Source organism: Thunnus maccoyii, chromosome 13 (genome assembly GCF_910596095.1).
Source record: "Thunnus maccoyii chromosome 13, fThuMac1.1, whole genome shotgun sequence".
In the NCBI taxonomy this organism is placed as follows: Eukaryota; Metazoa; Chordata; class Actinopteri; order Scombriformes; family Scombridae; genus Thunnus; species Thunnus maccoyii.
In genome coordinates this window covers 15,654,093-15,707,594 of record NC_056545.1, presented here as the reverse complement: position 1 = coordinate 15,707,594, position 53,502 = coordinate 15,654,093, and the positions used below count along the sequence as shown (strand labels likewise).

At 41.1% G+C, this 53,502-nt stretch overlaps 4 protein-coding genes across 17 annotated transcripts; 2 read left to right on the top strand and 2 right to left on the bottom strand.

Annotated features, from left to right (window-relative positions):
• Positions 1-6,165: 6,165 nt before the first annotated feature.
• On the bottom strand, positions 6,166-25,719 carry LOC121909797. Of its 13 annotated transcripts, none has more exons than XM_042430512.1 (7): positions 24,584-25,380; positions 13,687-13,937; positions 9,504-9,608; positions 9,030-9,400; positions 7,645-7,893; positions 6,984-7,386; positions 6,166-6,554 (listed from the first exon to the last, which is right to left on the bottom strand). In XM_042430512.1, the coding sequence occupies exons 5-7, from the start codon at positions 7,651-7,653 to the stop codon at positions 6,175-6,177; spliced, it is 792 nt and encodes a 263-aa protein (XP_042286446.1). In that variant the 5' UTR covers positions 7,654-7,893; positions 9,030-9,400; positions 9,504-9,608; positions 13,687-13,937; positions 24,584-25,380; the 3' UTR covers positions 6,166-6,174. The 13 variants fall into 13 exon arrangements, with proteins under 13 accessions (XP_042286446.1, XP_042286439.1, XP_042286441.1 ...); XM_042430505.1 differs by lacking the exon at positions 13,687-13,937 and having other exon boundaries at positions 9,030-9,135; positions 9,324-9,400; XM_042430507.1 differs by lacking the exon at positions 13,687-13,937 and having other exon boundaries at positions 9,030-9,111; positions 9,324-9,400.
• On the top strand, positions 13,931-24,577 carry LOC121909794 (LIM domain kinase 1-like). Its single transcript, XM_042430496.1, has 15 exons — positions 13,931-14,162; positions 16,773-16,911; positions 17,807-17,916; positions 18,113-18,286; positions 18,426-18,531; positions 18,671-18,942; positions 19,021-19,210; positions 19,894-19,980; positions 20,198-20,329; positions 20,411-20,470; positions 20,576-20,641; positions 21,241-21,427; positions 22,001-22,056; positions 22,261-22,418; positions 22,991-24,577. Exons 1-15 carry the CDS (start codon positions 14,119-14,121, stop codon positions 23,592-23,594), a joined length of 2,385 nt encoding a protein of 794 aa, XP_042286430.1. The 5' UTR covers positions 13,931-14,118; the 3' UTR covers positions 23,595-24,577.
• LOC121910526 (septin-5-like) lies at positions 24,226-35,508 on the top strand. Its single transcript, XM_042431767.1, has 13 exons — positions 24,226-24,229; positions 25,861-26,225; positions 30,856-31,245; positions 31,674-31,770; positions 32,857-32,943; positions 33,197-33,320; positions 33,444-33,578; positions 33,689-33,806; positions 33,972-34,073; positions 34,180-34,276; positions 34,587-34,749; positions 34,962-35,064; positions 35,153-35,508. The coding sequence occupies exons 1-13, from the start codon at positions 24,226-24,228 to the stop codon at positions 35,222-35,224; spliced, it is 1,857 nt and encodes a 618-aa protein (XP_042287701.1). The 3' UTR covers positions 35,225-35,508.
• Positions 35,509-38,801: 3,293 nt separating this feature from the next.
• mntb (MAX network transcriptional repressor b) lies at positions 38,802-52,202 on the bottom strand. Of its 2 annotated transcripts, none has more exons than XM_042432329.1 (6): positions 51,818-52,202; positions 47,788-48,430; positions 47,664-47,705; positions 47,208-47,319; positions 40,391-40,583; positions 38,802-40,266 (listed from the first exon to the last, which is right to left on the bottom strand). In XM_042432329.1, the coding sequence occupies exons 1-6, from the start codon at positions 51,888-51,890 to the stop codon at positions 39,452-39,454; spliced, it is 1,878 nt and encodes a 625-aa protein (XP_042288263.1). In that variant the 5' UTR covers positions 51,891-52,202; the 3' UTR covers positions 38,802-39,451. The 2 variants fall into 2 exon arrangements, with proteins under 2 accessions (XP_042288263.1, XP_042288264.1); XM_042432330.1 differs by having other exon boundaries at positions 47,800-48,430.
• Between the last annotated feature and the right edge of the window lie 1,300 nt (positions 52,203-53,502).

Sequence of the window (53,502 nt, the reverse complement as noted above, 5' to 3'; positions counted from 1 at the left end):
AGTTCAATTGTTTAGTAAGTTAAAATTTTTGTAAGCAATGACAACTCCACATACAATACTTTCATGCAAGGTGTTTTTACTCAAACAACAACATTTTAACTGAATATATTTCAAGCCTTTTTAAGAGCTAAACTCTTCACCTATTTGCTTCTCCATAGGGCGTCCTGGTGGCGGCGGAGCCCCTGGATCTGGTCTTGATGGAAGATTTGGTGGCCCAGGTGGCTTTGGTCCAGGGACTGGAGGAGCACTAGGAACTGGAGGAACAGGATATGGACCTGGTGGATATGTGCCTGGAGTTGGACCTGTACCTGGGGCGGGTTATGGACCAGGTGGAGGCTACGGTGCAGGACCAGGGACTGGATATGGACCAGGTTCATGGGGCAATTTTCCAAACTCAAACTAAGCTAAATTGTTACTTTGCTGGAATCTCTAAATAATTTCTGTTATTCACAAGTAATGGAGATCAATCACAACCTGCTATATGTGGTATTAAAATGTCTCTGTAAACACGAAGATTGATATATGCCATCCATTGATATATGCTGAATAGATGATATTCAGCATTACAACCTGAGAACATCACATTTTTTCTTTTTTTTTTGTTTTCTGGTGTTTATTCAGCAATACACTTTCCAAATCCTCTTGATGGAATGTCTTGTACATGTAGTACTCAAACTATTCGTTATCTTGTGTGATTTTATAGGTCGTTATGGACCAGGAGGCTTTGGAACTGGTACTGGAGGTCCAGGTCAGTTTTCAGGGGAGTGTATGTGTAGTAATGTGTGTAGTTTTGTCAGTGTTCAGATCTGTAATTTGGAGACAATCCAAAACACATTCAAAGTCTGAATCACATTTAACTATTCCTTCAATGACCTCTTTTGGTGGTTAGTAGGAATTACAGCAACAGGTCTCATGCACTCCACCTGGCCTGTCCTTGAAACAGATAATCAGTTTGCCTACATGGTAACAAAAATGCAATAGAAAGGTGTAGTAATAACAGTAATATATCAAAATATTGGGATGGCAATACTGCTCTGTCATTTGTTTTTTGTGTTTTTTACAGCTGTTTCAGACTTTTTAGAAGAATCTAGAAATATGAGTAGATAGATAGGAGGACAGAAGCGATTTTAAAGCTAATATCTTACATCTCATCACTATACTGCAGTAAAATACTAAAACTGTCACATTACAAGTTGATACAGCATATTCTTGTTTGGAAATCATAGTGCATAGCCAGAAATCTCAGTCTGGAAAGTAATTTTGTAATTAACACTAGTCACTAACTCGATGTAAATGTATTTTTCAGTGACTGTGTTTTTATCAGCTGAATAATCAGGACTTATACTATGTCTTATTGGTTGTGATCCACAGGCTACGGTACAGCTGGATCTAAAGCTGCAAAGTACGGTAAGGATTAGTGTAGTTTGACAAGACTCTGTGTAAAGTAGAACAATACGTAAATTATATAGTGGTTTCAACTAAGGGACAGAGTTGATTTTGAATTTACTGAATTATTTCTTTTATAAACTGTAGGGCTACCTGGTGCAGTTGCACCTGGGGCAGGAGCAGGGACTGGCACTACTGGAGTTGGTACAGGGACCGGTACTACTGGAGTTGGTACAGGGACCGGCACTACTGGAGTTGGTACAGGGACCGGCACTACTGGAGTTGGTACACGGACTGGCACTACTGGAGTTGGTACAGGGACCGGCACTGGTGTTTCAGTGAATGGCACACATGGAACAGGCACCGGTACAGGGACAACAGCTGGACCCAGTGGTAAGCTTCTGTTTGGGTTAATGCTGAAGAAAGAATAATGAATAAATATTTTGGTTATAGTCAATAATATAATTGTTTGCTGGATCAGGAGGAGGACATGGAGCCACAGGAGGCACACCAGCTCCAGGATCAGAAGGTACGTTATCTGTTAGCACAAAGCAGTGACAAAAACATCTCAGTTACCACAACAACACATTTACTAATTGGGTTTTTCAGCTTTCAATGTGATCATTATCTTATCTGATTACTGATATGACATACAGTTTCCCCCTTTACATACAGGAATATTTCCAAAATCTAAGTCCTTTCAATATTTTGCCTTTATTCCAGGTGAGGGTGGTGCTGGCAGTGTGATAGAGGGGTCGGGCAGTTCTGCAGGAGAAGGTGTGTTTAAACCTGCTGCATTCTTGAGAACGTCTTTTTGTACCTTGAAATGATGCACACGTTTTGTAAATAGAATATTACATCTCAGGTCTGAGGATCCAAAAATCTGATGACAGACTCCACGGCAAACACCTGTGAAAATGAAGGGACATTATAAAATATTTATAAAAATATTTTTACCTAAAAAATTTTTTTTTTACCTATATATACTTATTTCAATATGAAACTGTATATCTTGTCAAATAAAAGTGTGCACATTAATACATCGCTATTAAAACAGGAGGTACTGGCGTCGCTGGCAGACCAGTGGGCACAGGAGTTGATGGAGATGGCCTTGGTGGAACAGGAATCCCCATCATTGGAGCAAAACCAGGTATTTGGAGTGTTTTTGGAAGTAGTATTAGTGAAAATGTATTATGGTCAAAGAAACTTTGCTGTTTTAAATCTCTCTTTTTAGTCTTCTAGCTGTTGTTCAGTTGTGTTCACACTTGTTTTTTAAATTATCTTTATAAAACAGGAGTCAGTGGGACCACAGTTCCAGGTTAGTGTTTATTTCACAGCCAGAGCTTCTGCATGTTTCTCTGTGAGTACTGCATGTTCACCCATTTCTGTCAGAGTGTGTTAGTGGCCGTGTCACTGATATGACACAAGCCAAGAGGTTATGTTTTGGTTGTGTATCTTTCTTTGTTTGCTTGCCTGTCCCAAAAAACTACTCAACAGATTTAGAAAAAAATTGGTGAAAAGCAGAAGACCAATGTTTTTTAGGTTTTGGTGGGGACAGTGCCACCATGTGGCCTTCTATAAAGTTTTCATTCATAACTTCTGAACTTTGAGGTCCTTTGGACTTTTGAGCATCCAGGAATTGTTCAAAATTCAAAAACTGCAGTTGATACAAAGTGTCTGCCATTTAAGATCATTGCAAGATACTTTTTTCACGATTCTCCAATGGATTCACCCAATCTTTATTAAATTTAATATAGATTTGAATTTTTCTGAAAATGTATTTACTTGTTTTTCATGTGTCTCACTGTGTTATTTTACATCTTACAGGTTCCACAGGAGCTGCCCCTAGTAAGTTGGTATAAAGTTTATTACTGAGATGTTTTTTTAAAGAGCTTATTCTGTACTGTGCAGGTCTAATGAAGTTCTAATAGCATGGGCATTATTTAAACAAAAAATCTGCCTAATAGAGTACAATGGCATATCACAGTATCACAAATGCTTTTCATCTTTATGCAAATCTCAATATTTCTCCACTTAAATGCTTTCACAGCTGTCACTGGTTTACCTGTGCCTGAGAGTGAGTGTTCCTCTTGCATTTCCTGTCACAAAACTGTCATCTCTAAATACTGCATGGCTGCATGCTAGACTCAAATTAAATGTTCTTTAAGTATTTCTGATTGATAGCTGTATTCCTGTCATTACAGTTGGTGGCGGGGTTGTACAACCAAGTGGTACGTACTGTAAACCTCTGTAAACTGTTCAGTAAAGTATACATATTGTGTTCAAAATTTCTCTTACTAGTATTTCTTCTCTTGTTTCAAACAGCGGGGACAGGCGTTGGTAAGTAGACTTACATGGCTCTTCTTCACATACGTCTAAATTATATATGAGATGTTAGTAATGCCAACACCTCCTTTAGTGTTAAATGGATTGACGTAGCCACTGTCACTCTGGTATCTCTCTTGATTTTCTCTCTCTCTAATATTCAGGTGGTGCAGGACTTCCCTCTGGAGGTGAGATTTCCCTCTAGACATACAGTGCAGAGCGTTTCTTTGCCTCATGCCTTTCAACTATGATTTTTAGATCTTTATTTGCCTTCTCAGTTTCTACATCCTCTTGGCAGAGATTTTGTGAAAAATATTCCCTGACTTTTCTTCAATTTCACTGGGTCATTTTTGCAGGTGCTGGTGGTGATGCCTCAGGTGGGACACTACCTGGAGCCAAACCTCTCAAACCCCCAGGTGAAAAAAAAAATAGAACACAATTTACCCTTAAAAAATTTACAACTTAAGTTTCAGGATAACTCACTTGCTATATATACTTACATATTACAGAGCAATGGGAAAAAGTGAGTTACGTATAACCCGTAAATGAGTCAAATGGCCACTATACATTCAGAATAGCATTAAGTTTTTCCTTTTCCCCATTTGAATGTGATAGCCAAATAGTTCTGGTAGCTACTGACTTTATTCTTGATTGCAGTCTCAGCTGAAATACAAGTCTAATGTTCTGCTGTGATCTCTCTAAAGGTGTCCCCAGAGGTGACACGCCAGGTGAAGGAGATGGAGAAGGAGGTCCTGATGGAGAAAGAGGTGGAACAGGTGGAAGACAGGGCGGAGTAGAAGGGGGTCCTACCAGTGGAAGAGGAACAGCAGGAGTTTCAGGTGGTGTAACAGCAGCGGGAAGAGGAGACACTCCTGCAACTGGAACTGGAGTTGGACCAGGAGGTGCAGCTGGTGGAGTAGGAGGAACACCAAAACCCCCCAAAGGTGCCATTTTTGCCATCTGAATATACACTCGATTATGACTGTATTGTACTGTACTGTACTGTATCTACCACCACCCAATATCTACCACTGTGTATCAAACTTACAATCTAGTCACTAAGCATGACAAAAAACTGGTCATGAAGGATCAAAAATCTATACTTACTGAAGATAAAGATCTATTTTATCTGTTTATTTTTTAAATGCAGCATACGGACCTGATGGGACTGTAGCAGGAGGTGTAAGCGGTGGACCCGGTGGAGTAGGTGGGGTGGCCGGAGGAGTAGGAGGAGGTCCTGGAGGAGTTGGAGGTGGTCCAGGAGGAGTTGGGGGAGGTCCAGGAGGAGTTGGGGGAGGACCAGGAGGAGTTGGAGGAGGTCCAGGAGGAGTTGGGGGAGGACCAGGAGGAGTTGGGGGAGGACCAGGAGGAGTTGGTGGAGGTCCAGGAGGAGCAGGCTTGGTACCTGGGATTGGTGGGCCTGGTGGAGTTGGAACAGGAGTCCATAAGCCTAGAAAAAGTGAGCTATTATGATGTTTTGGTCTCTGAAATGTTTGTGTATTCTACCAAAATGTACATGCCTATGCCTATATTACAATGACACAAATATGTCTTATCCATACATTTCAAACATTATCCATCATAGGCTATGGCGCTGGAGGAGCTGGAGTTCTACCAGGCGGAGGTATGTCAACTTACACTGTATTTGCTATCTACATTATAACAAACACATGCCTGACACAAACCTAAAATGCAGTATATCTTTTTTTCCCCTCTTAGGTATACGTTACCCGACTGGAGCTGGAGTAGGAGGAAAACCAGGCAAAGGTTGTTTAAATTGTCATACTACATGCTCCTCTCTTTAATAAGAACTTATTTCGTCTCCAACAATGAAAAACAATATTTTTGTCTTTCTACCAGCATATGGAACTCTTGGAGCAAGAGGCCAAGGAGGGGTTGGGCCTGGTGGTTATGGAACTGGTCCAGGAGGTTATGGTGTAGGACCTGGAGGTTACGGGACTGGCCCGGGTGGCTACGGTGCTGGGCCTGGGGGATATGGAACTGGACCTGGAGGCTATGGAGGCAAGACAGGAGGCAGAGGAGGAGGCATTGGTGGTGGTCCTGGGGGTGCTGGGGCCCTTGGAGTTGGAGGTGTTGGAACTGGTCCTGGAGGTTTAGGTGTAGGAGTGGGAGGAGGAGTAGGAGCCGGTCCTGGTGGAGTCGGTGCTGGACTGGGGGGATATGGTGGTGGTGTGGGGCCTGGTGGTAAGTTGACCTCTATGAAAATGTTTTGTGTGACTCAATTTTAGTAATTAAGTTTAATTTTGATGAAAAAAGAACACATTGCATTTCAATAGAATAATAATAGAAATGTGTAAAAGTAATAGAAATATTGGTTAACTGTTTCTTCTATATGCACTCCAGGTTCAAGATATGGCCCAAGTTCAGGACTGAGTACCGGCACTGGCAAACCACCAAAACGTATGATAAGAATTGACAGATAAACAAAGTAAAAATATGGATTCAATAATTTATGCAGAGAACTGAAACTGAACTATGATCTATTTTTAGGTTATGGGGCAGGAGCTGGTGGTACTGGAGTTGGACCTGGTGGCTATGGGACTGGACCAGGTGGAGTTGGTTCTGGTCCAGGAGGTTTTGGACCAGGTGGCTATGGGCCTGGTGGTCCTGTGGCTGGTAGTTATGGACTTGCTGGCACTGGACCAGGTGGATACAGGCCGAGCACTGCTGGGACAGGAGTTGGCGGTGTCGGATCTGGAGTGGGCGGTGTCGGAACTGGGCCCGGTGGTTTTGGATCAGGTGGTGTTGGCACAGGACCAGGCAGCTATGGTCCCAGTGGAGCAGGGGCCGTTCCTGGTGTCTATACTGCAGGAGGTCAAGGACTAGGGACAAGAAAGCCACCCAAATCTGGTAAAATGATCTTGTGTTTTTACACTTTTTACATTTAATAATGTATTATTATATATATTCAGGCCGTTAACTCCCTCTGACAGGATATGGCTCATCCTCACTGGGTGGAACTGGCTATGGGCAAGGTGAGAAACTTCTTTGTTCTAACACATCTTTAAATTTAGGGATTGTTTAGTTTTTTTTCCCTCTATGACTTTGTACATAATAACATACCATATCAGGTCTTTCATGCTGAAGTTTTGTAGCAGTTCTATTGTTTGAAATACAATAAAAACAAGAAGTGAAGCACAACATCCAATTGACAGCTTTTAAGTTACAAACAAAATTCCTGGGTAGAGCACAACATGGCAAAGCTAAAGCTATGAATGCCAGAATAAAATCAGGTTAGGGTTATTAAAAACCTGTGGCTGTTTTCCAGGTGCAGGTGTTGGACCTGGTGGAGCAGGTACTGGACCTAGCAGATATGGGCCTGGTGGGGCTGGTACAGGAACCGGAGGCTTTGGACCAGGTGGTGCCGGCACAGGAACAGGAGGCTTCGGACCAGGTGGTGCTGGGACAGGAACCGGAGGCTTTGGACCAGGTGGTGCCGGCACAGGAACAGGAGGCTTCGGACCAGGTGGTGCTGGGACAGGAACCGGAGGCTTTGGACCAGGTGGTGCCGGTACAGGAACAGGAGGCTTCGGACCAGGTGGTGCTGGGACAGGAACCGGAGGCTTTGGACCAGGTGGTGCCGGTACAGGAACAGGAGGCTTCGGACCAGGTGGTGCTGGGACAGGAACAGGAGGCTTTGGACCAGGTGGCCAACTATTAGGAAAAAGAAAACCTAAATCTGGTAAGTAATGATCATGTGTTATGCAAAGGCAGGTGATATGACGGAGACACCAATTTGATTTCATTGTTTTATGGGTATATGAACATTTTTTGACTGTAGCCTTTCTTGTGTATCGTTTTCTCAGGTTATGGAGGCACTGGGTATGGAGCAGGTAAGGTTAAGGTTAAGATTAGTGATGGACAGTGTTTATACATTTATGTGGTATATAGATGTTTAAATCTGTTTTCCACCAGGGGCATTAGGAGGAGGTGCAGGAGCTGGTCCTGGTAGAGTTGGAGCTGGACCTGGTGGTTTTGGCCCAGGAGGTGCTGGACCTGGTGGTTTTGGCCCAGGAGGTGCTGGACCTGGTGGTTATGGCCCAGGAGGTGCTGTACCGGGTGGTTATGGCCCAGGAGGTGCTGGACCCGGAGGTTATGGCCCAGGAGGTGCTGGAACTGGGCCAGGGGGTTTTAGACCTGGTGGGGCTGGCGGATATGGACCTGGTGGCCAAGCAAGGAAACCTCCTAAATCAGGTTATGGCTCTTCACTGGGTGGAACTGGCTATGGCCCAGGTAAAACTCTCTACTGATGTAAATCTGATTATGTAATATTTCAATTAAAGGTTCTGATAATTATTGATACAAGTTAATATTGTCACTGGATATTGGCCATACAAGCAAATGTTGTTGTCAAGGTGCTACTGCTTGCATTGTAGATCATCAAATTAGTGTGGATTATTGTGAGGTGATATTGAGAAAAAATCTATTACACAATCTTTTACTTTTTTGCCTTTATTGGACAGTGAAGAGGCAGAAAGGAAACAAGGGGAGAGAAATGGGTATGACATGCAACAAAAGACTACTAGTTTTATAACAGGAAACACTGAATGTTCGAGCTGCTGGTTCCATAATACATTACATCACTCACAGCAGTAGGCTGCACTTCAAAGCAACAGGAAGTGAGTCACAAGGTGTGGTCAGCAGTAAGTTATAGCCCATGACAGCAATTCCTCTTATATGCTTGTTATGATCATTAGGTCTTTGTGTAGTTGAGAACTTTGCTGCTACTGCACGGCAAAAACTGCATGAATATGCACATACGTTTCCCTTTATACACAGAATTTCATCCATTAAAAAACTCAACAGCTTGGAATAGTTATTAAGAATTTTATGTTTTGTAGCCAACAGAGGGCAACAAGACATTATCTATCCCAGGAATTCTGCATTGGCTTCAAAAGCCAAGGTCAACATTGGCCTCTCGAAAGATCTGACATTTTATATTTTTATTAACAACAAAATAAAACAATTTCAATACTATAACTTTATGATAAACAAGATTATAAGACAAAATGTAATAAACTCGGAGCCTTGTCCCAATGATACAATTGGACTGTATACCAGTCTCCATTTTTGTGTTTATTTGTTGCTTTGTTTTCCTATTTACTCTGCACTAATATTATTAACTTACTGGGAAACGTATCTACTATGTTACTTATCTTTTATGTGGCTGTTCTTGGATGTTTTTTGGGTGGGTGCATAATGCACACCATGTGGGAAAGTATTTCCCCTTTGGGAACAATAAAGTCTATTTATTAATTTATGTATAGTCTAATCTAATATACCTAAACCCCACCTACTGTATATTCACCAGGTGGTGTAGGAGGAGGGCTTCCTGGTGCAGGAACAGGAGGAATCAGTGGAGTTGGCCAAGGTGAGTTACTTGTTTGTAAAAGAAAATATTAACTACAAAAAACATATAAATACACATACATATTACAATAATAAAAATATGAGGAACAATTGGAGTAATGAGATTTTTACTTGACAACAATTGAACTAGCACCACATTTTTCACAGTATACTGAATGTCATGATTATCTTCTGTGGTTCCAAAGTTCTTAAATAATTTCTCCACATTTCTATACTCATACCTGTTCAGGAAGTGTAGCAGGAAGAGCAGGGGGAGTAGGAGGAGGACTTGGCGGCTTACCAGGTCAGTTTAAATGCACTGAAAAGAGTACACAGAACAGTAATGTCAGAGTACAACAATACATATTTGAGATTTTTAAACAAATGTGTTCACAAAATTCAGAATAATGCACAGTCAATACCTAGCATGCCTCCTGTCTCAGAGGAGTGTTGTGTACAAGTTGTAATGTGTCCATTGTTCCAGCAGGGGGTGTTGGCCCAGGGTATGGTGGTGTAGCTGGTGGAGGCTATCCAGGTATAGCAGAGACTTTGTCACACTATATTCTCTCTTTCTGACATTCAGCATACTCTTTTTAATGATAAGATGCATTGAAAATATAGACAAAAGGGATCAACACATGCACAAAAGAAGGAAACTGTTTCCTTTTTTCTTTTTTCTGAGTGTCAGGCCTTACATGGTGAATATTTGTTTTGGCATATTTTCATTCATGTCATTGCTGAGATAACACCAAGGCTAGATTAGACCATTGTAAAGATTACCAATTGTTTATTATAACTTTGTCTTTCCTGTTATTGTTCTCTAGGATATACGGGAGCCGGGCAAAAATGTAAGAAAACTCACTGTGTCCTCTGGGATAGGCATGCTCTAATTAGTTTTGGTCTCTTAACACACATATGTCCAGCATCACCACAGATTTACTATACACACAGCACATGCTGACACATAATGATCTGGATGACGATCGCCCATTCTATTCTTGTTACTTTGCAAGTAAATAAAACATTTAAATACATTTAAAGATATCTTGTAATAATCTTGTCAATTAAATAAGAAACACAATCTAAAAGTATGATAATTTTTAAATGTGTTTTTGGAAAAAGGACTCATGTACTGTGTTTTTATAATCACTGGTGCAGGGTATTATTGTAGAGAGCTTGAATACATCTGCAGAATAACTATACTTTTTACTTTCTTGTCCTACAGCCAAGGCCCAGAAGGCAGCCAAATATGCAGCCATGCAGGCCTTACTGGGAGCTGGGGGCTACAGAGGTAAAATCATACACATACACACTGTGTTACTTTACACTAAGTCATATCTATCATGCGTGTAAACACTGTAAAACATCATACTTAAATCTAGTGAAATATAGTCACGTCCAGTCAACAAAAAATGTACCAACTGTTGACTAAAATTAAGACACACAGTTAGCATATTACACTTCCGGGCTTGCACCGTATGATGATTATAACAGAAAGTTCTGTGGAAAAAAGTGGTTGAGATTTGCCACATAGTCTTACAGCCACAAATACAGGAACTCTAGGTTTGGTGAGGCTGTAAGGCAAATGAAGAACTGACCGTTTAAAACTGAGATAACGTTATCAGGAAAGCAAATCTGCCTATTATGAATGTCAAGTCTAATTTAACAGTTTTTGACTTAATTTGATGTCTTAAGTTTACCAACTGTTTTAAAGTCACTGAACTTCAACAACAAACTCAACAAGTCCTTCAGTTAACTCAGACTTCTCTGTGAAGGCACAGAGGAGGCATGTTTTATAGTTGAACTATTCAACAGGTTTTAAAATACACTTTTAACACACACAAAATGTATTTTGTATGTCAAGTGAAGAATAATTTTGTCTTTTGTGTTATTTAGGCGCTGGATGTCAGGGTAAATACTGTGGCCGAAGGAGGAAGTGAGAGACCACCACACAGGAAGTGACCTCATTAAAACAACAGTGGTGCTATAACATGATCCCAGATTGTACGTCCTATCTACCGTAGAAGCTAAAGCTTCGACACATCCCACGTGTTTCACTTTCATTTGATCACATTTTGTACAAGGGTCTCTTTCAAAAAGAGCACTGGTTCTCAACCTGTTAGATCATTCCTTAAAACAAAGCAGTACCTTTGATGCTAGCAGAGCAGCAAAGGTTGTCCTTGTGATGTTTATTTGATTAATTCAGCTGTTATACTTTGATCAAATAATTAAAAATATTCATTTGCAATTTGTTATAATAGTAATTGTTTCCACATGAACCACCTTGACACTCTGAGGATCCTGACTACCAGGCTGAGAACCACTGAGATGAAGGATTGAGATTTCTTTTTAAATTGTGTGAGGCCAAGCTGTAACTAAAATACAGTTTTCGTTTGTTGTTGTTGTGTTGAACATAATTTGTGTTCCTGTGCGAGTATCACCACGTATCCTCTGGGCGACGACTGATACCAAGGACTCCCTCAGGGCAGCTCCTTCAGACCTGTCTGCATGCTGACACAATGTTTATAAGAAACACCTCTCCAAGGCCACACTTTTATCCAGTTAGACTGGATTTTTCATTGGTCTACAGAGTGTAATATTTGCACCAGGTTGTTTTATTAATTCACTGTTTTTAGCTTTTACATCAAAGTGCAAACGCTTGGATAATTTGTCCAGCAATGTGTACAGACAACGAAACAGACAACTGATATTTTTGGGAACTGTGAAAAAAAGGGACTCTAAGGGGATTTTTTTTATGGTGTGGTATTTTGACTAGTCATTATCTGATCCCTGAAATCCAGTCTGTGTTCATTTTAACTGTACTCAGGCCTCAGCAACATCTGTGGAGGCTGAAGGTCCTCAGCTGTTAACACTCGTGATACTCTTCCATTCACAACATTGAATGCACCAATTTATAACTTCATCACACTAATTGGTATTACTGTAAAACTTTGGTTAAAATACATATTTTGTTTTATTAGAAGAATGTATTTGTTATGAAAGCATTCACACTACAGGTGATGATTATAATACATGATAGTGCATTCAAATGACGTCTGAGGAGCCTTGATTACTGTCTTTCTTTTTTTGATGTACCTCCTTTAACACTGTTGGAAAAATGTTCACGTTTACTAGTCTTTTTAAATTATGCTGACAAAAGGCAGAAAAAGCAAAGTGTGTTATCTATTTAGTCTCATTTTACGAATGCAAGTGCGTTAATACAGTATGAAATATTTGAGTAAATTTGTGTGTGTGTTTTACCAGTTTTTAAACTTCTGTACTACTATGATAAATATAAGTGCTTTGTTTTCTACATTGTCCTTGAATGTGTGCTGAATCACAATGTAGTCTGTGATGTTATTTGGATAAAAAGTGTAACTGAATCTCATCTTGCATTTGAGCTTACATTTGTAGCTCATCATGTGTTTTTAACATCTGTGTTTTATATGTGGCCTATGAAGAAAATGATGCACTTTTGTACACCTTCTGACAATACTTTCTAATAAAAGAAATGACCAATGACAGCTGCTTCTGATACAGTAATTGTTATTTCAAAGCAGCTAGAGTGTTGCACACATATAAACCGTAAACCTGCACGGAGGGTTTTTGGGTGTGTTTTTGACACAGTCAAAGCGGAGGAAGCTACACATTCAGACGTTGGTTTTAACATGTTAATCTATTGTGGCATTCTCACCACAAGTAACCACAAGTTCATCAGCATCAACATCAGCGAAAAAAAGGAAGAGCACACTAAAAAGGTGCAGCAGTAAAGCATGTCAAGTATGTTCACTCATACTGAAATTAAACAACTACAGCCTGTTTGTTTTTACAATTCACAGCAACAGAATAGGATATTACAAGATATTATGTAATCCACAACAGAAGTGCAAATAATGACCCAATCAATAAGCAATTAAACAAATAAACATAAACAGAAAAGTCAAAGAAGCAAACTAAACCAAAGACATATAACAAGAACAAAACTGATCTTCACTGAGATACATGGCAGACAAATGGCTCAGTTTTATAATTTTGTCAGTTTGGTGATAAAGATGCACCTGTTCCTGTCTCTCAGTTTGCAGGACCTGCATTGCACAGTCTAAAAATGCATCTGCTGACACGGCGTACCACTACCAATATGAATTATAGCTCGACACTATAAATTTAGTAGGTGAACTATTAATAGAAAATATACTTTGAAAGAAAACGTAACAGAAATCTACAGTGGTATCAACTGCTCTGGTGTCTTCTGCTTTTCAAGTGAAACAAACAGCAACAGAGTCACACTCATGGATAATTCAAGGACATCTAAACTTCATACTGAGCAGTATCAATGGTTTTTCTACTTTCTAATTCTGAGCTGTTTCCTACTCTTGCACTGAATTCTCCCTGTATTTCCCTCTGTTTGTTGTGTGTGATGAATAGAGTGCTTTACTGTAGGATCAGGACAGTGCAGTAATTGGGGCATTCATAAAGAGATTATGCCTGTGCTGATGAGAACAGAGCTTATTTCAAAACACACAGATTTGTTGATTCTCTCACACACTCTCTCTGAGAAAAACACACAGATGTCTTGACACATGGATGCACAGCATTAACACTCACATTTTGGACTCTGTGATCTTAACTGTCACGTTCTCCGATCTCTGTGCAGAGGACTGTAACTGTATCTCGTAGAGGTCTACATACTGGAAGTAACAGGACCGGGAGGGTGGAGCAGAACTTCCATACTGGGATAGGTCTGTTTCTCAGTAGCCAGCAGAGGGAGATTGGCCAGCTGGTGTCATTGGGTCACAGTTTTTTCTCACGCAGCTACTCTGCACATTACAGAAGGAACTCGTCTGCACAGGAAGGGTCTGAGCGCATGGAGAGAGAGAGGAAAAAGAAAAGAAAAAAAGAAAATACCACTCCTGCTACCGATCACAGCAGAATACGTGTATGTCCCGCTCATGTACACATGCAGCCAATCGGCTCCTTTCTTAATTGGGTGGATTGTTTCAGAGTGACAGTTGTCTATCAGTGAACTGGCGGGGAAGAATGTCACGACGGGACCAGAGGTATCGGAGAGGAATGAAAGGACGGTAAGAGCCACTGTGTTTTATCACTGGGGTGTGTATGTGCAAGTGAGAGTGAGAGAAAGGAGAGAAAGAGTGTGAAAGAGTGAGAGAAAGTGAATGAAACAGAATCTAAACATTGTAGCATAGCATTTTTTGTACTTCCTCAAACGGATATCTGCCACAACAAGAAGATACGCAAGTAAACTGTGCTTCAATATTCTACTTTGACATCAATTTATTATGTGTATGAATATGAAATGATAACAATAACAAAGTAATTGCCTTGCCAGGTATCAGTCTACAGTACAATCCATAATTGGTTTTTTTCTGTTTTATATCCATTCGTCCGTCAACAACTACTCTTCCTCAGGTCTATATTAAAACATACATACAGAATAAACTACAGATGCTCACACTTATACAACATAGGTCACACCATTAAGAAAATTTCCCCGTTACACTAAAACAATTACACAGTTAGATCATTTAAAGGAAGTTCAGCAGGGCGACACAGAACAAAAACATGGCAAGATAAAACGTCATCAGATTCTTTACATTTGACCTATAGGTTAATGTCCTGACATCATAACATGTGTGTTTAATGTACACCAGGTGATAGTGTGTCCGCAGCTCCACTTTAAAAGACATGGGAACAGATCGTAGGACAGACAGGTTTATGAATGGCTAAAGATAAGATGGGGCATAAGCCAGATGAGATGGATACTTTCAGGTGGAGAAATAGAGAGAAGAGGGAAAAAAAAGAAAGGATAACGATGTAGGCTAAGTCTGGGCTGATTTCAGGGTTATCTCACCAGATGTTTCAGGGGGGTCGCAGCTGTGAAGCTGAAAGGTTCCACATCCGTCGCCAACGGCACAATAACAAAGACAGGAGGTCAGAAATAAACCTGCAGCTGTCTGATGGTTTTATTTCTTTATTATTTCCTCAGCAACGAATGAGAGGCAGCTCTAATATATTTGTTACAGCTTCCCTTAGTGCACTGGGGAATCTACTACATCCCCAGCAGACATAGTATCTGTTAGGACTAGATTTCTGTACTCAAGTCCTACTGAATATGAGCTGTATTGAACCTAAAGTTCATCACAGCAACTGTATCTGTTAAGTAATAATCCATTTCATATCTGTATATGATCATATTGCTATTCTATCAACACATTTTAAAAATGGGGAAAAAGTGCTACTCTCAGTTCATGAAAGTATTTACATTTTCAACCAAATGTGACATGTCTTCCCCGTTAAAAATCCTGCAGGAAGTGTGTTTTTCATTACCAACAGCAGCAACCACAGTTTCTGTAAAATAAAAAGCAGAAAGAGAGGAACTACTGTGTATAACAAAACAGAAGCAATCTCTGGCAAACACGATACAAACCACCACAGCACCACATGACCACTTAGTAACAACATAAAAAAATTGGATCTTGCTTATCACCACTTACAGTTGTGTTACATGATCAAAACTACAAAGACCAATGGCACAATTAACTCAAATGTTATCAAGAATAACTTCCATACAATGATAAAATAATTATTTATCACAGTGAAATAGTATGCTGTCATTGAGTGTCTTAAGGGGAAGGCTGAGTCTTACGTAAGTCTCCTTTTCCCCTAAACTACTTCTTTCTTGATAGAAAGTCTTTTCATTCCCTATTGTAAGAACAGCATGGCATTTACTGTTCAGGCTTGGAGAGGAAACATGGAGTACTCTGTCCAGGAAGTGACCTCCCACTCTGGTTGTAGTGTTGGAGAGATAAGGAAGCAAGTTTTTCTGTACATAGGTATTATTCTACATCCAGTTTAAGCATGGATGCCACTGAAAGTTTCTGTTTGCAGGACTGAAAGTGAACATGCTGCACTGCATTTAAGGAACAAGGGTTTTTTGTTTTTTTTTAAGTGGTAACTGTCGTAATGTTTGCACTTTTACATCTCTTTTGCAATCTTTGAGTGGGTGTGCCCTAGGCAAAATAACATGAAGTTACAGGGTTTTCAGAGAGACATATGACTGACCAGTGACCCCTCATGAATAGTCTTTTTGTAACAAGAAATATTAATTTGGCCCCTGGCAGACAAAGACTGAGTGGAGCATGGACATTGAAGAAAATGTGCTCTCTGTCACAGTGACATCAGCAATTTAGGATCTAATGAGTCATTTCAACATCCTATCAGCTTTGACAATAACAATGTTTCCTCCAGACGTGTGCTGGAGATAACACCAGCAGCTTGATGTCTCGGCCTCAATTTTGTGACTAATGAAAGCATCGAATTGTCATCATTCGACACAAGCAGGGTCAACAGATCAAGAGAGGAGAGGAGTTGGGTATCACTGACATGGTACACTGTGTGTTTAAACATAGGCTAACCTGAAAACAATAATTTATGGTCCAATTGACCTGGAAGTGTTCTACCTGATCCTGTGTGTGACGATCGAACAGGTCAACTTTCCACCTAAGTCTCATGTGTTCCATCACTGATTAGGGTCATGTTACTTTTCTCAAACACACCTCTGAAGTATCTACTGTCGCACAGCTGAATCTACATTTTCTCTTGTTTCTTCAGCCATCTCATTGTTTCAACATCCAACTCTCTCTCTCTCTCCACTGCTTCCCTCTTGTCTTTAGGTGCTGTGAATGTAGCTGTATCTTGTCTCATTGGTACTATGAAAAAGAGGAACAGCTCTACTGTAAGAAGCACTACTGGGCCCGTTATGGAGAGCACTGCCACGGCTGCAAAGACACCATCGCAAATGGACTCATAATGGTAATAATCATCGAAAATAAGAAAACAAATACTCTAATCTTGGTTTATACCTAAAATTAGGACTAGCAACGAAACAGATTCATTGTGTGTCATTTCTGCTACACTATCCCTTTGCTACATTTAGGAAATACTGTAACTTAACAGAACAGGAAAACTGTTCCTCACTATTTATCTGTGCAGGCTACAAACTTCATCGTACATGCACTTCTAGACTACATAAGAGGAAAAGTCTCATTTCCTGACCAGTTTTTCCTCCTTTGGTCTTATTTTGTAATGTTGACTAATATTCATTATAATCAGTCACAACACCAAAGTTAAAGACCCAACAACCGGTCTTGACCTCAGTGTATAATCATCCTTTCTGTTTTTCTGCTGACTTGCTCCAAAACACTTTGAACTCTGCCAGTAATAAACTGATTCAGTTTGTGGGTTAGTTTAAAAATAGCTTATTGAATAATTTCAGCAGTCACTCCAAGCCACCATCTGTTAAAACTGACAACTTGCCATACAAATATCAAATATGTACATTATATTATATTCACAGACAGAAGTGTAGCCATAATCTCTACAGGATTAAACATTGCAACAAGAAATACTGAATCTGAAACTGTTTCACCAACTATTCCAACATTCAAAGCCTTCCTGTCTCTTGGTTTCCCCGTGATATGAAAGTAAATGCTTTTTTTCCTTTCAGTTCTCAGACCAGAGGATATCCTCTGAAAACATCCTGACACTACAGGATCTTGGTGCAGGATGTGCTGAAAGAACTTTTTTAATTCACATCTGCTTTTGGCCTTTCAAGGCAAACCCCACCAAATGTCATCTTGTAAAAAAACAATATTATTCCTGTAGCCTCTGCATTGTGTTATATCACACTGTCTCCCTGTATAAACAGGTTGCTGGAGAGCAGAAGTACCACCCTGAATGCTTCACTTGTACGAAATGTGAAATGGTCATTGGAGATGGAGACACCTACACACTCATCGAACGCTCTGAACTGTACTGGTAAGTTTAAAGCTGACAGGGAAGGAAGAAATGAAACACATCCACACACATAGAACTACAAATGGGATGATAAGAAACAGAAGCTGAGAAAACCGAGAAAATAGAAAAGTTATTGTTGTTCTATACATATTTTGATTCTGATGTGCGTGTGTTCTGTGTCCTATTCTTCTGTCTCTGGATTTTGTTTGTCCTGCAGTGGTCACTGTTTCTGTCCGGGTGTAGTATCAGATGTGAGGTCAACTACTCCGCTCACCAAGTGTCCCCACATGGTGGCGCTGGTGTCTCTCCCTCCCCGAGCTGGCGACCGACGAGGTCTGACTGTAGCCACTGACCTCAGCCAAGAGAAAGGCTCTCTTGTCACCGTGATAGGGTGAGTTCAACAACGTGTAAATCTTGCATTTACATATTTGCTGAACTTCAACTGTACCCAAAAACAATTTAACCTTCCTCCTTTTTCTGCCTTACCCCACCTTTCCACCACCTATTCACTCATTGTAACTCTCCTTCAGGTTAGACTCAGCGGCCCTCAGCCCTGACCTTCTGTCCTCTATCCACATTGGTGACCACGTACTGGAGGTCAACGGCATCCCTGTCCGCAACATTTCCCCGGATGAGGTAGGCCTCAAACCACCCGCAGATTCAGCAACAATATCATAACTAAATGAGAAGTGGTAACATTCACAAAAACATTACTGAACAAGTAAGACAGAAGAATGAAGATAGTCAAAGGTCAATACTATATCCTTTCTTCCAGATAATACATGTGATCGAAGACACAAGCAGACCACTGCAGCTGACAATTGAACACATCCCGCATTCTTCCAACGACCATCCTCACTCAGCCAGTGTCCAGGACAACATCAGCTGTCCTGACCCCTGTGTCCGTGACAAACTCGCTTCAATACCCAAACTCCCAAGTCTGGAGGAGGAGCCAAGTCAGGGAGAGGAGGCAGATGAACCAATCAGGATGAGTCTCTCACCACCTCAGCACCAAGGAACCATGGGAATGCGATCCAGACACATCATGTAAGTGCTGACTCTTAGCTTACTTTGATTTATTACTGCCCTGTTTCTCTCTGTCTAAGTCTTTCTTTTCTCTTTCAGGCGCAGCTGCAGTATAGATAAGTGTCCCTTGTCCCCTGGAGCACTGTCACTTTTATCTCAAAGGAGAGAGATGGTTCGCTCAGAGTCTCTGCGTGTGGACCCTGGAGAGCGGACCCACCGCATCTTCAGACCTTCAGACCTCATCCATGGAGAAGTGCTTGGCAGGGGCTGCTTTGGACAAGCTGTCAAGGTACCACAGTTACTTGTTTCCATCATTTTGTCTCTTTCATTATAATGGGCAACATTCTCAAAGCATTTCAAATGAGAGTACACTTAAGCCGGGCTCAGACTACAGGAGTCTTTACAATCCTAACCGATTTTGAAATCAGGTTGCATCACGCACACAGATGTTCACAGATGTTCTTCTCTCTAATCTCAAATATGCACATACTACAAGATTTGAAAATAATGGCGCATCACATCGTGACAGAGGGAGTAATGCACCACTTCATGTGATCTCACATGATCCCATGGGGAAGCAGACCTGTACAACAGCTTGTTGTTGTTTCTTCACAGTCGCCATTTCAAGTCCTCATTCACTTCCATCTCCTTGTAGACCTATCTCTCTCATTGGCTACTGTGTTCGCGCTCATAAAGTATTGACTCATCCAGATTTTAAATCCTAAATATAAAACATGTTTGAAATTATTGGGGCAGTTCTGGAGGTTTAACATTGGATCTGTAAACCCCTTACATTACACCATAATCTGGGCCGAACATCGGTGCCAACTAAGGTCCCAGACCAGATTTCTCCTCTAATTGTCAGGAGAGGTGAATCAGGGATAAAACTCCTGTAGTCTGAACCCGGCTTTAGTTGTCAATATATGTAAGGTTGATTTTAACCGGCGCTGTGATCATCCTGTTGCTGTCAAGGTCACACATCAGGAGACAGGGGAGGTGATGGTGATGAAAGAGTTGATAAATTTTGATGAAGAGACACAGAAGACTTTCTTAAAGGAGGTAAGCCATCAGAGCACAAAAGGCCACATGATTGAAGAAACTTACATCTCTGATAACCAGAAAGTATGGGAAGTCAGCTTCACACAACACACTCATATTTACCAACCCCACTGGTGTAAAATCGATGGAGTTCCCCTTTAAAGAAGATGGATGTACTTCACTATTGAAGCCCACTTTAAGTTGTATTATTAAGTGTATTTTCACTTAATTTGTACAGGTGAAGGTGATGCGCGGTCTGGATCATCCCAATGTTCTCAAGTTCATTGGGCTGTTTTATAAAGACAAACGAATAAACTTCGTGTCTGAATACATCCAGGGAGGAACTCTCAGAGAAACCATCATGAAAATGGTAAGATAGGTTTTTAGTACTACTACTAGTACTGTTGCAGTACAGAGACACAATATGTTGGTTACAATCTTGTTGTTGTAGGACAAAGATTTCTCCTGGCGCATAAGAGTGAGTTATGCCAAAGACATTGCGGCTGGAATGGTGAGTCTTCCCGGTCAATATTATAAAAGTAAAAGATGACATCTAAAATCATTCCTTAATCTGGTCCCACCTTTCCCTAATGTACATAAAATCTCTCGTTCTAAGGCATATCTACACTCCATGAATGTTATCCACAGAGATTTAAACTCATACAACTGCCTGGTCAAAGAGGTAAGAAAGTTGTTCACACACACAAACATCAGAAAACATCAGATCTCTTCACAGCACATCAAAAATGGACAATTTCACTTTTTACATATCTCAGTTTAGACAGTGGTATGTATTTATTGCAGTGTTCATTGATATGTTGTTACTACATTTAATTTGAGATATTTGTGGAATTACTATGAACAAACAAAACCAGGTTTAGGTTCTGATAGCCAGATCTATTTTAGATCCAATTCCAAGTTGATAAATCAAATCTCTAAACAAATCTAATCTTTTCGTTTAACTAGCAAAGATCAATGTAGAAAACATTCAGCTAGTTATCTTCACGAAAAGAAAAAAAATCATATCCACTATTCTAACAGCATAATTTTAACGTAATTAGCTTTACCTCATTGAATACATAATTGATTTCAATAAGCCATTAGGTTTACGGGACCTGTATGATCTGTATTTTGAGAAAAAAAAAGAAACAGACGAACCTAACCAATATAAAACCTCATGGTGTGTCTGTTCTAATATCAAGTACTACTAAAGATGCAGAGCAGCATAACTCCTTATTTGACGTTTTTAACATTTCTTTGTCTCTCTCTCTCTTTGTTTAGGACCAGTCTGTGGTGGTGGCAGATTTTGGGCTTGCCAGGTTGGTGATGGAGGAGAGGAATCAGAGCAGAACATCCTCTCTAGAGCGGCCTGCAAAGGGCCCACTGTCAGAGCTCCGCAGGCCTGACCGGAGGAAGCGGTACACTGTGGTGGGAAACCCCTACTGGATGGCCCCTGAGATGATCCGTGGTGAGTGCACAAGGTTGCAGGCTATTAGTTATAGCGAGGGGGAGGGCAGGGGGAGGTCTGGTGGCCCATATGTGACAATTGTTTGTTTCCTGTCTACGGTGGAGGAGAAGAATTATAGTAAATTGTAACTAATCCTTTTGAGAACATTTGTATTAGAGGAGAGAAAAAGTATTTTAAGCCTTTTTTAGAAAGGAAGTCTACCAACGGAGATTCATACTAGATTTAAACTTTTCTTTTTTAATCAAATGCTTTTAAATTAATGACAATATGCTAAGAAATATTTACTCAAGTGCTTTACACCACGCTGGTTTGACACAGATATAAATACTCTAAAGCTAAGTTTCTGAGTACTAGTACTGCCTAACCTCAACTTGCCTCTCGATACCATAAGTGCAATATGCAAAAAGGGGGGAAACTGTGTAAAAGACCTGCTGTTACTCTTAGGCCTAATAGGAGATTTTATATGACACACACAACACATGATCTGGATTGTTTAATCAGAAATAGAACTGAAAGTGCTGAAGACGGGTCAGTAAGGATGTACTTTACGAATCTTTCCTGTACATCTCTCAGGGAAAAGCTACGACGAACGGGTGGACATCTTTTCCTTTGGTATCATGATATGTGAGGTAAGAATGTCTAGACAGAGTAAAATGTTCCTAAAAAACATTAAGCACTTGATTTTTTTAAAAATCACAAGATATGCTGTTGACTGAACAATCCAAAACCGAGTTAAAATGTTAAATGTCAAAGAAACTAGCAATATTATTCATATTTTTGTCATTAATCAAACATCTTATCAATTTTAAAGCTGTATGCATCAATCTCTTCAGATCATAGGTAGAGTGAATGCCGACCCCGACTATCTCCCCCGGACAAATGACTTTGGGCTAAATGTAGCTGGTTTCCTGCAGCAGTACCACCCTCCACAGTGCCCCTTGGCCTTCCTGCCGCTGGCTGCACTCTGCTGTGACATGGACTCTGAAAAACGGTATGACTGCATAAATCCAAGACATCTGTAAATTTCTATAAATCAAAATATGAGCTACATGTAAATATTGCTCAGTTAGACTGAAACCAAGTCCCTCATTTTTAATATGTTTCAAAATACATTTTAATTGTTCAGTTCTATCAGAACAATCACAGGCCACCCAACCACTACTTAATAATACACGCCTCATTAAAGGGGTAGTGTGTATAATTTGGGGTAAGTCAGTCCATTGTGACTCCAGTGTCATCAACTCTACCCTATGATGACAAAGTGATGTGGTAGATAAATGTTGTAATTAAGGAAATTGCTAAACAAAATATTGCATTCATTCGTTACCTTTCACACTACAATCAGAAAGTCATTTTCTGGTTAGTTTATGCAGAGTCCACACTCTCATCCAGGACTCTTGGGCTGTGTGCTGCCCAAACAGTCAATGGTGTACTAAGCAAAACAAACTGAAGTAATACAGTGCAGAATAGCCGAGTAAATATATTGTTTTTGCACCACTGCAGTAGAGCTGCATGTAGGACTTACAGCCTCTCATCGCTACTCTTTTTTTCTAACTCTTACAGTGCTTCCTTTTCAAAACTGGAGGAGTGGCTGGAGAACTTGCTGATGCACCTTGACATCGGCCTGCCTCTGCTCTCTGAGTTAGAGCAGCTCCGCAGAGCCTTCTGGCAGAACCACAACCACCAACACCACCCTCACAATCAGGACAAGACCATTAACTCTAATGAACAAACCAATTCTTCACAGCCACAAAGACAGAGCCCTGTCCCCACACAATCTTTGGACAATGGAAATAACCACAAAGAGCCTAATCTCCTTACTCAGAGCAAAGACCAAAATAGCACACCTGACAGTCATTTGGACGAAGAGCAGCACACACATGACCACCATGACATGAGGACTGAGCATGACCACTCCTGCTTGAACAAAGACTGTAAGGACAACTCACAAGGAAACAGCCAGAGGTGCTGCAGGTCTACAAGCAGAGACTCAGACAAGGACACGTCTGACAACTATGAACACAGTCTCTCAGGACAACCAGACGCCCAGCGTGAGCCCACACAACCGCTGCAGGTCAACAACTCGCTGCTAGGCCGATGTAACAGGCCCAGTAGGACAAGTAGAGTGCTATGGGACAGATCTACAGAGAACAGCTCCTTTCTCTGACTGCTTAATCCGATGGCCAACACAAGAAATGTCTACAAAGTCCACTCTTGAAGGATATGCCTTTTCAAACAAATTGGACAGAATTGGACAAAACCTAGCAATAGAAATCCAAAGGGGATAATTTACATGAGAAGCATTAAATGATTTGTATGCAGCTTAATCACAACTGGTTAGCATATTAAATTTGCCTCACATTTCTCTTTCAACCAGTATTTATATGTTTTCAACTAGAGCCCAATCAATACTGGATATTTGATTTTGATACTCACATTAATATTTGAGAGTTTAAAAATGCAGTAGTGGTGTATTGGCCAGCATTCATTTTACAAAAACACATAACATAAACAAACATTTTTGATGAGGATTCCTTAAAGTCCCCAAAACTTCTCTGTGCTCTCTGGTGGACAGACTATGTAATGGTGACACAGTTTCTAAATGACCCCAAACATATCTTCGACATTTCAAATTACTACAATTTCCCTTGACATATCGGCTAACATGTGCTGATATTGGTATTATTTAAAAGGCTAAAATTGGTTGGCCAGTTTACAGGTTGGGTTCTAGTTTCAACCTTGTCCAGAAGCTGTGAAACACAAGATGGCACTTTATACTTTAAGCTGCAATACGTTGCATGGGTCAGTTATTTATCAAAATACTTTATGTATTTTCTGTTAAACATTTTCATATTACATCTAACAGACTGATTTGTAAATATAAACCTGCAACTGCGGTTAACTTAATAAAGAGAAATATAAATTCATGTGAATGCATTTACATCCCTTTTTAGCATTAAATGACTCCTTATACGCCTTAGTGAAATTTACTTCTACTTGATTATCAAATGCAGTCCTTTTCTAGACAATTGTTTTTCATTTAGTAAGGAAAACAGACAACAATTTAACAATATATCTTATCAATGTTAATGATTTCATTAATAAACTTAAAGGAATAAATCACAAGAAATTATGGACCACGTATCAAACACTCACCTCCTGTGGGCTCGACAGGTGGCTCTGAAAAAGCGTCCATTTTTCTGAAAGACTTAGCATTAGCATTAGCTAGCATTGTCTCCTTGAACCAAAATGTAAACGTTTTATTTTCAGATAATGCTTCGTGTCTATTTAAAATTAGCATTGCTTTTAATTTTTTTTACATTTATATACACAGAAATGTAGTTTAACTGTATTTTTCTTGTGTTGTATATAAATATATTTGCATACAGTCAATGTACAAAACAATGATTGTAAGCTAGCCCGTATCTCCAGTGTAACTGTTACTGACAAGGAGTTTACAACGGCTAACTTAACATTTTAATGTTTTTTCTCCAACTCACTGCTGCAGGCTCCACCTCTCAACCGTCCATTAGTGTTGTCATTTGTAACAAATAATCACAGTTTCATCAAAATATGACATAAAATATGGCTAAATAAGCGGCCCGTGGTTGACGCTAGCGTATTCTCGCCGTTACCTTTGGTTACCTTGCCGTTAGGTTTTTTTTTGTTGATGCTTGACGCACGTATTTTACGTTACTAACGTAACTAGCTAGCTAGCCGCGCTAGCATGTCTAGGACGCCATATACCAATATTTCTGACTTATTCTGGCGAATATGTCTGTGTTTGGAAAATACTGAGCATAAACTGGACAGTGGAGTAATTTGTCAAGCTGAAAGATTAGTTTAAGAAGTTTCTGGACGTTTTGATAAATTATTTTGACGTGAAACTGGTCACCTTGACCAGATATCTGATAATATAGATATCTTTTAAAATGCTTTACAGGTTTTATCCAACTAATAATTATTTGCAGAAACTCAAGAAAGACATTGATGTATTATATAGTATTATACCTTTTGAGGGGAGCTCAGAGAAACACTGGTACATTTATGTTGGTCTTACCTGCATACAAAACAACTGTGGAGTAAATTGTCAAGATTTATTGCTGATCGTATCTGAAAGACCAAAAACGTTATATTTCATCTATTTTCCAGCAGCGGGTTTCCGCCTCAAAATGTATTTTCGTGATCTCACATGTGTCATATTTGTCCACACAATACATTTTTCCAAAGTAATGTAAAGTGAAGGTAGATATGATCAGTAATAAATCGTGACAATTTACTCCACAGTTGTTTTTTATGCAGGTAAGACCAAAATAAGTGTTCCCCACAAAAGGTACAATTTACATCAATGTCTTTCTTGAGTTTCTGCAAATAATTATTAGTTGGATAAAACCTGTGAAACATTTTAAAAGATATCTTTTTGACTTTGTAAGTCAAAAAAACTTGTGCAGCAATAGCCAAACTTTCCCTACAAATATCCCCAACAAATGTGGACCAATACACTGGCTCCATTGTCCTCCTCTCTCTTCTATCTCCTCCACGTCAGAGCTTCAAGACTGAGTGGACTGCACCCAGAGCTCAGTCTAATGCACTGATCCACACATACACACACACACACACACACACACATACACCATATGCCTCAACACGTTTTATTAGCTCTTATATAGATTGGTGTTTTGGCATCACAAACATTGTAGTTAATCCTTTTTCTGCCTCTGATCTGGGGTTTAAGAAGCCTGCTGCTGCCTCATGGAGCACATGTCCTCTCCGGTCAGGTTCCACGGCAACAGAAAAGGTATGTCTACAACACTGAGACACCTGCATTTATACACAACTCTGTTACATCACCCATTCATTGACATTATAGGTAGTTTCTACAGTATAAAACAGCTCAGCCGATGAAGCGACTACTTTAACAGTTTATAGTATTACTGCTGGAATTTATATTTGTGAAAGGCACTTGTGTTCATTGTGACTTTTGTAGCGTGTTTTACTGTATTTTCTATCACCTCGCTACTGTTAGACCCATTCTAGTTTGGACTTGCACTTGTGTACATGTTAAAGCTTATTGAGCACTGTGTCGGTACAAAGTATTACATATTTTTATTATAATCAATTGAATTTATAGTGTTGCATTTTATCTATTTTTTAACCAACTCTACTATATGGTATCATCTCTGCCCAAAAAAAGCTGCAACTTTTTCAGAAAAGGAGGTAGGACATGTTTGTAGAATAGTCTTAAATGATAGTCGTTGTAACGTGTGTGTTTGTGTGTGTGTGTGTGTATGTGTGTGTGTGTGTGTGTTTAAGAGTTAAATCTCCAACCCCCCACCCTGTTAGAGCATTAGAAGTTGGGTTAAGCCTGCTGCAAAGCTTTGTGGGTAATGAGAGCTGACAGGTAGAGGGACGCCAGATGAACCCTGATCAGGCCAGCAGCAGTGTGGGCTGTGTTTTTGTTCTGCTGTCTTTAGTCCAGGTTAACAGGTGATGTGAGCACAGTATGAGACAGGAGAAATGTGCATCTCCTGTTAGGGATGTGTGGAGGCTTGGGTGTCCCAGCTCCTCATGCTGTAGCCAGTAGAGTCACTTCAGGAGGAAATTACCTGTGAGGTGACCAAAGTGGGTGGGGACAAAAGAAAAAGATAGACTCATACAGCCCTGGTAAATATTTTCATGCACTAGCTTTGTGTACATGAGCTCCACACTGAAAAATACACCTTAAAACTAAGAAGAGCAAGCAGCTTAGTCTAGTTAGTGTATCCAGTTTGACCCTAGTGTTTACTAACTTGCCGCTCCAGACTGTCTGTTGTCCAACTCTCCACCCTGTCCATACAGATGGATGAGGGCAACCATAATGGTATAATGTAAGTAAGTAAACTTTATTTATATAGCACTTTTCAAAGCAGCAGTTCCAAAGTGCTTCACAGTTAATAATAAAAATGCATAATAGTACACAGCGTGAAAACAGCAAGTAAAAAATACAATTTGTAAAAAGGAAACAGACACTCAACAACTCAAAAGCAAGATTTACAAACAAAACACGATTAAAATACAAATAAAACCAACAGGAATTGCAGAGCAACAAACATATAAAAATGCCAGCCTATACAAGTGAGTTTTTAAACCCACTTGTATAGGCTATTTCAGATTAAACTCAGCTGACCTGACAGTGAGGGGGAGGCGATTCCATAATGTTGGAGCTAAAACGGTAAAAGCACTGTCCTCCTTTATCTTGAGCCTGGACCACAGGACACTTAAGAGCAGTTGGTCAGAGGATCTGAGTAATCTTGGTGCAGAGCATAGGGTTATAAATTCAGAAATATAAGTGAGTGCCATGCCATGAAAAGCTTTGAATATGATCTTGAACTGAATTCTGAAGCATACAGGAAGCCAGTGTAAGTGGGCCTGAATGGGGGTAATATGCTGTCTTCGTTTAGTGTTTGTCAAAAGCCTGGCAGCCACATTCTGAATCAAGTGAAGTTGAGCAATTGCAGACTCGCTTACACAAGAAAATACAGAGTTACAGTTATTTAGGCAGGAAGAGATAAGCATGGATAATTTACTCTGTGATGTTCTCAGGCAATGAGTTGTAAAAAACAAGACTGAACCAATTTCGGTCAAAGTTCAGATTTTTATCAAAAACAACACCAAGATTTCTAGCAGATGGTTTTATATTCCCTGCTAAATGCCTGATCTATGGGCTAATACTCTTTGAAATTTGGTCAGGGCCAATGACCAAGATTTCTGTTTTGTCCGTATTTGTTTTGGCTGTAAAAAATTTTGGTGACATCCGGTCTTTAATAGCAGTGAGGCAACAATGTATCCAGATTTTAAAGTTTGTCAGATTTAAATGATACATAAAACTGGGTGTCATAACAGTGGTAGGCAACAATATTAAACTGACGAATAATATGATCAAGGGGCACCATTTACAAGCTGAACAAAATGGGACCAAGGACTGAACCTTGTGGGACCCCACACGACATATGAGTCGATGATGAGACAAAATCATCAACAGCCAAACTGAAAGATCTCTCTGTAAAATATGAGGAAAACCATTTGAGGGCAGTTTCATCTGTGCCAAACCAGTGCTTTAGTCTATCCAGCAAGATAGTATCAATAGTGTCAAAGTCAGCAGGCAAGTCTAACAGTGCTAAAATGGAGTGGTGACCAGAATCTGCATTCATAAACATATTATCAGTGACTTTCAGCAAAGGAGTTTCAGTACTATGTTTTACACCATATCAAGCAGATTATTCAGGGAAATAGGGGTAAATTCACTCAATAATGTGAAGGAGGCGTCCGGAGAAGTTATACACGAGGTAGGGAGCGTTATAACCTTAACCTTCTCAACAAAATATGCTAAGAACGTATACATTCTATTACAGAGGAGGCTGAAACGGTTAAAGGAGCAGGGTTTACAAGTCGATCATTGGTGCTAAATTCTAGAGTTATACTTTTTTGCAGCTCCAAGGTTTGTAAAATATGTTAAGTCTCTCTTTTTTGATTAATAAATTATAAGAAGACAATAACTCTCTCATATGAAGGGGGTGGACTTGGAGGTTGCTTTTCTTCCACCTTCGTTCTGCTCTTCTACATTCTCTTTTTAGATGGCGAGTATCCTCATTTACCCAAGGTGATGGATTTGACTGGCGCCTTGACCTTCCCTAATGGGAGCAATATACTCTAAAATTGATGAATATAAAAGATTAAACTGATCAACCAAGTCATTTACATCATGAAACTGAGTAAGCTGTGACACTGAGCAGAGAAAACAGGAACAAATTATCAGCAGATCTCTCATTAAGGATGAAGGGTAATATCGAACACGACAGTTTTATGATCAGAGACAAAATCTTTCAGGGTGAAGGAGTTAACAGATAAACCCACAGTAAAAACTAAATCAAGAGTATAGTCTTGTTCATGTTTGGGATGTCATACATGCTGTTTCAGATTAAAAGATTCATAAATACTTAAAAATTCAGAGGCAAAACTATTAGTGGGGTTGTCCACATCAATATTAAAATCTCCAACCAATAAGATTTTGTCATAGCTAAAAACAACAAAGGAAATAAAATCACAGAAATCAGATGAGAAGCTACTGTTGGGTTTAAGGCAACAATAAATAACAATACAGCAGACATGGGTATCACAATTGACTTTGAACATCAGCACTTCAAAGCCAGGACATTTCTCCACTGACATGAGGCTACAGCTCAAATGATTTTTAAAAGCCACAGCAAGGCCACCTCCATGACCAGTGAGTCTGGTGGAATTAAAAAACATATAATTGGGGGAAAAAGCTCAGCAAAAGAACTGATGTCACCAGACCTAAGCCAGGTCTCTGTTAGAAATAGAAGATCCAAATTGAAGGTTGTAATAAAATTGTTTAAAACAAAGGTCTTATTTGCTAGAGGTCTAGCATTTATGAGGGCTAAATTAACAGGTATGGTGGTTAGATTTATTGACAGAGGGTCTCATACTTGTGAGAACCTGTATAGTGAAAGCTGGGGTTTGAAAAGAATAGGATAGGGGATTGATATATGTATCTGGAGGAGGGTGTGTCTAACTATTTTGTCCTGTCCTCCTTACTGGTCAGGGGGCTTGCAAACTGTAAAGTGACGTTCATGTTTAACATTCTTGTTCCACTGTGTTTAAGATGGAGATTATCCTGCTTGTAGAGATCCTCCCTAGTACAGAAATAGTCAAAGTGGTTGACAAAACCAAGACCAGTAGCAACACGGAAATTGAGAGGCCAGTGATGCATGCCTAAAGTGCAGCTAAACTTCTCACAGGACTTCCTCTGTGTACGAATGGGACCAAAAAAATGCATATTTTTCCGATGGGATAATGGGATCACAGTTCATGGATAATCAGTGAAGAAAGGGTGAATTCATCCACTACAACAAAAGACACAAGCTCATCATGTCATGTACTCAGAGATAATGGTCACTAACTGTGGCCTCCAGCAGCTGGTTAGTCAGTTAGGGTTTGTCTTTATACATGTAGTGTTGTCATAGTGACATGTGAACAATCTATAATTGATATAAATTATAACCTACATACATAGATATACAGTATATACTGTATTTCTAACAGTCTCATCATTAAAAAACTTAAAATCAAAGTGGGATTGCCTAAATCTTTTTGTACTTAATAACCTTGTATAGCTGCTCCTAAAAGAATAGACCATCACCAATAGTTGGTTTAATTAACTGCTGATTATAAGGTTTCTGTGCTTATGTTTGCTTTCTTTTTTATAGTAGTAGAAGCAGTAGTAGTACATTTCATTTCATGTTAGGTTTCTGTTTTCCCAGCTAATCAGTAAAAAGGAGAATGGTCTCTTCTGATTAATAGTAAATCAGTTATATTTTGGAGTCTTTTAATAGTAAAGCCATGTATATCTCTGCTGCTTCCTGTCCCAGTTGTCCACTCTGTCGATTGAGGACGAGGAGGACATTCAGCTTCCTTATGCCATGAGAGATCTGCCTCCCACCTCACAGCCTGGCGAACAGCTACACACAACAGGCCACCAGGCGGCGGTCTACTGTGAGGCAGAGGGAACTGGGTCAGCAACCAACGGGAGACTCTCCAGCCTTCCAGGGACTCCCTCTCTGCCCCGTCCCACACCCTGCAACCCCACAGGCTCACCAGCGTTCCCTCACAGACCAAGTCGCATGGGACCGGACTCAGTGTTTCAGCCCCCACCTCTGAGGAGGCAGCTCATCACTCAGGAGTCTCTGGACTGTCCGCTCAGCCCAGCCTCCCGTCCACGCAGCCCATGGGGACGCTTTGACCCCTATGACTCTCCAGAGGTGTGTTTTTGTTACCTGTGTGTGTGCTTCTTTATGATGAGTGTGTACGTGTTATTGTCTGTTGTCATGTTGTCTGTTTTTGTAATGGTTTTAGAGTGTTTGGAGATTGAAAAAATGGTTAATTAACTATTATTGTTATTTGTGGGAAATATTTGTGGGAATTTTAGATTTTTTCCACAGAAGAAATTCTATAAGCAGAACAAAAATATAATTTCAAGAAGCAAAACAACTTAAAAAACATACGTGAGCTGAATTGAACTGCCAGTTTAAATCAACTAATCAGTCACAAGAATATTATTTCATTGTTTTGTGTTGAAATGTCCCGGTGTTTACTGTGATATTTGAAGAAATAATTTGATTCTAGGCTTTGTGTTCACCTTTTAAGTCTTTACTTACTTAAATGTTATGCTTGTGTCCTCTTTCTGCAGGATCAGGACAAGGAGTATGTGGGTTTTGCCACATTGCCCAACCAGGTTCATAGAAAAACAGTGAAGAAAGGTTTCACATTCACAGTTATGGTGGCGGGTGAGTCGTTCCTTATGTCTACTAACTGGGATAACTGGATGTATAACTTCTCTCCTAAAAGGGAAATTTTACATGACAAATCACACCATTATATACAAACATTAAGAAAGTTTCAACTAACCTAATTTGGTTAATATATTCACTGATAATATAAGACTAAAGACAACAAACACCTTGTATCACGAATATACTACTCTACCGTCCATGTCAACCAGAAATGGGAGAGGGAATCGCAGCCTGGAGATATCTGAGGATATTTGGGTAATATTTGGGAAGGCCAGGCTAGGACTACCGACTCAAGATCCTGTTCTTGAGTTGAGTTCTGCTGGAAGAACATAATAAGATATTTTGTGACTCTAAAATTGAAATTTATACAGCAGGGTTTTCAGGGACAGGATAATGTGGCAGTATGGTAAATCAATAGCAGACCATTTTCATATATTTCAGACTTGCCCTTTAATTCATTCATATTGGCAAGAGATCGCTAAAGAAATAAATAATAACATTTTTGGGATAGAAGTTGATTGCTCTTTTGTCACATTATACCTGGACAAGATCCTTGACAAACTCATGGCTCTGGATGAATATCTCTATGAAGTACAAGAAAGCCATCACACAGATGCGGCTGCAGGCAAACCCTCCATCAAAGGATGACTGGACCACAATTGTCAACAAAATACACTGTATGGAGACCTTTTCCTTAAGTCTACGATCTGATCAATATATAAAATACTGGAAAAAATGCACTTCATACTCTATAAGTGCCTAGGGGAGATGTAACCTACTCTCTATGTAATTGAAAAACCCTGTTTTGTACTATTGTGTGGAACATACCAACCCATTTTTAACCTGAAAACACCAATAAAAAAAAAGTCACAAAAAAAAGTTTCAACTGATAACATCAGAGCGGATGTCAATGATCTGACACAGTGCTAAGAAATGTCTTTATCTGTGTCGATTACAGCCATTACTGCTCTCCACACTTATCAACCATGATAAAAGCATTTATGACTGAATGGGATTGAATGTGATATTTTAGTCATGCTACTTTAAGTATCGTTACAGAGTCTCTCCTTCTCTCTGCAGGAGAGTCTGGCCTCGGTAAATCCACGCTGATCAACAGTCTGTTTCTCACGGACCTCTATAAAGACAGAAAAGTTCCTAATGCAGAGGGTGAGATGACATCTGTTCTGCTTCTACTGTGGTAAAAGAAGCAGGACAGTAGCTGGAACAAGATTACGCAGATGTCTGGTCTCTCTGTAGAAATCAGTTACATGAGCTGTCATTTCAATCTGTGATGCCACTCCTACTTTCGAACCTTGACGTGTGTGCATGTATTGTTCAAATGTTGTACAAATCTATTCTGTGCACATCGTTATTTTGTCACCTGTGCAGATTTACTGACTTTGCACGTGTGTGTCTGCAGAACGGATCAATCAGACAATCGACATCATCAAACACTCCATTAGCATTGAGGAGAAAGGAATCAAATTGAGGCTCACCATCATAGACACACCAGGGTTCGGAGATGCCATCGACAACACAGAGAGGTGAGGTCATCAACATGCGACTTGCAGTGTAGTTTTACTCTACACACACAGTGCTGTTTTGTTGACACAGTCATGGACACAGCATCATAAGCACACTATTGTGTTTTTATGTGTATGCGTCAGCTGGAAGCCAATAGAAGATTACATCGACCAGCAGTTTGAACAGTATTTCAGAGATGAGAGCGGCTTGAACAGAAGAAACATCCAGGATAACAGAGTCCACTGCTGCCTCTACTTCGTCTCTCCATTTGGACACGGGTACGCTGATGTTTTGAAGCTAAACTAGTACAACACTGCCGCAACAGTCACACCCAAAGAGGTTCAATATCATATTTATGTACATACATGTGTGTTTTCCCCCCCGCCAGTCTTCGACCTCTGGATGTTGAGTGTATGAGGGCCTTGCATGAAAAAGTCAACATAGTTCCTGTTTTGGCCAAAGCTGACAGTCTGACACATGTAGAGGTCTGCAGAAAGAAGATGAAGGTATGAGATGATGGTTTGGAAGTTTTACTGTCACCTCGATGGATTCTTCAGGGATAGTTCAGGGACCTCTGGATCTCTGTAAAGACAGTTTTATATTTTCACCTAATTTCTCTTTGTCTCTTTCTCTCAAACATATTATTGTTTCAATGTGTTCATGTTGTCCAGATCCGAGAGGACATTAAGCAGTTCGGGATCAACATCTACCAGTTTCCCGATTGTGATTCAGATGAGGACGAGGACTTTAAGAAACAGGACCAGATACTCAAGGTAATTCAGTCCATCCAGATACTCCTCAGTTCACCTCTCAAGGCTGAAATGTGTCATCTCATCCGTGTTAAGACTGACAGTTTATTGTTTTTGCTTCTCTCTGCAGGACAGCATCCCCTTCGCAATAATTGGGAGTAATGTTCAGATGGAGAGTAAAGGTCGCAAGTTCAGGGGTCGTGTCTACCCCTGGGGTGTGGTTGAAGGTATTATACACAAACACACTCTCAATCCGATGTCCAGTTTTATTTTAATTGAAGTTTATAAACAATAAACAATATTTGTGGTATATTTATTTATATGTAATGCAAATCACATCTTCAAATCGTGGATATTTCTGTCAGCAGATAGAGTTTTCTATCACTTTTACTTTATCACTGACTATTTATTTATGTTCCAATTAACAAATATTTTTGCACATTTTGTCTCAGTTTTACACATCGCTGTTTCTCGTTTCCATAACAACCAAAAGAAAATCTAGTCTGATCCAGTAGCTTGTTGTCATTGCATGGCCAGTGGAGAACCCGGTTCACTCCGACTTCCTGCTGCTGAGGAACATGCTGGTGAGGACCCACATGCAGGATTTGAAGGACGTGACGCGGGAGACGCACTACGAAAACTACAGAGCCCAGTGCATCCAGAACATGACGCGCATGGTGGTGCAGGAGAGGAAACGCAGGTGGGTGGAGTCGGGATGCAGACCAAGGACTGATTAATTAGTTAGTTGAAGTCATTCTTTTTGTCATTAAGTTCCTTATTTTTGTTAGCGTCCATAGTTAACACAGTTGTTTTTATTCACAGTAGCAAGAACAAGAAGTCTTTGCAGCATATGTACACACTGATGTCGAATGTTCTTCTTTGTGTGCTTGTATTTATGATTCTGGGTTTTAGTTTGCGTGAAAGGCATCGAGAGGGGAGCGAGACAGAAATTCCTCTACCGCTGGCCGTTGTTGACACTGAGAAAGAAAGACTCATCTTTGAGAAAGACGAACAGGTGCGTTTCTGCTTCTCTGACTCATTCACTCAGCCAGTCGGTCAATTGCAGAGGTATTTACCGCTCCTTCATTTGATTCCTTCTGCAGCTGAGGAGGATGCAAGAGGTGCTGGAGAGGATTCAGGAGCAGATGCAGAACAGCCAGACAGGAGGCTGCTGATTCTCCCATAATTCCCAGGATTGATCGCTGCCTCTGAACACTGAACCACAACTGATTAACTGATTAACTCTGTTTGATTCATTATTGTGTTCCTGGAGGGATCCTAGATGAGAATCCATGCTAATAGTGTTTACGCTGCCATCTAGTGGCAGTAATAGTGATGTCCAGCGTTGGGTTTTAAATCTGTAAACTACATTTTCCATCACTTGTGAGTAATGTATTGTGTTTTTGTCTTTTTTTGTATTTTTCATCTTTTGTTCTGACAATTATTTTGCCATTTTGTAACGATATCAATAAAAAAAGCTTTCAAACTGCAGTTTATGCTGTCGTCACCACACGTCAATCCATTAAACACAGGAGGAGCAAGATGTGTTGTAAATGTAATAAGATTTATTAAGAATCTTTATTATTTCATCAGCATAATTCTTCATCATTAATATTTTTTATCTATTATCATCATTGTTATCTTAAACAGTGGACAGTTAGATCTAAAAGGCAGCCCAAAGTGTACAGGCGATATATAACTTAAAACTTTCTCCATAGGGAAAACATGTTTTTATATTCATATATAATATCAATGTAGCATGAGGTCCAAGATCCTGCCCACGTTATACAGTATTGTACATGGTCCCAAAAAGAAACGTAAAAACAAAACCTTTAAACAAAAAGAACCTAAACGGCAATCTACATGCAAAACAACCAAAAAGAAACAAGCATTTAAAATTTGAAGATACATACACTCATATGCCAAAACGTGCATACGATCACAGATTTACAAAACTTTCATACGTACATACAAATATTACAAAACTCAATTTGAATATTAGACATTATTATGTTATCGAGAAAAAGAGCAACATCTTTTTTTTTTTTCTTGTTTTTTCACTTTTTCCACTCCATGTCTCAGTCCAACTGGGAAAATGGAAAAACATTAAAAAAAAAAAAAAAAAAACAACCAAAAAAAAAAACATAATTATGACAGTAAATCTTTTGTCTCTTCCATTCGCTCCATGTGTACGTGTTCTGCCAGAGTTGTCACAGTGTTCAGGAAAACTGAGTGTAGGCACACACGATAGCACCCAAACAGGCTCATACCATAAATCACCTCTGTGTAAAAAACGTAGCTTGCTTGCTACACACACACACACACACACACACACACACACACTCACACACACATACATACTCCATCATGCACAGGGCAAACTGCATAACCAAAAACGGAGCCATGCTACGGGTACAGTAGGATTAACTATAGTACAGAATATAAAACATATTGAATACAGTCACATATACAGACATGACATACAGAAACAGCAGAGGAGGCAGGGAGCAGATTCACACAACACTGAGTACATACACTGATGGGAGTCGACGGACTTTATAGTGTGACATGTATAGGCTGGCAAGAAGGCTGTGGAGCCATGATAAACACATTAACATACACACACACATACACACAGAAATAGACACACACACACACACAAAGAGAAGTGGGTGTCACAACACATTTTCCATTTTGATATTTAAAAGAAAAACTCATTTTCTGGTCTGGAAGAGAGGATTTGTGTTCGATATTGTTGTTATTTTCACAAAGTACATGTCGCTGCTGAATTTTTCTTCACAAAACCAACAATAAAATGCTGAGCGATCGCAGGCCTAAACAAACAATTTAGCAGGCTTTTAAATGTTTTTGTGCTAGATCCAAACTTTTTAAGATTTTAAAGTGAGAAAACACTAATTTGAGAAAAACAAATCTTAATTCAAGGTCAACTTACTAACTTTTAAATGGAGTTTTCAACCATTTTTTATGATATTTTTCAGCAGTTGGAGTCTCTCAAATCACTGAAGTTTCATATTTCTCGAATTAAGACTTTTTTTTGTCAAACTAATATTTCAAAAAGGTCAAGAATGAACTTTTACACTCAATCTCAATCGTTTTTTTTCCCCAGATGTTCAAAGGCTGTGCAGGAAGTTTGTGTTGTGCCCCAAGTGTTGTGTGTGAGTAACATCAGTATGAGGTCTGGGATGAGGCAGCAGAGGGAGCTGTTGCATTAGACTGAAGCTGATGAAAACCTGTATTGCCCCTACAGTGAGTTAATAACGTCAATAACGTATAGAGGAAAACCTGTCACTGAATGTGTTGAGAGAAATTACCGATAGTTGTCAAAACAAATGAAATGCAAAAGAACGACTCTGAAAGCCTCTTTGCCTCAACAATCCACCGCTTTGAGCACAAAGTCTTTGCAAGGAATCGCTGTACTCAAATGACAAATCTGTAGGTGTATGAATAACCAGCTTGTCGGATCTTGCCCGTACCTCGGTACTGTGAGCACACGGCAAGAATCAAATCAATCCCACGCAGTAAAATATGTGTCCAAGAGCCTTAAACATTACTACTTCCTCAGGAGAGAATTGACATTAATGCTGAACTAGAGTGTAGTCATAATCCTAACTTGGTATTCCAATTTATTTAACTGTTTTCAGGTTCTCTGACCGCTGTGCTTGAACTTGTTGCTCTTCTTGTAAATCAATAGTCTGTGGTTCCCTACAAGGAAATCAAATGTCTGTCTAATAACCAACAGGCAAAGTCCAAGTTATCTCAAAGTGTGACATCAGATGCTACAGTTTGTTCAGCAAACCAAGCAATCATTAAACCGCCAAAGTGATTATGTGTTAAGGGCTGCAAGTAGGTTTTGTCCCAATTCTTCCCCTTAAACCCTGCCCCTCATCTCTGGAGTCGCTCTGTGTTTGAAAGAGAAACAGAAAAACCACAACAGGCAGTCGACAAATAGCTCCAGAACTGAACAGGACACCTGAGACTTTCACACGTCATCAGAGGTCGACAGTACATATAAAGACGATGTGTCTTTTTCCGTCATTTTGTCTTGTTTAACTGCAGATTGGATCCTGTTTTAATCTTGCGTTGCCATCTACTGTTCACTTATTTTCTTAATCTATTTGCAAGGTGTTCTGGGTAGCTCTCGGTGCCACGTGCAGTGGTGAGTAATCATTTGGAGGACGATGGAAAGAGGGCTTAACCGTCACTTAAAGGACCAGTGTGTAAGATTTAGCGGCATCTAGCAGTGAGGTTGTAGATTGCAACTAACTGAATACCCCTCATTCTCCCCTTTCAAGCGTGTAGAAGAACCTACGTTGGCGGCAAAACTCGTGAAAAACACGAAAGGCCCTCTCTAGAGCCATGTTGGTTTGTCTGTTCTGGGCTACTGTAGAAACATGGCGGTGCAACATGGTGGACTCCATGAAAGAGGACCCGCTCCCTATGTAGATATAAAGGGCTCATTTTAAGGTAACAAAAACACAACAATACTTAGTTTCAGGTGATTATAGACTAATTAAAACATACTTATGAATATTATATTCCATTTCTGCTAATAGATCCCACTAAATCTTACACACTGGTCCTTTAATGGAGCAACGTTCTGTACTTGGATTGGCGGCAAAGGCAAAGGGGAAAAAATGGGAGATGCAGTTTAAAATCAGTAAATTTCATGTTATGGAACTCAAGTGACAAAAAGTGCTGAACTGCGTCAGTAAGTGATAACGATTTCTTCTGACTGTGTGACGTCGTCTAACTTCACACATAATCATAGTGTAACTGATCTGGATAAGTGAGACTGAAGATGTCTCAAACGCATCAGTGACATTATTCCGCTACATGACATCAAGATTACATGAATACAAAATGGGCACATACTGTATCACCACGGCAACAGCCTAATGACTCACTCTCTCATGCGCTTTCCCTCAATGAGTGAGTGAATAGTTAAGGTAAATCCTTGATGCCTGAGTGTGAACTGAGCTTATTATGTTAGTGCTTCTGGTTGTACAGGAAGGAAAGGAAAGGAGGGAGGAAGGAAGGAAGGAAGGAAGGTAAAACAGAGTTCCTGTCTTTGCAGCGGGGGACAAATGTCACAGTCTTATTTTCACAAACAATGGCCTGATCCTCTGACTCTGCTTTAATGTTATTGTTCAGAAACAGGTTAATGAACAGAGCTGTGACCAAGAAATCTCTGGAGATAATGACCACACGTCCAAAGAACAGTTTTTTTGTGAAGTTCCTCATATCTGTCAGAGCTATTGATTATTGATAGGAGTGTGAAAACTGATTCAGGCATTCTTCCTGGGCGGGCACTGAATCTTTTTCTTCTTCTCCTGTCTGCCATTCGTCAGTCCATTCCACTTATATTTCTGTTTTTCATTCTTTCAGGCCAGTTTGAGCGTGCTGACGGGGAAGGTTGGGACTGTAACCATGGTGACAGGGTTAAGGACGGCAGCCTGCCCGACCAGTTGGGGGTGAGGGGCCAGGACCGCTGTGGGTTTCCCTAGCGACGGGCTCCCCTGGCTCACCACGCCTGCGCTGTTCACCTGGGCTCCATTAGTGTTAGCTTGAGGGTTCGCCTGGACGTGGGGGTGGTGGGTGAAGGTGTGGGTGATGTGGCCCATCATGGCAGGCTGGGAGACAGAGACAGACACACCTGGGGGGTAGAGAGGGAGATGGGATGGCAGGGGCGTTGCCAGGTGAGCCACCGGGTGGACGGTGATGTGTCCGATGGGCTGGGTGGCAATCGGCTGGTGAGTGGCGGCAGGAGCTGGAGTTGCCGCGATTGGTTGAGGGGTGGAGGAGGTGGGGCCAGGTGACGGGGCGATGTGTGTTAGGTGCTTTTGATTGGCTGGCAGGCCGTGGTTGACGGCCTGGATGACTGAAGGGTGGGAAACAGTGGCGTGAGCGATGACGGTGGGCTGCACCTGCACAGTCGGGGTCTGAATGGCATGAGCCGGTGGCCCGGGGGGCGGACCTGGGGCTAGTGCAGGGGCGATGGGTTGAGGGGGAGGGGGAGCAGAGGGCGGGGGCTTGGTCAGGACTCCAGAGATAGGAAGGGTGGTGTGCTGTATCGACAGGTGAGAGGTGAGGAGCTGCTGAGTTTGTAAGATGGAGGTTGCTGGTTTGGGGAGGGACGTGGGAGCAGGAGGAGCGGGGACATCCTCGTCAATGTCCTGCTCGAAGTTGTCTTCTCCCTCTGTAGGTCAGAGTGGAAACAGTCATGATATGATCCAAGAAACAACGCCATCTGTGTGTGTACTACTACTTCTTGTAATTAGTTCTGTATTAAGTATTCATGTAAAATGTTAAGTGCGCTGTACCTGAGGCGGTGGATGTGGAGGCCTGGTCGTCCTCCGGCTGGATGGTCTGTCGGAGGACTCTGTCAATCTCCATGACATCCATGCACTGGCTGAGTTCATTCTTCAGCTCGGCCAGTCGCTGCTGTGTAGCGATCTTCTCTCTGGCCAAACGCTCCATCTCATGCTCGTACTCCTTCTCCTTACGCTTCAGAGTCTACCAGAGGTGACACAGACAGCACAGCAGATGAGCATCACCAGTACATGTAAAACACTTACAGTATAATAAACAATCATGTTATAATTTAGAGCTGAAACAATTAATCAATTAGTTGACTGTCAGAAAATGATTTTTCCAGCAAAAATGTCAAAATTTCACTGATTGTAGCTTCTCAAATGTAATCATTTGATGCGTTTGTGTCATATATGATAATAAACTGAATATTTTGGGGCTTTTGGACATTTGGTCGAATAAAACAACATTTTTGAATATGTAAAGTTAGGTTTTGAGAAACTGTGATGGGTATTTTTCACTTTTTTCTGATATTTTTTAGACAAAAAACAACATTGAAACAATTAAAATCAAGAAAATAATCGTCAGATCAATTGATAACAAAAACAATCTTTAGTTGCAGCACTAGTATAATTAAGAAAGTGTGAACAGTATGAGGTTAACGTGTATGCTGTAAATTTTCAAATCATTATACAGCTTTATTTTACTTGTATTTTAATGGTTCACCTGTACATTCAAGTAGAGCATAATATTGGTTTCAACAGCATTATTATCACCTGTACAACAACAGCCATGTCATAAAAAAAACACTCACTTAATTAATTCAGATTGACTGAACTTGTTAAGCTGCAGTTAAAGAAGCTCAACACTTCCTGCAGAAGTTTTCAGTAAAAAGCCTTTGGGAGAGTGAACGGGCGGTGCCCCCTGAAATCTTGGAAATGTTTTAATATAAAACAGATGGAAGAAGTGTTGCGTTTGCGTTAACAGCAGCAACAGCTAATTAACACGACAAACAGGAGCAGATCATAAAAACAGGGAAACTTATAAAACAGGGGAAAATAGAAGTACAGGCCTTGTTCTGTGTGGTGAATTAAGACTCTGGCCACTATGTGAGAGTTTACAATAAGCAGTATGTGGCTCGGATTAGCTTTACAGTTTTCTACAGCTTTAAGAAACAGCATTGCAACAGAAAAAGGAATTGAGATCAACTACTTCCTCTGTGCAGTTTTGGCCACATTTCTCCCAGGTTACACAATCCTTAAAGTTCTTCATACTATCCCACTTTCATACACCAGCATGAGTGCACGCATGCCAATGAAATCACGTTCAAGTGCTTTTCTCTGCGTTATCTAATTAGGCTCCTCCCATTTCCTGAGTATCATGCTTGTTTTTCGCAAGAATGAGGTCAGAGTGGGTGTGAACGTCCTGCCGTCGCCCGTTTCCACCAATCACACAAGTTAAGCATCATCCAAACAACTCTGATGTCACTGGATTACAGCAGCCTGAACATTACAGTCAGGTCTGACTGAATGTAAGTATTAATTCCCATCGCAGCGCTGTCATGCCGCTGTTAGCAGATTTACTAATGAAATGGAAAAAAACCACAGCAGGAGACACAAAATGAAAGAAAACTTAAGAGAAAGATTTAGAAAGAAAGAGCACAGCTTTCCCAGCCTCACCCCTTCATCTCTGTGACCCAGTTACTGTGTGGGTCAGCTGACGCACGAACACCAAACAGTACGACAGGCTAAGGACATTAGAACAGATTACTGGGGAGGAATTGGGGAGGTGGTGGGAGGGAGGGAGGGGGGGGGGGGGGGGGGGTTTACAGGAGGAAAATGTGTTAGTAAAAGGAGATCAGAGGATGAAGAGGTGGAAAAGGAAGGAATGAAGGGATTGTGTTAGTAAGAAATAAGCAGAAAACAGTCAGATGCTGGTGAGCTTTTGCTTTGTGCAGCTGGTTAATGTCATTACATTACTAGAAACTAAACATCCAGTTGACTTGTTGAATAGTCGATGGTGCAACAAACAGAGAGAGAAAAGAAGGATGGGGGGAAAAAAAGAGGAGGACAGAAAATGAAAGTTGTTTACTCTTCATGTGCACATGATGGCCACACACGCAAGCCCACTGTCCTCACCGCACCCGACCAAACTCACACCCGTCTTTGCAACTACCAGCCACCAAGTCCAGACCTGGTGAACTCTTCCATCTCATAACAGCTCAGCATCTCTCATGTGAAACCTTCATCTCATGCAGTCTTTTCCCATGACTGCAGGGACAGTTTTTAGAGGTCAAAGAGGTGGATTACAGTCTTTACAGCTCAAGACTTTCCAAAAATTTTGTCTTAAAAAGGTCAGAACATTTGACGCCAGAGTGAAAGTATATTGGTGGTTTTGTGTTAACAGACAAAACACTACTGACACACGTACCAGTCTAAAGATTTTTAAGTTCTTGCTATCCGCAGAGGGACGACCACTGCTTCTATATGTGCACATGTGCATCCGTGAACATCATTTCAAGGTCTTCCCGTACAAACCCAAACACCATTAGTCCTGCAGCAAATCACCAAGGAAACAGCTGCCACCCATAGCCGTTTCCCTGGCAACCTCATCCGCCAGGATTTGGCTGCTTGAGCAGCAGTTTGTAGAAGAACATAAGGAGCTCTCTAATTGGGTGAAGCATAGGGGCAATTACATATAAGGAGTGGTGTGACTGGATGTTTTCCAGTCAGGTGCTTTAGCTCACTCACAGCCCCCTCCTCCTCCTCCTCCTCCCTCCTCTTCACTACCATCCCACACTCCCTCCCCCTACACTTCCCCATCCATCGCTCCCTTGACACCCTCCCCCCCTTTATACTCCCTCCTCCCCTTCATGTATGTCTCCTTTATCCTTCCTCTTTCAATACATTCTCCCAAATCAAAAAAAAAGGTGAAAATGATTCAAGTGTGATGATTTTTTGTCCGAACAGGTGTCTTTGCCTTAATCAGAGATGTGTCTGTGCAGACACGTGGTCTTCACAAGTTTAATATTAGGACAAAGCAGAAAAAAAATTTCAACATGAGCTAATGGGAATGCCTGAAGTCACATCCCTGCACCATCATTCACGAGCTTTGACAAATAGATCAATACAACCTGAATTTGATTAGTTTACATCTCTCACACACACACACACACACACACACACACACACACACACACACACACACACTCTCCGACATAGAAAAACATGGAGGATGGACTGACTACAGTGCCCTGACCACCTGCCGCCTGTTGCCATGGTTACCAAGTGTTCTAAAGGCTTGAGACAGCGGGGCGACACGGGGCAAGAGGGACAGAGATGAAATGAAGAAAAGATTGAGACAGACAGAGGTTATAAAACAAAGAAAATCTGAGATACAGCATATCAGTACAAATTCATCTGTTTTAACGCTGCTTAAGGAGCACGCTTCATTAATGCACCCGGTACCTGTCACTGTCTCTCTCTGTCTCTCTCTCTCTCTCTGCAACCTAGAGGTGCAGAGCGGACGAGCAGCGGTGACATCACCGGGCTTGCGCTAGCCATGTGCTCAGATCTCACATGGCTCAGAGAGAGAGAGGGAGAGAGACTGAGATTTACAGGTTTACATGAGAAGAGGTGGAGAGAGAGAAAGGAAAAAAAGAAGGGGTTCAGACACCCATCTACAATAAAACCTACGATTATATTATAGATTAGAGGAAAATGTGCTGTTTCTCTCTCTATATATCTCTCTGCTGCAGCTGGGCCAGAATGCAGCTGCACATGTACTGACAAAAATGAGAAAAAGAGATCATATTTCTCCCATTTTAGCTTCTCTGCACTGGCTCCCTGTAAAATCCAGGATAGAATTTGAAATCCTCCTCACCTCCAATTCCCTTAATAATCGGGCATTATCATATCTTAAAGAGATCATAGTATCCTATTACCCTACTACCCCACTGCGCTCCCAGAACGCAGGCTTACTTGTGGTTCCTAGAATCTCTAAAACTAGAATGGGAGGCAGAGCCTTCAGCTATCAGGCTCCTCTCCTGTGGAACCATCTTCCAGTTTGGGTCTGGGAGGCAGACACCCTCTCTATGTTTAAGAGCAGACTTAAAACTTTCCTTTTTGATAAAGCTTATAGTTAGAGCCAGCTCAGGCTTGCCTTGGACCAGCCCCTGGTTATGCTGCAATAGGCCTAGACCATGGATGTATTATAAGAGCTGGATACCGGACTAAAAATGGCACCCATTCAGTCCTATAGGAATTGCTCGGCCCACTGAGTATGTGCAGTAGTGTTTCCCCCACTGGCCCCGCCTGCAAGGTCCCACTCGACCCATAGACTTTACATTGTGATAATGTCACAGATTTTTAAAATCACTTTTCTTGTCTCGAGGAAAGTTTTACAAATATGAAACCTCCATGGATCAAAAGTTCATAACAGAAAGAGTCCCCCGCAGGGAGGATTTTTCGCTGCAATACTGGAAGCGGCCACTGGGAAAAACTGGCTGCAAGGCTGAGCGTTGGCGCCTTATCCAGCTCTTATAATACATCCATGGCCTAGACTGCCGGGGAACTTCCCATGATGCACTGAGCTCCTCTCTCCCCCTCTCCATCTTTACGCATTCATGCCCCATTAATGCATGTTACTAACTTGGCTTCTTCCCCGGAGTTTTGTGCTTTCATTTCTCGCAGGTGTCTGTGGAGCTGTGGCTGAGGACCACCTGCTGCCCCCCGTGGTCCTGCATGACACCCACTACTATTATTATTGGTCGTATTTCTCTTATTATTATTGTTATTGCTATTATTGTTGTTGCTGCGCATCTCTCTCCGTCCCTCTTCTCCCTAAACCCAACCAGTCAAGGCAGATGGCTGCCCACCGAGAGCCCACTTCTGCTCAAAGTTTCTTCCCGTTTAAATGGGAGTTTTAAAGTTTTTCCTTGCCGCTGTCACCAAGTATTTGCTCATGGGGGAATGTTGGGTCTGCACAGAGTAATGCAGACAGGCCGAAAACTTTTACAGATTCTTGTCTCTAAATGGCCTAAATGGAAGCAGAGGACAGCGTGAAGCAAAGCGACTGTGTTTCCTGCTCCGAGTTCTCAGCTCTGGTGTTAAATGCAGCAATGTCAGCTGAGCAGATGCATACCAGCGTCTCTGCCGTCTCCTCCTCTACCATCCAGTGTGATCCACTCTTCAGATATATAGAAACAGAACTCAAAGGTACCAGAACTTACACTTTTTATCTCTCTGACTATGTGTAAATCTGATATTTTCACATCACAGATGATGAACAGCATTAAAACACGAGTCTTACAGCTAAAACACGTGACTCATGTAGGCTGTTTTCTCAGTTTAGTGTGGGGTGCACTTGATTGTACTGTAACTGTGGTAACTGAGCGGAGACATGAATTTTTCATACAAGGCTGTATTGAAGAAAGAAACAAAAAGTAATAATGTTGTTTAGTATGTAAGGCTACAAGAATGAAATACATGTAACTACATAAATATAGAGGAATATAGATGAGAATATGAGAACACGTCATCCCACCCTCTCTTTCTGCATCTTTCTGAAGTGCCGACTGTGAAAATCCTGAGACGGGGGCAGCCCTAATGAAGAGGATCTAGTGCTAGCTGTGTGGCGACTGGGTGGAATCTAATGATTATTGTACAATTGATTATGTTTTTGATTTATCAATTATTTGTTTAGTCTAGGAAGATGAGAAAATAGTGAAAAATACCTGAGACAAATTCCCAGAGCTGAAAGGAATATCTTCAAACTGCTTTCTATGTTGGACCAAGAGTCCAAAATCCCAAAATATTCAATTTACAATCATATAAAAACATACAAAACAACAATTCCTCAGATTTGAGAAGCTCTACTTAAATATTTGACATTTTTGCTTGATAAATGATGAATCTGTATATTACATTTTACTTTTAAAGCATAAAAACTGGGCTGCGCAGAATACATTTCCTCAATAGCAGCTTGGTTCAGCCTCATATCAAAACTATCATCTCTTGTCAAAGACCTCAAAGGCCTCAAATCCCTCTGTGCTTCGCTCCCTAAACAATGGCCCGAGACCTTGCAGCAAGTCTTGTTTTGAACAAGTTCTCCCATCTTGCGGCCTAATTTAGTTCCCAATTGAATATTTCATTGAACCCAAAATCATGGAGCTTCTCTACTCGACAAAAAAAAGGAACCACTATACAGTCCCCTCCCCCACACCGTCCTCAGCTCCATCCCTCCATATGTAATGTTAGTTTCCTACTCAGCTTCAATATGCTACAAGTCTTCCTCAACAAAAATGTTTAACCTTTATCTGTTCAAGCTGTTTAGTTCCTGGGACAAACAGTTCTTTTCCTATTTCATACTGCGTGAGACTACATGACCAGAGGATGGTGTTACACAACAACATTTCCACAGGATAAGAATCTCACTGAAATGCTTAAAATGCAAATTAATGTTCTCAAGAAAAGTAGACTCTTAAAAAACATATGGTATAGTTGTAACATTGGTTTTATTCACCACTTTCCTTTGAGCTGATTCACTATTATTTGGTGGATAGCATATCATTGTCACAAGACACGACCCAACACAAAACAGTTTAATGCCTAACAAAACAAGCATTGTGCATCTATTACACTGGGCCAAAGCGTGCGCTGCTCCCAGAGCTGAACCAATCAGTTCTAAACCAGAGAAAAATGAAAACAATAAGATGAAAAATAAGAAGCAGGGAGTAGTCCCCAAAATGTAATGTTGGACCACACCAGTAACTACAGGCTTACAGTCTCACTGTGGTGGGAAATCTGAGGAAATGTGTTACAACTCTACCTGTATGTAACGCAAAGCGCTGCGGAGGACGCTGAGGTTGGAGGTTTTCTTCTCATCAACATTTGGAACGTTCTTCTTCAGCGTCTCAAAACACTCTTTGAGGTGCGCTCGCCTGAAGGGCCAAGAGTCAGAAACGAGAAAGTCACACTTTGGTATGGTTGTCATTAGCAAACTGCCTTGGAAAATAGCATGGTTCAGAAGTTAACCATGCTCTTGTCATTTAAAGAGACCTCATAACTCTGATTTTCCATGCTTGTGAAGGATTTCACGGTTCTCTATAGGCTGAGGAAATGCCATGACATTTGGGCTTATGAAACTCTTTCATAAAACACTTGGTAAAACATAAAAATATGTGTATGTGGCGGTCAAGCTAAAGAAAAACACAAGGCTGTTTTCTTTTACTCCTGGCAAGTTAGCATCAACTGCAATAATGGAGAAGTTTGTATAATAACTAACCTGTTCTTCTCCAGTTTGTTATGCACCTCTCTGGTCCCAGCTCTGGAAACACACAACATAAATGGTCAAATACAAAAATAAACACATTTGAATTCTAAAAATCAAATTTAATACACACACATACACATAAACTGACCCTCCAGGTCTCCTCTTCCCCTCCATCCCCCTCAGGTCCTCCATCGTCACTCCATTAGGCCGCGGCTGAGATGTGGGTGGAGCTTGATGAGGAATCAGTGCATGTTGAGAGCCAGAGCCGTTAGTGCTGATGGAGGTTGGGTACTGAATCTGAACCTGAGGCTGTGGTTGGTTGGGCTTTACACCAACAAGCTGCGGAGTTGTCTCTAACTTCATCTGGGGGGCGCACAACAGGTGGCGAGAGGCCGGCTGTGGCTGTGGCTGCTGCTGCTGCTGCTGCTGCTGCTGCTGCTGTTGTTGTTGTTGCTGCGGAGGGGAGGAGGCGTTTTTGGCTGGCGGGGAGCCATTAAGTGTCGTTGGTGCCGCTGCAATCGGCGTTGTAAGCGGAAGGGCTGGGACCGAGGGTGTCGCAGTGACAACTGGGACCACTGGAATGACAGCAATGGGGACTTGAGGGGGTGGCAGAGAGGGGAGTGGAGGGGCAGGAGGGTGGTGCGGCTGTTGACGGTGAGGGTCATCGCCCCAAGCGACATGGTTGGCTCTGACTGTCAGGGACGAAGAGGCGACAAGCTCTACGCGTCTCGACTCTGCCTCCCTGTTGATGAGCTCCTTCTCTTTGCGCTGCTCTTCCTCTGTAGAAAACAAGACGAACAAAAGAAATTAGAAGTACAGACGATGAGGGCAAATGTAAGAAGGCTCAACCAGGAAGTGTGATGGTCAAACATTAGACAACCTGCTCTCAGTTCACATGCAAGAAAAAGTCATGATTGAGTATTTGCATGCACACATTGGTTAAATTTGCTTTTCATATCCTTGCATACACAATGTGACAACACTAATGCAGACACACACTAATATCCCTGAATGCTTACGAATATGAAGGATTATGTGCATCCAGTTTGTAAAACATGAATTACTTGTAATTTATAGACCAACATGCAACAAATATGCAAGTTCCCTTTTGTTAATATTGGTTGTTTCATTGTTATACTACAGATCACTTTATCAGGGCGGATGTCACTTTGTATACCTCTAAACAGTACGTGCACACAAACACACACAAAGAATGATGTCATCAGGGAATAAGACGATGGGGAGGGGGGAAATAACCACAGAAATTGAGTCTGCATCTATTTCCTGACTGGAGAGAACCCCCCTCTGTCTGTGCTGTGATTGGACCGTTCCAGCACTGAGCATGCTTCTACCCCTGGGCTATGTCAGCACCGTCTGACCAACGGGAGTGGTCTATTGTCAAGGAGCCACTCACACTGGATCATCCGGAGTTGGCACCATGACAACATATAAATGAAGCATTGCTGCATTGCAAAAGAAAACAAAATGTGAAAATAAATGTCACAAAAAAAGAAAAAAATCACACCGTAGGACAGGAATGTTCCCACGCTGTGCTCATGTTGTGTACGCAGAAGCGCGCGCACACACATAACACACACTTCATGATACGAGTGAGTAGTTACTGCACACCGTGGCAGGAAGACTCAAAAGCAATGCGGAAAGCCCTCCGTTACCATGGAAACAGCAACATTAGAAACAGAAGATCCCAGGGATTCCTCAAACCTGCACAACGCCAACACACATCCCGGCCACCACGACCATTATAGAACAAAACAGAAACACCACTTGCCAACACGTCTGGCTACACGTTAAGTAACACTTTCGTCTCCTCTGATGACGCAATTTCCTTTCAGATAGGGCAATAGTTCACCTCAGAGAAGGCCCGCGTGGTTACTTTCATCAAGGCGATACGCACAAACACAACTACGGTATGTCTCTGAGATTTGACAACAGTCCAGTTAAAACACTGTTAATTGTGCTGCAGCAGAATTACAATCTCTTCTAACTCCTGGCCTGCAGTGTAAGATGGATAGATAAGTGCATTATGCTTGGTTTTAAAGGACGGGTTCACAATTTTTCAAGTTGGTCTTAAAACAGTCGTCAGGTGCCCAAATGATCATTGAACTAGCTTTTCTTGCTGTAATCATTCCTCTTGTTTATACTGGCCATTAGAAGATCCCTACATAATGAACTTACAATGTAAGTGATGGGGGACAAAAGAGTCGAAATTAGTCAAATCAAGTAGATATCTTTCAACGTTAAAGTCCTTTTAGTGCCAAAGTCCCTCTTTTTGTTACTATACTTCCGCTGCAGCTCAACAGGGAAACACAAAGAGGGAATTTGATGCCAAAAAGACTGTAAATGTGGCAGATATCCATTTGATATGATTAACTCAGACTGCTGAAGCCTAAAAAAAAAAACTTACATTGAAAGCACATTTGAAGGGGCTCTTTCATTCAGACTTCCTATCTGTTAAGTCGGTCTGGGTGATCAAGAGCTTATCGTAGTGTCGTACCAGAAATTTCTTTTGTCCAGCTTCTGTAATCAAAGACTGGTACAAAAACAAAACTGTAAAGTGTCTGTTTTACAATGATAAGCAGTTAGGTCTCCTGTAATGTGTAACAGTGAAACACAGCTCATCGCTAAAGTTGTCAGTTTGATTATTTCATACATAGTTTTGCAAACATTTCACGTATAATAATATACTGTATATCACTATTGGAAAGTATCCTTTTTTAGAAGCATTACGATGATTTTTTAGTTGCAAAAAAGGAGACTTTGGTCAGTAATTTCTTCCTTTTCCATTGCTAATATAACAGATACTTTTAAAGAGTAGATTCCATAAGGGGCCTCATACCAGGAGTGAAAATAATATCTGACACATTACAGACGATAAAACTGCCATCAGCTGAGAGTATTCTTGCATACTGGTGCATCCCAAACTGGTTTTCCAGCTCTTGCATTACAATCCACACACTCACCATGCTCCAGATTGCCAAATGCACGCAAACGTAAATTACATAACTTTTGCATTGAGTCTGGGTTTAGGGTGGGGGCGTGCAGGCGAGGTTGCCCTACTTACCCCCCCTCCCCTCTTTTTTCTCCCTCTCTGACCCGCCACTGTCAATAGGCTGAATGGGAAGGGCGGTGTGTGTGTGTGTGTGTGTGTGGGAGAGGAGAGGGGGGGTTGTGCACGTGGTCGTTGTGGGCGGTTCCTGGCACGCGGTAGGGCGAGTATGCGGGGAGGAGGGAGGAGGGGGGGAGTGGGTTGATTTGTCTGACACGTCATCAGAGGGGGTGAAACACAAAAAGCAGCCCCCCAACCCCTGTATTTTATATTGTTTAGTGATGATTATTTCAATTGACAACTCATCGGTTTCAAACGAATAGTATGTTTTATGTCGTCTCGCGCGCGCTCCGTATACACACGGAACGAGGCGAGCGTGTGAGGGCCCGCCCCGGTGTGTGTCATAAGATAGCTGAGCGATGTCAGGGTATTATGTAAAGAGCAGCCGCTGCTCGCCACCGCCCTGCCGGTGCTCGACGGACAAAAACTAGGGCAAATCGATTCAGAGAGGGGGTCTTTTATAACAAATATACACGGAAGCCCTGAGAAAAAATATAATATTATTACATCACCAGTTTGAATCGTTTTTTTTAAATGCATTTGAGCTTCTAGATGCATATGCTGCAATAAAGTGCACTCCTGACCCTTATAACAAAAGATACAGAGCAGAAATGCACAGGAACCCCTCTGCTATCTGTCTGACACACACACACACACATACGCACGCACACACGCGCGCGCCTACGGTGAGTCACTTGAAATTGTCACACACACACACACACCGAGAGCGCGCAAAGTAGTTCAACTTTGCCTGTTTCCGCATTAAGAGAAGACAAATATGTGCAATAATCAGCCACTCGGGAATTATCAAGGTTTGCAGGGAATCTTTTTTTATTTTATTTATTTGGCATGAACCCAGGATGACAAACCAGAAAACTACACACGCTTCCGTCCATTATAGGCGGGTCGGTTGTAAACGCGAGCCAAGCCGTGGATAGTGACGGGATACGGTTCAATAAGAGCAGCGGAGGACTGAGCTCACACTGATCCGGTCCGTGTCACGTACGTTCAGGCTGCAGCGGTCTGATGTTCAACTCACCACGTGTGATCTGTTGTTGCTGGGCTTGCCATTCCAGATATCTGGCCGCCTCCAGAAGTGTATCGATGCTCATTGCGCGTAAATCCTCACGGCAGGCGACCCGGTGGCCCGGGACGGAAGGAGGAAAAAGACCGAGCTGGGGGTAAGGTAGTGTCCCGGTAGGAAGCGCCGTGTGCACGGTTCACACCCGCACGCCCGAGCTTTTCTTCCCCTGCGTTTCTCCTCAAATAAGAGGGGTGATTTTTAATCCGAGCAATCGGAAAGTAGATCCTCGCATACGTGAAAAAAAAAAATAAAAAAAAAATAGGATTGCAACAAGATGGCGATGAGAGCACGGGAATACACACACAACAAGGCGAGTCGTGTTCTCGTTAAGGCCCGCCCCTCCCGGAGTCCTGCCCCGCCCTGTTACTACGGCCTCCTACAAGCACCGGAGACCGCATCACTGCCTGCTACTCCGCGCTGCCAGCTCGGGCAACCCACCATTTAACTCCCTTTGACGTTAGAGATATTATAACTATTACCACATGAGTTTATAAGCTCCTACAACAACCGGGGCTACCGGTGTACTCGTGTTATCCCCGCGAGAAACGACAGAACGAAGTCCCGTCCGTTGTGCTCCGGGCCTCCGTGTTTTCCTTCCCGCAGCGCATGAACACCGATCTGGCGCCAGCGAGCCAATCAGCGCTCAGAACAACAAGGCATGGTGCTGGTCCACATGGGCACCCGCCCGGCCCGAGCGCGGCTCATTTGCATGGCGAGAGCGTGACTGGCCACCCTGCTGTCTCGGGATCACAGCTGTCAATCAAACGACGAGGGGGCGGGACTTACTGACGCATGTGGGTGACTGCTGAGCAGAAAATGCACTATTATTATTATTCAGTAGGTCGAGTTTAAGGCTTAAATTGTAACCATTTAATGCTAAATTGTAAGTTTTAACAATTAAATATTAATAGGAATCTGTTTAACACACACTTTTTTTATTCAATTGTGCAAAAAAAAAATCCTCAATACTGTGTTTGGAAGCACATATTAAGATCAATAACTATCATATAAGATTCTATCATTTAAGGTCTACAGATCATAAATGTTTTTTTGATAAAGCTTGACTTGATTTCCCTTTAATGCAGTAGGTCGAGTTTAAGGCTTAAATCATAAGCATTCATGCCAAATTGTAAGTTTTAACAATTAAATATTAATAGGAATCTGTTTTACACCACATGTGCGACGTGATTACAATTTTTTTTATTCAGTTGTGCAGAAAAATCCCCAATAATGTGTTTTGGACATATTGAGATGAATAATTATCATATCTGTCATTTAAGGTCTACATATAATTTTTTTTTTTTTTTTTTAAATTTTGACTTGATTTCCTTTTAATGGAAAGAAACCAACTATAAGCAAGCAGATACATTTTCATTGTCATTTAAAAAATGTTTATACTATTAAGTGGCAGCCAGTTAGAAAAAGATCTGAAGGATATGTCTATTTAATTTTATAATTTAAAAAAACTGTTGTTGGTATCATTATGTTTGAAATTATTGAAAGGACAGCCCCTCTAGATGTAGCATCACATTTGTGTCCTATAGACATAAAATTATAAAACATACAAACAAAAACAGCATTACATAACAAACACACACTGCAAATACACAGACAGCTCGCTCACCCTCTCCCACCCACAC

What these genes read in the sequence shown, in the direction of transcription:
- LOC121909797 (XM_042430518.1), bottom strand. An exon ending in CACCTGGAAAACAGCCACAG is followed by an intron (nt 6,555 to 6,983) that starts GTTTTTAATAAC and finishes TCTTGTCCCTAG; the next exon opens with TCCTTGACCTCCTGCAGTAT.
- LOC121909794 (XM_042430496.1), top strand. Translation starts at nt 14,119, where the DNA reads ATGTCACGACGGGACCAGAGGTATCGGAGAGGAATGAAAGGACG. An exon ending in GAACGCTCTGAACTGTACTG is followed by an intron (nt 17,917 to 18,112) that starts GTAAGTTTAAAG and finishes TTTGTCCTGCAG; the next exon opens with TGGTCACTGTTTCTGTCCGG. An exon ending in AGAAGACTTTCTTAAAGGAG is followed by an intron (nt 19,981 to 20,197) that starts GTAAGCCATCAG and finishes TAATTTGTACAG; the next exon opens with GTGAAGGTGATGCGCGGTCT.
- LOC121910526 (XM_042431767.1), top strand. An exon ending in ACCCCTATGACTCTCCAGAG is followed by an intron (nt 31,246 to 31,673) that starts GTGTGTTTTTGT and finishes CTCTTTCTGCAG; the next exon opens with GATCAGGACAAGGAGTATGT. An exon ending in ATTCACAGTTATGGTGGCGG is followed by an intron (nt 31,771 to 32,856) that starts GTGAGTCGTTCC and finishes TTCTCTCTGCAG; the next exon opens with GAGAGTCTGGCCTCGGTAAA.
- mntb (XM_042432329.1), bottom strand. Translation starts at nt 51,890, where the DNA reads ATGAGCATCGATACACTTCTGGAGGCGGCCAGATATCTGGAATGGCAA. An exon ending in GCGCTTTGCGTTACATACAG is followed by an intron (nt 40,584 to 47,207) that starts GTAGAGTTGTAA and finishes CACCTCTGGTAG; the next exon opens with ACTCTGAAGCGTAAGGAGAA. An exon ending in CTCCACATCCACCGCCTCAG is followed by an intron (nt 40,267 to 40,390) that starts GTACAGCGCACT and finishes TCTGACCTACAG; the next exon opens with AGGGAGAAGACAACTTCGAG.